Here is a 72,089-nt window from a genome sequence, read left to right as displayed (position 1 = left end):
ATTTAAATATCTATATTTATAGGAACTTGAGTAATTCATGCATTCTTAAACATTATGGATAATTTAGGGTTAATTTGGAGTTATGAAAAGCATAACCAAGTGTCCGAAGCTTCAAAGGACTCAAAATAACAAAAATATCCTCAAAGCTCTCGACATCATGACATAGCACAATGTCATATGATGAAGAAGAGAAGAATGGACACATCGTGGCATCCTCGCAGGATCGCAGTGCTATGTGTGGCACTGCGAAAACATTTTTAGCCCAATAAGATGCAAGACCACTTACGGCACCACAGCGCCGTCAACAGGACTATAAAAGTGTTCTTTTCATTCTAGGTTAAAGGGATGAGATTTGAGATCCGATTTTGGGAGTTTTAAGCTTGGTTTTGGCCTTTCTTGTCCAAATCCCATTGCTTGTTTTGTAATGAAAATTTTGAGGTCAGGATTCGAGTTTTATTGTCTGGTTGTGCCTCCAATTTGAGTTTTGTTGGACACTTGTTTATGGTTTAATGAGATTTTGATGGAATGTTGTGGGTTTTTCTTATTGTTCTTATTTTCTATTTCTTGTTTGAATTTATGTGCAATGTGTATGTTCAATTAAAGTGATAGATTAGTCGTCTCAAAGCATAGGTTGTACATGCATGCTATGTATGTTGGATTTCGTAATGAAACCATGCTTAATTTGTAGGTGGAGTTATAGTTATGGTTTGATCTCTAGCATTACCAAAGCCCCCAAAAATGAAAGATAACAAAATTTAAGGAATAGAAAAGGTTTAGGTTAGACTTGGTCAGATTAATTTAATGTTTTAATAATTCCAAGAGCTTAATGAGATTAACTAAGTAATAGGTAATGCATGACAACTATTTAGTTAATTTAGAATAACAAAACTGCTGAAAATATTTTTAATATGAATCTCATTCATATTATATGAATATTATTAAAATATTTGAATATCCCATTCACATTAATTTTAACATATAGTTTTAATATGAATCTCATTCATATTATATAAATCTTATTCAAATATTTCTCTCATATTATAAAATTTAATTTTGAATCTTATTCAAAGTTAACTTTATATTATAATACATTCTATTAATATATCTCATACAATTAATGCACATTTCCTTTATTTAATTTGAACAATTCAATTTTGTTCCAAAACTCTTTAATCTTCGTTTTTACTCGTTAGTTAGCTAGCAAGGGTACCTAATGGATCTACAAATTAGAAGCTCCAATGATTCGAGATTAATTTAGTTAAACTCTTTAATTACATTAATCTACATCTAGGTCGTCACTCCACTAAAGACTCATAATTGCACTCTTCGCATTGTAGAATATTTTGTGTTCATGGATATAACCATTACAAGTAAGTCAATCCTTCACGAGTTATTCATAATTACAGTCAGGTCAAATTATCATTTTACCCCTATAGTTACATCTTGCTCCTTAAATCTCAACAATCCTCTAATGAACAACCTATTTATGGTCCTACTATTAACAAAATCTCTCTCGAACTAATGAGAGGGAGGGGCCCCATGGTTCAAAACCTAGAGTCAACACTTAAGGGAACAACTCCTCTACTTTATCCTAATGCTGGGAAGGAGTAAATTTCATCTTATGTAGCTATGTTCTCAGCTCCCCACTCGATATTGTAACAAAATGGTAGGTTTATTGAGTCGAAAACACAGGCCACTCTCACCTATACAAATCCAAGGACAAGCCCTCACAGGCAGGATTCCATAACTCACTCAGGATTGAAATCGAGTTATGTACAGTCATCCTATGAAATGTTAATCTCTCATCAGCAGTTTACAACGAAAGGTTAACTATTTCTCGGTCCGGTCTTATACAACCTCTAATGAACAACCTATTTATGGTACTACTATTAACAAAATCCCTCTCAGCTAATGAGAAGGAGGGGCCCCATGGTTCAAAACCTAGAGTTAGCACTTAAGGGAACAACTCCTCTACTTTACTCTAATGCTGGGAAGGAGTAAATTTCATCTTATGTAGCTATGTTCTCAGCTCCCCACTCGATCTTGTAACAAAATGGTAGGTTTATTGAGTGGTAACACATGTCACTCTCACCCATACAAATCAAAGGACAAGCCCTCACAGGCAGGATTCCATAACTCACTCAGGATTGAAATCGAGTTATGTACAGTCATCCTATGAAATGTTAATCTCTCATCAGCAGTTTACAACGAAAGTTAACTATTTCTCGGTCCGGTCTTATACAAACTCTTTGTATAGGATACCCTCACTCACATGTCTCCACACTAACGATTTGGATCAAATCATTTGAAATGATTACAAAGTGAGTTGTATCCATAGTATTACCAGGATAAGGTATCCAACCTTATCCATTCACTATAGACCATTCAAATTATCACTTGAATATGATCCATTTATATATAAACCACATACTATTCAAGTTACATGAAATAATCTTGGATCTTCGTTTATTGGATCAAGTTATGCACGTCTAAATGTCAAATGAAATAATTCTTTATTATGTTAAATAAATAATTTATTTATACATTACAAACCACAAAATTTAAGGCATATACTACAACAATCTCCCACTTGACCTAAAACTAGTGGGTTGTACATTACAATAAAGTGCAACAATATAATAAACTAGGCATACACTATACCCAGTAATATCTCCCCCTTGCTTTAGACAATATGATCCATATATCGTAGATCTAGACTCTCTAGATGAACCGTGAGAGCCTTTGAAAATTGATCAACAATATTATACTCCAAAGTTATCCTTCATGATGATCATGTCTCCTCATTGAATAATCTCTTGTATTAAAAGGTATTTGCACTTTATGTGCTTGCCTCTCTTATGGCTTCGAGGTTCTTTGGAGTCTACCACAACTCCACTATTATCATAATAAAGAGTGATTGACAATGACATGTTTGGAACTACTTCCAATTTTGTCAAGAACTTCTTAAGCCATACAGCTTCTTTAGCAGCTTCACAAGTAGCTACGTGAAAGAATCGGTTAAGGTTTGTGAGCGAAAACAGGCATCAGACTCGAATCCCAAAAATTACAGAATTGTGAATTTTACAAAAACATACAACCATTATGCATTTAAAAATTAAATTACAACATGCTGATTAAATAAAGAATATAGAAGAAAAACACATATTTACCCTTGAAGCCAAATAACCTTCGCGAAATCCCTCAATCCAGATCACAAACCCTTCGTTCTAGATCTTGATCTCCAAAACAAGACACCACCACTTAAGAACCCTCTATATTATCTTGGGATTGAGAATTCAAGTAAGAGTTGTAGGCCTTGCTTGAATTTAAGAGAGAAGAAAGGATGAGAGGAGGTATAAGAAGAATAATTTCTTCTCTATGATTTCTAGGAAGAGAGAAGCCAAAGGGATCCAAATCTCTACATTCACAATGCAAAATGAACCAACCAACCGTAACTCTCAACACCATCATGTGAAGGAGAGGAAAAGTTGATAACTCTCTCATTTAATTTAATTCAAAAAATTAAATTAAATAATTTATAAATATATATAAATATGATAACCAACTTATTATATATATAACTATATGTTATATCAAATATAACACATAACCTATAGCTTTTATATTGTATCAAATACAATATAACCTATAGTTTGTATTTTCTCTCAACATTACATGACATTTAATATAAATCATATTTATACTAAATTCAATTATATGAATCTCATCCATATAACTAATAATTGAATTCAAATATTTAATTCCTCTCAAAATACTTTATATTATAATGTATCTAATACATTATATTAATTATATCACATATAATTAATTTCATTAGTTATATCATATATAGTTAATTCCCTCAATTAATTTGAATAATTGAAATTAATCCAAAACTTAATTCTCTATAAATCCCTATTGAGCTATAGAGGGACCTCATGGACCTATAGATTAAAGCTTCTATTGTACTTGGATAATTAATTAAACTCTTTAATTAAATTACCCAACATCCATTAACTGTCGGTCACTCCACTAAAGACCAACAGTTGCACTATTCACACTACAAATGTATTTTTGTGTCCATTGGATATAACCAATCAACAGCACGATGATCCTTTACAAATTGCTCGTAAGTACAACTAGGCCAAAATTACCGTTTTACCCCTATAGTTACATCTAACTCCTTAAGTACCACTAATCCCTCTAATGAACAATAAGTCATAGTTCAACAATGACCAAGTCCTTCTCGGGCCAGGAGAGGGTATAACCACATTGTTCAAGCCCAAAATTCAGCCTTTAGGGGAGCAATTTATCTACTTACCCCGACATTAGGGAAGGAGTGAATTCTGTATTGTTTAACTGTATTTCCAGCTCCCCAATCAGATGAATCTCCAAAATGGTAGTCTTATTGAGTCGACAATCTGGCCACTCTCACTCATACAAATCAAATGATTGCCTTCATAACACTCAGGATTCAGGTCATGTCACCTATAGTCATCCTGGTGAAATGTAAGTCTCTATTATTAATGGCATTATATAATGAGACTAATTATCTCGCAGTCCAGTCTTATACAAACTCTTTGTATAGAATATCTCGCTCACATGTCTCCAAATGAATTATCATAATCAAATCATTTTTAGCACTTTACAACACTTGTAACATCTACAAAGCGGGTCGTATTCGTAGTGTCACCAGAATAAGGTACACCGCCTTATCCATCTACTACAAACTGTTTAGGTTATCATTTAAACATGATCCACTCGTATGTCTCTACATACATGTTTAAATTACATAAAACAACCTAGGATCTTAGTTTGTTGGATTGAGTGTACACTCATAAAATAATAATTATCTTATCAATAACAATTTATTTGTACAATGTTTACAAACTACGAGAACAATAGAGATTTAGGACACCAATCCCAAGACTATGTACTCAACCTCCATAGTAGAGTCAACAATGCAACCTTTTCGGATGTTTCACCATACTATAGCTTATTTGTTAAGAGTGAACATTGATCCTGATGTAGATTTCATAGAATCCCTAATAGTCAAAAAACAGAGTCAATGTATCCTCAGTATCAAATCCTTAACACTATACATAAGCATATAGTCCCTCATTCTTTTAAGATACTTGAAGATTTTCTTAATTACAGTCCAGTTATCTAATCCTTGATTGAATTGATACCTACTGACAATCCCAACTGCACCATATTTCCGGCCTAGTATACAACATGGCATACATAAGACTCCCCATAGTTAATGTATAGGGAATCCGTTCATATCCTCAACCTCTTGAGGTGTCTTAGGATACTATTTGTTAGACAATATAATTTCATGCCTAAAAGGTAATAAATCCTTCTTGGAATTCTGCATTGGATATCTGACAAGTATTTTGCCAATATATGATGGCTGAGACAAGACCAACGTTTTATTCTTGCGATCCCTAATAATTCGAATAATAAGAACAAAATGTGTTTCACCCAAAATTTTCATTTGAAATTGTGTAGCCAACTATTTCTTTATGCCAGTGAGAAAACCTACATCATTCCCAATGAGTAAGATATCATCCACATACAATACAAAGAAAGCTACGAAATTATTGATAATCTTCTTGTAGATACAAGGATCATCAATATTTTGGTCAAAGCCATAAGATTTGATAGCAATACCAAACCTTATGTTTCAAGATTTAGATGTCTGTTTCAGTCTATAAATAGACCAATTGAGCTTTAAAACTTTTGCTCTTGACCTTGTTCTATGAATCCATAAGATTCGATCGCATTATCAAGATTATCAGTAATTGAAGCCATGTTCAATTTAAGCAACAAACAAGTTAAAGTATAATTATAATTCAATCTCTAGTATTACCATGTTGGGGATGATGCCCTAAACTCTCGTATCCTGTAGTTTGTAAACACAGTTTTGAACAAACGCTTGTGATGTATAATATATGATATTTTCTTCACTTATTGTCTATGAACATTGGATGTTTTATTTTCTTTACCACAAACCAATAAACTAAAATCCCTGGTTGTCGTTTGTAACTTAAGCATGTATGTGGAGACATACAAGTGGATCATGTTTTAAGTTATAACCAAAATGGTCTGTAGTATATGGATATAGGAGGGAAACCTTATCCTGGTAACGCTACGGATACGGCCTGCTTTGTAGAATAGTTACAAGTGTTGTGACTTGCTATAGATGATCTGATCATGATCATTCATGTGGGGACATGCAAGCGGAGGTGTCCTATACAAAGAGTTTGTATAAGACCTGACTACGAAATGTTAACGTCTCGTTATATAACACCGTTCATGACAGAGACTTCACTTCACTAGGATGACCATAGGTAACATGACCTCAATCCTGAGTGAGTTAGAAACTCCTACCTTTGAGGACAATTCTTTGATTTGCATGGGTGCGAGTGGCCAGATCTTCGACTCAAACCTACCACTTTGGGGACTCATCTGATTTGGGAGCTGGGAACTCAGCTACACAAGATGGAATTCACTTCTTCCCCAAAGCAGGAGTAAATAGATAGATTGCTCCCTTAAGGGCTGATCCCAGGGCTTGAACGATGTGGCATCACACTTCTTCTCATGGCCCAAGAGGTGTCCACACATAGTTGGACTATGTTGTATTGTTCATTAGAGGGATCAGTGGTACTTAATGAATTAGATGTAACTATAGGGGCAAAACGGTAAATTGGCCTAGCTATACTTACGAGCATCAATGAAGAATTATCATACTATTGATTGGTTATATCTGATAGACACAGAAATATATTTGTGGTAAGAAGAGTTCAGTTGTCGGACTTTAGTGGAATGCCTGGTAGTTAATGAATGGTGGATCTTGTGGCTAAAGAGTTTAGTCAGCTATTCACGTACCGTTGGAGCTTCGAGCCATAGGTCCATAAGGTCCCCTTGGTAGCTCAATGGATTCAAGTTGAGAATCAATTTTTGGGTCATTTTGAAGTGTTCAAATTGACAAAAGGGAGTTCGATTATATATGATATGATTGAACTGGTTAATTATATATGATATGATTGACTTTATGTATGAGATACATTAATTTGGAGGAAAATATAAATATGATTTATATGGAGGAGAAAACACTATGGTTTATATGTGATATTAAACCCATAGGTTAATGAAGGAGAAGACTAGGTTTTTGCCCATAATTCTTCAAAGAAAAGCTTGAAAGACCAGTGGTAATGGCGGGATGAGAAGAAATTTGAATAGAGATTCAGCCTATCTTTCAATGGGAAGAACACCCCATTAGCAATTTTTTAAAGGGCTATTTATAGGCGTCAAAAGGGCAGCTTCCTTGCTTCTTTCTAATGATTTGCTGACATCTTTGCATTTAATTCCATGCCTTGTTGCATCAACTACTCGCGTCACAGATTCATTAATTCTATCGCGATTGTCTCAAATCAATTACCAGCTTGCTACTTGATTTGACATCCACCACCCACGCATATTGTTGTTTTCTTTTATTTTCAATGCGTAATCTTCTACGTGCAAGATTAAGCATCGATCTTATCACTTTCTCTACATCCATGGCTACAGCTTTTTGTTTCTTTAGTCGATTTTTGCTTTATTTTATTCAGATCCTGCGTTCAAAGATGTCAAATTTTATAATTTTCAAGATTTATGAGTTTTGTAACGCATGAATGCAAAAAAGTGATTATCTACATGAATTTCATAACAAATTTAAGCCTTTTCCTTCGATTTTTCCTAATTATTCTAAATAAGAATATATAATAACTTGTATTTCTACAAGTTATCATCCTCTTGCAGAACATCTCCTGTTCTAGACAATGGCAAGAACAACCGCACACTATCTTATGCGCTATCCCAACAATGGACGACTTACGCTCAACTGTGTCCCGAGATTCACAACTCAGATACGGCAATGCTTCATCAGATTTTTGCCTCCGCATTAGGGTATTATCTCATCCTCTGAGAATTTAGCTCGACGGCCACAACACATATTCTCTGAGCAACACATTATGGTGCATCCCTCCAGGTGAGACTCATAAGCCAACCACGAATCGTCTTCACACATTAGCTTTAGCTTTTGGGTATCGGTGATTTAAGAAAGACAAAATTCAAGAGAAACATAGAGCTAATTTGAGAAGGAAATTATGCTTCTATTCTTCTATGTAGTAATTTACTTTGCATACGAATTTATACACCAACTAGGCCAAAATTGAAAATAATAACTTGAAGTCTTGAACACTAACATGAAAATACTAACTTGAAGTCTCATTTATGAAAGAAGGGACTTTTTTATGGACTAGAATTACCAAATTGAAAATATAGATATTAGGTGCACCTATTCTTTAAATTCATGGACTAAAAAATACTTTTCTTGAAGAAATTCCCCCAATTCAATGAGATCTGAATCATCAATCACCAACGTCTTTTCTTGTTTGTCTAACTTGATTTTAAGAAGGTTTCTTAAATTAAAATCAAGAACTTAAAATCAAGAATTTTTTTTCTCTCTTGAGGGATGATTTCCAGAATGATATACTAGAAACAGACCAAATTGAAAGAATTAACAGAAATATCATACAATGCAAAAAAAAAAAACAAAAAAACAAAAAAAAAATTGCAAAGATAATTTAGATCCAAGTCTCAAAATCTTTGAACGATAAATTGTATCACTAGTGAGAGACCATCAGTGATAGAATTCATCACTTAATTATTATTCCTAAAAGTACTGCGACGATTACCTGATTGGAAATTATGTACAATTTATAAGGAATTTTTCATATACTATGTATTCAAGTTTTTCAATCTATTGAATCTAGAAACGTACTTTACATACATCATTAATTTTTAAAAAACAAAGTAAAAGCAAGGATCAAAATAATTATCTTCTTATTCTTCATATATAAAATAGACATGATCAAATTGGAACAAATCCCAAAAATTAATTTTGGGACTTAATTAAATAGTTTTAAAGACTAAAATAGAATTTAAAACCCATAGGTACATAGAAAGAGGGAGATGACGAGTGTGGAAGATTACTTTGTTCCCACCAATATTGTGTGATGTGTTGTGTTTGTTGGCATTCTCAGAAGAATGGACTATAAATAATATTCTCAAATGGGGTTTGAAGTTTGCCCTCCCCCACTTCTCTCTTCCTTGTACTCCACGATTAGGGTTTCAAGAGAAAATTGAAAAAAAAATAATTGAAAACTCGCTTAAATCGATCGAAATCGAAGTCGATTCGACTTTTAACCAGTTCGATTTTGCATGTGCGACTTGTATAGTAATATGATAGTTGATAAAACTTGATAAAAAATCGAACAATCCGAAATTTAGATAGAAATATAAACATAATTTGATGAGAATATGTACAAAATAATGAACAAAAATTAAGTCGGAAATAAATATATTAATAAAAATTTCAAATAATAAAAAAAAATTAATAATATAAGGGTCATTTTTAAATATAGAAAAATAAAATAAAATATTTACAAAATATAGCAAAATTTTAAAATTATCAATGATAGACGTTGATAGACATTAATAGAAAATCCATTAAGTTAGAAATTGATAATCAATGCTTGCACATTTACACTGTATTTCTAATCATAATTGATTCATATTACAATATTCAATATTTCTTATGGAATACCACATTAACAACATTTCGAGTATTATAAAAAGAAATCTCACGTGAATAGTACACGTTTTGTCAAAAATTTTATTCATTCCAAAATTTTTCATAAATCCAAATGAAATTCAAAATCGTGCTATTTTATCCAATTTCCCTTTTTTGTTCGTACTTGTAGATGAACGTGAGAGCTTAACGGGCCCATCGGTAGGGCAATTGCCCAAGCATAATGCCTTGTAATTTTATTGGGCTCTAGGCCCAACAAAAGCGCATAACTGGAATTAAATGGAAATGACAAACCTCTTCATTATTTACCCAGCAAATAATTGCTGTATGAACAAATAAAAGTTCTATCCCAAATTTAATCTATGAACTTCCAAATAAAAGTTCTATCCCAAATTTAATCTATGAACTTCCAAATAAAAAGATTGATTAAGATAAAATACATTTTAATCTCATTCTTGATTTTAGTATGTATTCAGAAGTTTAGAGAGAATGATGATTCTTATTCACTTAATCAGACTGAAGATACATATATATAAGTAATTAAGAAACCCTAATCTAGGAGATATGAAATTACAATAAAGGACACCTAATTAAATTTACAATATAAATACATATCATAACACTCCCCCTCAAGTTGGAGCAAATATGGCACAGATGACTTATTCTTGTTCCATTTACTACTTTAGTAAGTAGATCTCCCAACTGATCACCAGCTTCACATATCCTGTAGATATCAACCCTTCTTATATTTTCTCGCGAATAAAATGACAATCCACTTCAATATGTTTAGTTCGTTAATGAAACACAGGATTGGATGCAATATGAAGAGCTGTTTGATTATCATAGCATAATTTAGCTGGCATAGTAACATTGAAGTCCATCTCAGACAAAAGGTGATGTATCCACACTATTTCACACACAAATTGTGCCATCGTTCTATATTTTGACTCAGCACTCGAAAGGAAAACTACATTATGTTTCTTACTTTTCCACGACACCAAGTTCCTTCCTACAAAAACACAATATCCAAAATTTGATCTCCTGTCTTCTCGAGATCCAGCCCAATCAGCATCTGAAAAATATTCAACTCTTGTATGACCATGATCTCTATATAAGATCCCACGTCCAGGTGCAGATTTCAGATAACATAGAATTTGTTCAATTGTAGCCCAATGATGCACAGTAGGGGAAGCCATAAACTGGCTAACAATACTCACAGAATAAGTAGTGTCAGGTCATGTCACTGTTAAATAGTTCAACTTCCCAACTAATCTCCTATATCTCTCAGGATCTTTAAATACTTCTCCTTCCTTTATAAGTTGCAAATTTGGTATCATCGGACTACTACATGGTTTGACTCCTAGTTTACCTGTTTCATATAATAAATCAAGTACGTATTTTTGTTGAGATAGGTAAATACCTTTCTTGCTTCTCATCACTTCAATACCCAAGAAATACTTTAATGATCCCAAATCTTTGGTATGAAATTGACCTTAGAGAAAAGTCTTGAGGGAGGATATATCAGATACATCATTTCAAGTGATAACGTTATCGTCAACATAGACAGTAAGCAAAGTAATGCCATTGTCAGATCGTCACAGAATACATAATGATCAGACATGCTCTTCTTCATACCAAAACATTCAAGTGCTTGACTAAACTTACCAAACCATGCACGAGGACTTTGTTTTTGTCCATACAAGGATTTTCAAAGCCGACATACCTTATTAGTCTCCCCCTGAGCAACAAACCCAAGTGGTTGCTCTATATAGACTTCCTCTTGAAGATATGTAGAAAAGCATTCTTAATGTCAAGTTGATGCAAAGGCCAATGTAAGTAGCAGCCATCGAGATAAATAGTCGAATGGAAGTTAATTTAGCAACAAGAGAAAATGTGTCAGGATAATCAAACCTATAAATCTAAGCATAACCTTTAGCAACTAAACGAGCTTCCAACCGAGCCACTGTCCCATCAGGATTAACCTTGATAGCAAACACCCATTTACACCCAATAGCCTTTTTTCCATCCGGACGTGAAACTAGATCCCAAGTACCATTATCATCTAAAGCAGTCATCTCCTCAATCATCGCACTACGTCACCCAGAATGAGATAAAGCTTCATTGACAGATTTAGGGATAGAGGTGGAATCAAGTGATGTAAGAAAAGAATAAGTGGGAGAAGACAACTAGTTATACAAAACAAACAAAGAAATAGGATAAGTATAAGTGTGTTTACCTTTTCAAAGGGCAATAGAAAGATCATCACTCGGTCCCGGATCAGATGTGGAAGAAGCCAGTGGTGGAGGACATGGATCTAAAGGTGGCTATGGAGGATGCCTGGAGTAGACTCGAATAACTAGGGGATTAGAAGGAAGAGATACAAAGGAAGGTGAAAGAGAGGATGATGGAGAATAAGAAGTAACCTCGTAGATAAAAAGATCATCATCCTCCCTCAGACACGGTCTCGACGGTGATGGACTAAAGGGTATATCTTCGAAGAATGTAACATCTGGAGATACAAGATACCTGTTCAGAGTAGGACAATAACAACGATAACCCTTTTGAATATGTGAATAGCCTAACAAAATGTATTTCAAAGATTTTGGATCTAATTTAGTACGATTTGGACAAATATCCCAAACAAAACAAACACAATCAAAGATCTTAGGAGAAATGGGAAACAAAGATTTTGTAGGAAAAAGAGTACGATAAGGAATCTCTCCATTTAGGACAGAGGAAGGCATTCGATTAATCAAGAAGCAAGCAATAGACACAGCATCAGCCCAAAAATTCATTAGAACATGCATTTGGAAGGATAAGGCACAGGCTGTTTCAAGGAGGTGTCTATTCTTTCTTTCAGCGACCACATTTTGAGATTGAGTGTCTGCATAAAAAGATTGATGAATAATGCCATGACCACACAGGTAAGATCCAAGTACGTGAGAGAAATATTCACCAGCATTGTCAGTTCGCAAGGTTTTAATAGAGACATTAAATTGATTTTGAATCTCCACATGAAAAGCACAAAAATGAAACAATAACTCAGAACGATTTTTCATTAAATATAACCAAGTTACACGAGAATAATCATCAACAAAGGTAACAAAGTAACGAAAACTTGTTTGAGACACGATAGGACAATGACCCCAAATATCAAAATGAACTAACTCAAAAGGAGCACTAGCTCATTTATGAACCCTAGGACTAGAACTAAGACGATGAAATTTTGAAAACTGACACGAATCACAATTCAAAGATGATAAGGAATGAAATTCTGGATAAAGTTTCTTCGGCACAAACAATGACGGATGACCCAAACGACAATGAACATCAAACAGTGATATTACTCTAGGACAAGCCACAGCTCTCGGTATCTGATTATCGAAGATGTAAAGACCTCCTGACTCATGTCCTCTACCAATAATCTTCTTCGTCATACGATCCTGAAACAAGCAATAATCAGGAAAAAAACGAGACAAAGAAATTAAGATCACGAGTAAGTTGACTAATAGAAATTAAATTAAAGGACAAATGAGGCAAATGTAAGACAAGGGACAAAGAGAGTGATGAAGTGAGAGAAATGGTGTTGGATCCAAAGATATGGGAGGTTCGTCCATCTGCCAAGGTTACAGACGGAGATGAGATGGGAGATAGAGGCATAGAAAATAGGTTAGAATTACCTGCCATATGGGCAGTGGCCTTAGATTCTATAACCCATTTGGTAGATGATGTAAGAAGACATTTCATATTACCTGTCTCGAAAATGGTGGCAACAGGATTAGATGAAAAATATGCATGCAATGATTCCTAGAAAACTTGAAATTTAGTAAAGTCATTAGCAGAGATGGTAACAAATTTTTCGGCCATATCACTAGTGGAAGCTATCTGAGCATGTCGAGATTGTTGATTCTTATACAACAATTTCTGACAATCATGTGTCATATGTCCTGGCTTACGACAATAGTGACACACGATTTCCGAAGAATCTAATTTCCGATTATCATAACTAGATTTATGAAAGTTGTTTGTCATCCCTAAAGTGCCACAAAAGGTATTATTATTCTTACTCATAAGGGCACTATTCGGTTGAGAAACATGTGAACTTGACTGAGAACTCTCAATATGAAGAACATGACTGATGGCTTCCTCTAATGATGGAATTTCAGAGTCAGAAAGAATCTGTGTTTTAGCCATTCCAAACCTAGGGGAAAGTTCATTAAAAAAATATCATAACAACCATCTTTTCTCACTAAGCTTGTTGAACTTTGACATCGGGACTAAACGGCAACAGTAAGGCAAGTTCAGCAGTTGTTTTCTTAAGCCTCATAAAATAACTTGTAACAGATTCTGCTTTCTATTCCGCTCGGAAGAATTGCATACAGACATCAAACATTCTGTGAACATGTTCTTTCCAGAGTACAGAAATTCTAAGAATTCTAAGAGTTCTTTCACAGAATCACAATTATCTACCAAACCAACAACCTCAATCTCAATAGAATTCTTAATCTGAAGATAAAGTCGAGCGTCATCACGAAGCCAAGCCTTTTTATTTTCATCTTTCGGTGGCTCCTCCATCATGATCATCCATATCTGTACTAAGCAAGAAAAAATAAATCGTTCGACACCAATCATTGTAATTCAATCCATTTAATTTGTGTTTAATTATCTTCGATGCCAAGGGAATTACATTAGGACCATATGCTTCACTTCATCCATTATGAGCTAATAAGTAATTTGTAGACCTCACAAGTAGAAAGAACAAACTAGAATCGAAATCAAAGGAAAACAACAAAGCAAAACTACTCCAAGCTGAACAAAAAAGCAACAAACCCTAGGCATAAACCGGTATTTTATCCAAATAACTCACAACAAAGCAGATTTCGATGAAACCAATCGCACAGAGTGATCAGAAACAAAGAGCCAAGAAGAACCCAACTACCCGAAAGTGGAGACAAAGCTCCACACTCTCCCATGTGCCAGCGTGTGGCGGAGGAAGACTACTGTTTCGACGGCGCGTGAGCTCCACGCAGTTGTTTCTGGTGACGAACGATTGCAAACTTGATCATGAAGGAACTCTTATTCAAGAGTACCTACGAGCAGAAGCGGATCTTTCCAATTCATTGTGACAGAATTACCGTAAATACATTCAAACATACTTTCATAATGCTAAAGAGATCAAGAAATCATACAAGATGGAGATTTCTTCTTCATAGCGAGTCTGAAGCCCAACCATCTATCTCAAACAATCACCACTCGGACAGAAGGAAACGGAGAAGACAACACCACTCAGAGCCCTTAGTATTCTTGGAGTGAGAATCCAAAGTGTGGGCTTTGTTCGGATTTGGTAGAGGAAAGGAGGAAGAGAGACCGTACACAACAATCAAACAAGTGGGAGATGAGGTCATCTATCGCATAGACAAGATGCTTGATCGTTTAGGTGAAATATACAATTGTGTAGGAAAAGTAAGCAATCATCTAAACAATCGTGTAGGAAAAGGTAAACGATCGTGTAGGAAAAGGGTAAGCTATCGTCTGAACGATCGCGTAGGAAAAACTAAGTGAACTTCTATACGATCATTTAGTAAATACTGGGAGCTAAACGATCGCTTAGGAAAAAGTTAAATGATCGCTTAGGAAAAAGGTAAACGATCGTTTAGATAATAATGCGCGACGGTGTAATCGGTATGCGATTGCTTAGCAATATCGTATATGTAAGCGATCGTGCAGTCATTATCGTATAGGCACTGATTTTCTAAATGATGGCACTATCCTTTCGCAATGTCCGCGCACTCCGAGAGCAACACGCTATCTGTTATTTATAATGCACTCATTCGTTATTTAGAATGAAGAGGTGCCTTCCCATTTCCTTTATAACCGTCTAATGAATGTGATCTTATCATATTCATAACATATAATTAATATCATATATTAATTATAATATTTTCCTCTATTAGATATAAATCATATTTATATCCAATTTCCTCCAAATTAATGTATCTCATACATAAAATTAACTATATCATATTTAATTAACTCGTTCAATTATATCATATATAATCGAACTCCCTCTTGTTAATTTAAACATTTCAAACTGACCCAAAAACTTATTCTCAACTTGTATCCAAGCTCCCAAGGGGACTTTATGGACCTATGGCTCGAAGCTCCAACGGTACGTGAATGCTGACTAAACTCTATAGTATATCCACCATCCATTAACTGCAAGACATTCCACTAAAGACCGAAAGTTGAACTCTTCTTGCCATAGATATATTTCTATGTTCATTGAATATAACTAATCATCAGTACGATGACCCTTCACAGATGCTCATAATTACAACAGGCCAACTTACCGTTTTGCCCCTGTAATTACATCTTCCTCTTTAAGTACCACTGATCCCTCTAATGAACAATACAACATAGTCCTATTATGTGTGAACACCTCTCGGGCCATGAGAAGGTGTGTGACGCCACATCGTTCAAGTCCTGGAATCAGCCCTTAAGGGAGCTATCTATTACTTACCCCTGTCTCGGGGAAGGAGTGAATTTCATCTTGTGAAGTTAAGTTCCCAGCTCCCAAATTAGACGAATCCCCAAAATGGTAAGTTTGAGTCGGCGTTCTGGCCATTCTCACCCATGCAAATCAAATGATCGCCCTCAATGGCTAGAGTTCCCAACTCACCCAAGATTGAGGTCATGTTACCTATGGTCATCCTAGTGAAGTGAAGTCTAAGTTATGAATGGTGTTATTATTGGGGTTAATGTCCTAAAGTCTCATGTCCTGTAGTTCGTAAACAGTATGTACGAACTCTTGTGTTGTTAATATATGATATTTACTTCACATCTTGTATATTTGCCCAGTTACTTGTTTTATTTGCTTTACCACAAACCAATAAACATAAAATCCCTCATTATCTATATATGACACAAGCATGTATGTGGTGACATACAAGTGGATCATGTCTTAAGTGATAACCAAAATGGTCTGTAGTATATGGATAAAGGAGGGAAATCTTATCCTGGTAACGCTACGGACACGACCCGCTTTGTGGAATGGTCACAAGTGTTGTGATTTGTCACAGATGGTCTGATCCTGATCATTCGTGTTGGGGACATGCAAGCAGAGGCGTCCTATACAAAGAGTTTGTATAAGACTTAACCACGAAGTGTTAATGTCTCGTTATATACCACCGTTCATGACAGAGACTTCACTTCACTAGGATGACCATAGGTAACATGACCTCAATCCTGAGTGAGTTGGGAACTCCTGCCATTGAGGGTTGTCCTTTTATTTATATCAGTGCGAGTGGCCAAGTCACCAATTCAAACCTAACATTTTGGGGATTCGTTGATTTTGGAGTTGGGAACTCAGCTACACAAGACGGAATTCACTCCTTCCCCGAGGCAGAGGCAAGTAGATAGATGACTCCCTTAAGGGCTGATTCTGGGGCTTGAACGATGTGGCGCCACACATCTTCTCTTGGCCCGAAAGGTGTTCACACATAGTTGGACTATGTTTTATTGTTCATTAGAGGAATTAGTGGTACTTGAGGAGTGAGATGTAACTACAGGGACAAAACGGTAATTTGGCCCAGCTGTACTTACGTGCATCTGTGAAAGATCATCGTACTCATGATTGGTTATATCCGATGGATACAGAAATATATCTGTGGAAAGAAGAGTTCAGTTGTTTGCCTTTAGTGGAATGCCTGACAGTTAATGGATGGTGGATCTCGTGGCTAAAGAGTTTAGTCAGTTGTTCACGTACCGTTGGAGCTTCGAGCCACGGGTCCATTAGGTCTCCTGGGTAGCTTGGACAAAGTCGAGAACCAGTATTTGGGTTAATTTGAAATGTTCAAATTGACAAGAGGAAGTTCGATTATATATGGGACTGGTTAATTATATATGATATAATTGGCTATAATAGATATAAATATATCAAGTAGAGGAGAAAATACTATAGTAGATATATGATATCAAACTATAGGATATAAATATAATATGATTATATTTATTAATTAATTAATTGATTAATTATATGATAATTAATCCTTTTTCCACGTTCGGATGTGGTTAGTGGGCAGTGTTGGTTTTGGTAACCGATGGGTTAAAAATGAAAAAAGTTTTCATTTTGAATAGGCAATCGAAATAAATATATATTGAATCTTTTATTAAATTATTTTTTTAAAAAAAAAAGAGAGGGACTCTTTTTCTCTCTACTACGTGTGTGAGTGAAAGTGTAGAGGAGTTGTTATCTTCTTCTTTCTTTAGTTTTATAGTGATTGATAGAAAAATCTCACTCTCTCATTCTCTCAATCTTAATTTCCCTTTTGTTAAGGTTGATGCCCTAAATCTTGTAGGGTCCTATAATTTATAATTGTATTGCATTCTTCCTCCCAAAAAGATTTCGTGAAACAATCGCCCGAGAGCCTATACGATAGTTGCTTCTCCGCCTAAATGATTGTCCACCTCGCGATTTAACTAAACGATCGTATACATTTTTCCTAAACAATCGTTCAGCATTTCCTACACGATCGTGTAGCTCCTCTATGCGATAAGCACTTCTGGTATACGATAGCACTGTTTTCTCTCCCATTTGCTTATCGCCTACACGACTCGTTTGTCCTCCATTCTCTACCAAATTCACCATAGCCCACCTTTTGGGTTTTCACTCCGAGAATACCCGAGGTTTATTAGTGGTGGTGTCGTCCCCGTTGCGGCGTTCATGTTCGCGTTGATCGTGTTGCTACAGTCGACGTTCCCGTCGGGCGTTGGTAAATCTGTTGGAGGGATCCGCTGCGTTGAGGTTCTGAAGTTCGAAGATAGTTTTCAACTGGTATGGAACCCTTTCCCTGTTAATTATCTTGTCCTGACCATGCCGATAATTAGATTTATTTGCATAATTGTATGTGTTGAATGTATATAATTTGTATTTCGGTCACGGTGAGATCGGAGCGATCTGAACACGTTCATGGAACTCTCGGTATGAGATCCTTCAAATGATATCAGAGCCAAGTTTTGATACTCCGATTTCATCTATTGCAACGAAATGACTTTTACATTCAAGGTGGGTGCATTTCTATGCTGATTTAATGGTTAAATTTATGCTGTGAATGTGCCAGATTAATGGATGTTTTCGGGATGATTAGCCTCGGTTTGATTTAAATATTTTTACATTTACGATTGTTTGTAAAGGCCCCTACATTTTTGGGCATTAATAATCGTTATCGAGCCTGTATTCAAAGTTTGTTTGAAGTTTTGAGTCTTTCTTTAAAGAAGTAGATCTATACAAGCGTTGCATAAGAGTGGTACGCGATCTGGGCAAGTGTTGCAGTTCTTCGAAGAAGAAGGCGATCTAGGGTTGATTGCATCATGCAGAAGATGTTCTACACGATCGCTGTTGATCGCATCGTAAAGATGAAGGAGTACGCGATCGCTGATGAACGCATCAGTTAAACGATGGGGTATGCGATCAAGAGTTGGTCACATTGGGTTGACGATCGGGTACACGATCGCTGAGTATCATTTAATGCACATGCACTAGACGATCGTTTAGGTCAGCAAGCTTCATTGCTTAGTAACTGACTAAACGATCGATTAGTATCGCAAGGTAAATCGTTTACCTGGATGCTCGCATCGTGTAGAAGATGAGACGCTCGCGTATCGTTTAAAGTGCGCCCGCTAGACGATCGTTTAGTTCAGCAAGCTTCATCGCTTAGTAACTGACTAAACGATCGCTTATTAATGCTCGGTAAATCGATTACCTGTCGTCGCACTACACGATCGCATAGATGATCAGGCTTTGTAGCCTCGTCGTCGTCTACGCGATTGTTTACTTATGCTTCTATCGTCTATTGCACGTTCAACAATCGTCAACCTACTGGAGTTTGCTACACGATGAAGACCTCCTGGCAGTTCAAGACCCGGTCTGCCTGTGAACCGGTTTTCTCGATGAAAAATGTAATAGATAGGGTTTTTTTCATTCCGATTTTTTGTAAAGGCTCATCCCGGTCCATTAATCCTTTGTTTATTACATGTGATGTATGTTTTTTATATGTCATATGGTATGTACATATAGTAAATCCCACCTTAGATTATGCAATGGCCATGCATCATCTCTTTATTGTAATTGTTATAATTTAGAGAAGCATGATTTAATTATGTTGAGCATGCTCATGCATCATATAATATAAGAGTTATATTTATGCATGCATAAAAGGCATTGACATGCATCATCTTTATATTATAATTGTTATAGTATAAGGGTGAATGATAGCATGTTTGCTTGGTTGTTATGCGTTATATAAAAGTTATATATAGTAATGACCGGACATTGCATGAAGTATGACACATAGGTTATTTTATAAATGTTATAAATGCCTCGTTGTACGCAATGGTTTTAGTTGTTTCTTTTTAAAAATTAAAGAGAAAATAGAACTAAAAGAAATAAGAAAGACATGCATGCTCACTTAGATTTAATTCATGGTTTTAAAATATTTAAAACTTGGAGCACATAGACCTAAGATTACGGTTCTAATACGATTAGCAACCCTAAGGCTTTAATCTTTTAATCAGTTTAATAGGGTTATAAAGTGTAGCAAATCTATCTATAAGGGACCTTTTGTCTAAGGCGGGCTCTATCTAGGCTGAGGTATTTAAGTTGACGAAAACGTAACCCCCCTACCTGAGAACTTACCTAGAAAGGTGAATTAGATAGATTTGATGCATGCATGCAAGTTAAGGACAGTCCATTAAAGGTTTAAATGTGACTCTTGAACTTGTTCATATTTCATAGACAAACATTGTTTATGAATAGAGTTTAAAAAGATGACTTAAACAAAAATCAGTAGTTGGATTGTCTAGGTTAATGAATCCCTAGGTAGAACATTCAGTGAGAAGTACTTGGGACATGAGATGTTTCACTTAAACCTTTCACTTTTCTCCTAAATAGTCCACACCGTGAGATCTATTCTCGGCCTCACGACACCTTTGGTATGTCCCCCCAACGGATGGTATTTGGGTAGGTCAATATCAAGGTGGATGGAGAGAATGTTCATAATAAGTGGGAGCGGGAAGTGCGATAGCATATCCCTCGATCTCCCTCGTTAGGTTGAATAAAGTTACTGTGCATCGCCTCGAGGCACCCTGGGAGTGTCCCCCTAAAGGATGGCAGTTTTGCGCGTTTCTTTATTTGATCTCCTGTAAGAGGATAAGGTAACTTAGTCTCTTGTCTTAATCTATCTTTTCCCTACGGTAAGCGCATTAGGGCGGGACTCTGGCACCGAAAGCGAGGGGTTACACTTACGCAGAATAGTTAAAGGTTAACAATTCTATACCGAAAAATGGTGGCTATTAGGTTCAGTTCTAAGAGTTAATTCTACCTAATAGTTGAGAATGTCTCATCCCAGTGAAAGGGTAACTGATCACCCCACCAGTGGCGTTTGTCCTGCCTCACTGGACATCATTGCAAAATAGAAGTCTATAACTTAGGGTACTTGAAAATGATTTGCAAAACTAATTGGTTTAAAAGTAGTTTAGCAAAATCTAATAAAGTTTTGCTCATATTTTCAGCAACATTTTCAAATGGCAATAGCCACGTTATCGTTGTTAAGCGTCGAAAAACTTACTGGCGATAATTTCGCAACATAGAAACACGTGAGCACGAAGATCCTAATCATCGAGGATCTCATGTTCGCTCTCACAGGGGCTTGTCCTCCTATTCCAGCTCCAAATGCCACTCGAAATGTTCGGGAGGCATACGAGTGATGAACAAGGGCAAATGAGAAGGCCCAAGCCTACATCTTAGCAAGTTTTTCTGAAGTCTTGGCCAAGAAACATGAGCCTATGGTCTCAGTGCATGAGATCATGGAGTCCTTGCGGGGGATGTTTGAACAACCGTCTGAACAACTTATGCATGAGGCTCTGAAATACATATTCAACTCCAAAATGCAAGAAGGCACCTCTATTCGTGAACATGTGCTAACCATGATGGTCCACTTTAATGTGGCAGAGTTGAATGGATCAATCATCGATGAGGGTAACCAGGTTAGCATAATTCGGCATTCTTTGCCAGAGAGCTTCCTGCACTTTGTTAGCAATGTGATTCTTAACAAAGTGAAATATAACCTTACAACTCTCAACGAGTTGCAGACATACAATCTTTACTGAAAAGTAAGGAAAGGCAGAAGGGTGAGGCAAATGTTGCTTCGTCCTCCAGGAGGTTCCATAGAGGTTCAACCTCAGGAACGAAGTCTGCACCTTCTACTTCTAACTCTGCAAAGGGGAAGAAGAAGAAGGGTGGTAAGGGAAAAGGGAAGGCACTTGCTAACCCACCGTCTGTCGCCCCAAGGAGGCGTCTACAAGTTGCTAAAGGAAAATGTTTCTATTACAACCAAGATGAACACTGAAAGAGGAACTATCCTCAGTATCTGAAAGAGAAGAAAGCAGCCAAGGCGGATAAAGGTAAATGGGATTTACTTGTGCTTGAAACTTGTTTAATGGAGAATGATGATTCTGCCTGGATAATTGATTCAGGTGCCACTAACCATATTTGTTCTTCTTTTCAGAGGATTAGATTTTGGCGACAGCTGGAGGCTGGTGAGATGACGATACGAGTAGGCACCGGGCACGTCGTCTCAGCTGTGGCAGTGGGAGGACTCCAGTTAGCTTTACAGAATAGGTTTCTTATTTTAAATGATGTATATATTGTTCCTGAATTAAAGAGGAATCTTATTTCTGTAAAGTGTTTATTGCAATGTAAATATACTGTCTCTTTTGATGTGAATAAAGCGTTTATCCATAAAGATGGTGTTTTTATTTGCACAGCAAATCTGGAATCGAACTTATATGTGCTAAGGCCGTTAGCAATTAATTTCCTCCATAATACTAAAATGTTCAGAACTGCCGTAACTCAATCAAAACGTTGACGAATTTCTCCAAAAGAAAATGTCCAACTTTGGCATCTACGTTTAGGGCATATCAATCTCAATAGGATTGAGAAATTGATGAAGAATGGACTTCTAAGTGAGCTAGAAGAAAATTCTTTACCAGTGTGTGAATCTTGCCTTGAAGGTAAGATGACTAAATGACCTTTTACTGGAAAAGGTTCTAGAGCCAAGGAGCCTCTTGGGTTAGTACATTATGACCTTTGTGAACCTATGAATGTGCGAGCCCGAGGTGGCTATGAGTATTTTATCAGTTTTACTGATGATTACTCAAGGTATGGGTATGTTTATCTTATGCAACAGAAGTCTGAATCCTTTGAAAAGTTCAAAGAGTTCAAGGCTGAAGTTGAAAATGCATTAGATAGACGAATTAAAACACTTCGATCGGATCGAGGTGGAGAGTTTTTGGACTCGGTATTTCAGAACTATTTAATAAAATACGGAATCGTTTCCCAACTCTCAGCATTGGGTACACCTCAGCAGAATGGTATAGCGAAGAGGAGAAATAGAACCTTGTTAGACATGGTTCGCTCGATGATGAGTTACGCTTCCTGACCGAACTCGTTTTAAGGTTTCGCAGTGGAGACTACGGTGTACATACTCAACTGTGTTCCCTCTAAGAGTGTTGCTAGAACACCTTTGGAGTTATGGAACGGGCATAAAGCTAGTTTATGTCACTTTCACATTTGGGGTTGCCCTGTACATGTGCTTGAGGCTAATCCCAAGAAGTTGGAACCACGGTCGAGGTTATGCCTCTTTGTAGGCTACCCCAAAGGTACACGAGGGGATTATTTTTATGATCCGACGGAAAATAGGGTGTTTGTGTCAACAAACGCTACTTTCCTAGAGGAGGATCATATAAGGGAACACAGTTCACGAAGCAAAGTCGTGTTGCGTGAGCTTTTCAATGAAACTACTGAAACTTCAGCAAGAGTTGTTGAAGAGCTTGCTACATCAATAAGAGTTGTTGATGAGAGTTCATCCAGTAGGTCGGTTCCACCTCAAGAGTTGAGGGAACCTCGACGTAGTAGGAGGGTTACGAACCCACCCGTTCCCTATCTGGGTTTCATGGAAATCCTTGCTATGGTAGCAGTTGGCAACGTTGAGGATCCGTTGTCTTATAAGAAGGCAATGGAAGATGTTGACCGGGATGAATGGGTCAAGGCCATGGATCTCGAGATGGAGTCGATGTACTTCAACTCAGTATGGGATCTTGTAGATCAGCCTGATGGGGTTCGCCCTATAGGTTGTAAATGGATCTACAAGCACAAACAGGGTGCTGATGGGAAGGTACAGTCCTTCAAGGCTCGACTTGTGGAAAAGGGTTATACCTAGGTAGAGGGAGTCGACTATAAGGAGACTTTCTCGCCTGTTGCCATGTTAAAGTCGATCTGCATCCTTCTGTACATTGCAGCTTATTATAATTATGAGATCCGGCAAATGGATGTCAAGACGGCCTTTCTGAATGGCAATCATGAGGAGACTATTTATATGGTGCAGCCCGAAGGATTCATAGCCCAAGGTCAAGAGCAAAAGGTTTGCAAACTGAATCGGTCCATTTATGGATTGAAATAGGCGTCTCGATCTTTGACCAAAACGTTGATGAACCTTGTATCTACAAGAAGATCATCAATGCTTCAGTAGTCTTCTTAGTGTTGTATGTAGACAATATCCTACTCATTGGGAATGATGTAGTTCTACTGACTGCAGTTAAAAACTGGCTAGCGACCCAATTCCAAATGAAAAATTTGGGAGAGGCTTAGTTTGTTCTAAGTATATAGATCTTTGGGGATTGTAAGAACAAAGTGCTAGCACTGTCTCTGGTATCGTACATTGATAAGATGTTGCTCAAGTACTTGATACAGGATCTAAGAGGGGCCCACTGCCGTTCAGGCATGGAGTCACTTTGTCTAAGGACATGTGTCCTAAGATGCCTCAAGAGGTTGAGGAAATAAGATGAGTCCCATATGCGTCTGCCATTGGCAGTTTGATGTACGCGATGTTCTGTACTCATCCAGATATCTGCTACGTTGTGGGCATAGTCAGTAGGTATCAGTATAACCTAGGCCAGGGTCACTGGACCGCAGTGAAGAACATCCTCAAGTATCTTCGGAGAACAAGGGACTACATGCACGTGTATGGTTCAAGGGATTTGCTTCTTACAGGATACACGGATTCTGACTTTCAGACTGATAAGGACTCTAACAAGTCCACATCAGGGTCAGTCTTTACTCTTAATGGAGAAGTTGTAGTATGGCGAAGTACTAAGCAGGGGTGCATCGCCGACTCCACTATGGAGACTGAGTACATAGCGGCTTGCGAAGCTGCTAAGGAGGCCGTCTGGCTCAAGAAGTTCTTGACAGACCTGAAAGTTGTTCTAGATATGTCTAGGCCCATTACCCTCTATGGTGATAATAGTGGGGCAGTGACGAACTCCAAGGAGCCAAGGAGTCACAGGCGCAGCAAACACATAGAGCGGAAGTATCATCTGATCCGCGAGATAGTGCATCGAGGGGACGTGATCGTCACGCAGATCGCTTCAGAGCACAATGTTGCTGACCCGTTTACGAAGACTCTCATGGCTACAGTGTTTGAGGGTCACCTAAGGAGCATGGGTCTACAGGATGGCCCACGGTTGGACTAGGGCAAGTGGGATATTTTCTTATACTGGGCTTTTATGCCCTAGTTTATTATTTTGTACAAAGTTTTTTTTGTACACCCCACTTCGCTTTAAAACAGGGAGATTGTTGGGTTGATGCCCTAAAGTCTCGTGTCCTGTAGTTTGTAAACAGTATGTACGAATGCTTGTGTTATTAATATATGATATTTACTTCACATCTTGTATTTTTTCTCAGTTACTTGTTTTATTTGCTTTACCACAAACTAATAAACATAAAATCTCTAGTTATCTGTATGTGACTCAAACATGTATGTGGTGACATACAAGTAGATCATGTCTTGAGTGATAATCAAAATGATCTGTAGTATATGGATAAAGGAGGGAAACCTTATCCTGGTAACGCTACGGACGCGGCCTGCTTTGTGGAATAGTCACAAGTGTTGTGATTTGTCACAGATGGTCTGATCCTGATCATTCGTGTTGGGGACATGTGAGTCGGGCCGTCCTATACAAAGAGTTTGTATAAGACTTGACCACGAAGTGTTAACATCTTGTTATATAACACCATTCATGACAGAGACTTCACTTCAATAGGATGACCATAGGTAACATAACCTCAATCCTGAGTGAGATAAGAACTCCTGCCATTGAGGGCAGTCCTTTGATTTGTATCGATGCGAGTGGCCAGGTCGCTGATTCAAACCTACCATTTTGGGGATTCGTCTGATTTGGGAGTTGGGAACTCAGCTACACAAGATGGAATTCACTCCTTCCTCGAGGCAGAGGCAAGTAGATAGACGGCTCCTTTAAGGGCTAATTTTGGGGCTTGAACGATGTGGCGCCACACACATTATCTTGGCCCGAGAGGTGTTCACACATAGTTGGACTATGTTATATTGTTCATTAGAGGAATCAGTGGTACTTAAGGAGTGAGGTGTAACTACAGGGGCAAAGTGTTAATTTAGCCCAACTATACTTACGAGCATCTGTGAAGGGTCATCGTACTCATGATTGATTATATCCGATGAACACAGAAATATATCTGTGGTAAAAAGAGTTCAGTTGTTGGCCTTTAGTGGAATGCTTGATAATTAACGGATGGTGGATCTCGTGGCTAAAGAGTTTAGTCAGTTTTTTACGTACCGTTGGAGCTTCGAGCCACAGGTCCATTAGGTCCCCTAGGTAGCTTGGATAAAGTCAAAAACCAGTATTTGGGTTAATTTGAAATGTTCAAATTGACAAGAGGAAGTTCGATTATATATAATATAATTAGACTGGTTAATTATATATGATATAATTGGCTAAATATATGAGATACATTATTTTGGAGAAAATTAGATATAAATATGATTTATATCAAGTAGAGGAGAAAATACTATAGTAGATATGTGATATCAAACTATAGGATATAAATATAATATGATTATATTTATTAATTAATTGATTGATTAATTATATGATAATTAATCCTTTTTCCACGTTCAGACGTGGTTAGTGGGCAGCGTTGGTTATGGTAACCGATGGGTTAAAAATGAAAAAAGTTTTCATTTTGAATAGTGCAATCGATATTCATTTTTCCGCCCAAAAAGATTTTGTGAAACGATCGCCCAAGAGCCTATACGATAGTTGCTTCTCCAACTAAACGATCATCCACCTCGCGATTTAAATAAAAGATCATATACGTTTTTCCTAAACGATCGTTCAGCATTTCCTACACGATCGTGTAGCTCCTCTATGCGATAAGCACTTCTGCTATACGATAGCACTGTTTTCTCTTCTATTTGCTAATCGCCTACACGACTCGTTTGTCCTCCATCCTTTACCAAATTCACCAAAGCCCACCCTTTGGGTTTTCACTCAGAGAATACCTGGGGCTCATTAGTGGTAGTGTCGTCCCCGTTGCGACGTTCGTGTTCGCGTTGACCGTGCTGCTGCAGTCGACGTTCTCGCTGGGCGTTGGTAGATCTGTTGGAGGGATCCACTGCATTGGGTTTCTGAAGTTCGAAGATAGTCTTCAACTGGTATGGAACCCTTTCCCTATTAATTATCTTATTCTGAGCATGTCGATAATTAGATTTATTCGCATAACTGTATGTATTGAATGTATGTAATTTGTATTTCGGTCATAGTGAGATCGGAGCGATCTGAACACGCTCTTGGAACTCTCGGTATGAGATCCTTCAGTTATATAATGAGATGTTAACACTTCGTGGTCGAGTCTTATACAAACTCTTTGTATAGGACGCCCCCGCTCGCATGTCCCCTACACAAATGATCAGGATCAGATCATCTATGACAAGTCACAACATTTGTGACCATTTCATAAAGGGGGTCGCATCCGTAGCGTTACCAAGATAAGGTTTCCCTGCTATATCCATATACTATAGACCATTTTGGTTATCACTCAAGACATGATCCACTTGTATGTCACCACATACATACTTAAGTTATATACAGATAACCAGGGATATTAAGTTTATTGGTTTGTGGTAAAATAAAAAACATCTAAATGTGTAAAGTCAAGTAGTGAAGTAAATATTATTTATATTATACATCACAATTATTCGTACAAAGTTGTTTACAAACTACTGGACACGAGACTTTAGGGCACAAACCCCAACAGATTAGACGGTGGCGGCACTTCTCCTGGGATGGGTGTGAGATAAACGGCCACTCAAAACTTAATGACTTAACTCAAACCCTAACCTTGTGAGAAGCATAAACCCTAGCGTAGCCGTTGAACAAATATTCTAAACCCTAGATGGCTCTGATACCATGTACTCAAAAGTTTAGAGAGAATGATAATTCTTATTCACTTAATCAGACTAAAGATACATATATATAGATAATTAAGAAATCCTAATCTAGGAGATATGAAATTACAGTAAAGGACACCTAATTAAATTTACAATATAAATATATAGTATAACATAGTATACATCATAAAAATTTTGTTTGTCTTTCAAAATGAAATGGAATAAAATATAAAGTTCATTTGAATTTTTTTTTTTTTTTTTAACAAACATGTGAGGTGGAGGATTGAATCTCTAACTTCAAAGTTGATAATATAAACACTAGCCAATTGAGTTATGTTCAATTTAACCATTCGTATCAATTACAAATATTATTTTCTGGGTATTAATATTAAATATGTAGGATATAAATGTTTAGATTGGGTATGTAGCTAAATAATTCCTAGGAATTAACTATATGTATTTGTTTTATCAATATATATATTGAAACCAAAATTAAATAATTGCTTAATTAAATGTGTGAGAGCAATTAACTTAATCATGAATTAAATTTTATATTATTTAATATATCATTGTACTAATTGATTATTTAATCAATAAAAATAATAATAATAATGATAAATATTTACATTGAATATTCATTATTAGAATGTCCATGCTAGATGAGTTTTAAAGTTTCATAGATAATAGGTTTAAATCGTGCATTGGTCTCGGAACTTTGAATTTGATTCTATTTTGATTTTTGACCTTTCAAAAATGTATGCTTTAGTCTTGAATTTTAAAAAAGAAAAGGCCTACTTTGATCCCTGGTATTAAGATTCTATTAATTTTTTAACAGAATTGTGAGTTGGATTATATTTGTAGATGACTAGACTATTAAATACGTTATCCTCCCTAACATATGTAGGGTTTCAATTTTTAATTAAATGGTAAATAAAAAGTTAGTTAGATTTTTGCCATTCACTATTTTGGCTAGTTGGATGTTGGCGTTCTACTTCAATTTCTCAACACGTGTCATACACAATTTGGTATATTATACAGGATTTGAGTATTTTGATTCTCTAAGTTTGGGATATCTTTGTGATTCATTAAGATATTTTTTTTAAATTTTCCTTCCAATCCTTTATTTATAATCCCAATTTTGTGATTCATTGAGGTAACTTTTTTTTTCTTTTTTAGAGCTTATTTTCTATATGGGTTGGACTTATTTGATTCCCCTCTATTTTTTTCTTATTTGCTTGGAGATTCCAATTTGGAAAAAAAAAGCAGTAGGTTTTTTTCTAAAAGAAAGATAGTATTTAAAAAGGGAAGAATACGTAGGAGAGTCAATTTTGAAAAAGAAAAAAAAAAAAAAAAAAAAAAAAGAAGAAGAAGAAGAAAATCGATATTTTTTTACTCCAATTTTGTTTAAGTTTCTTGATTTTCCAGAGATTTTGGTTAGCTTTTGACTACAATTCTGACAGAAATTCCAATTTACATTCTACTTGGGTCGATTAAATTTTTGTTCTATCTGAGTCGATTGCAATTTCATTGTTGTCTTCATCTCAGACTCTAATTTCTATCTAAGATGATTTTCATTTATTTCAGTTATTATCGTTATCATCGCTTTGTACACCTCAAAATTAGCCTCTGAAGTAGAGTTAGCTCCAAAAGAAGGAGAAGTTGGAGGAGCGAGAAAGAGCCTAGTTGACATGAAAATAAATTAGAACCTTAGAATTTTTAGTTTAAAGTTGATCAACTTATTTGACATCTTAGTCAAACCATTTAGTGTCTAATCATCTAAAAATACAGCCACCTTCACAATTTTATTAAGGACTTAATGGAATCTTTACGGCAAGGACCAAAGTAAGCAATTTTTCAAAGTTTAGGTACTAAAGCAGACGTTTTTAAAAACTTAAGAACCAAAATAGAACAAGAATTAATGTTCAGGGACCAGAATAGGATTTATACCTAGATAATAATACGGTGGGTTTTAAAAAGTGAAAAATGTGAGATAAATAAAGGGTTTAAATACTATTTTAGTCACTGTACTTTTAGTGGTTTTTCATTTTGGTCTATATACTTTAAAAATATTCGTTTTAGTCCTTATATTTTTAACTTGGTTCATTTTTGTCCTTGTACTCTCAAAAAGTGACTATTTTGTTCCTTTCATTTCTATTTTTACTTCATTTTTAAGAAATTGAAATGGTTTTTAAAGTTCAAGGACCAAAATAAATAAAAGTTGAAAGTACAAGAACCAAAGTGAACATTTGAAATTATAAGGATCAAAATGAATCAAAGTTGAAAGTATAGGGCCAAAATGAACATTTTAAAAGTACAGCAATCAAAATGAACAAAAGCCAAAAGTATAGAGACCAAAGTAATATTTAAACTTAAATAAAGAAATATAAAATGTTTGTCTAAAAAACAATGACAAAACTTGTGAAATAAACCGACCCTATAGGGAATTAAGTGGTTCCATAATTTTTATTCACATTCCTTGATATTATTCCATATTAGTAAACGTGGCAGGAAAGTTTAAAGACCTTTCATACACAAAACTTAATTTTAAACGATTGAATATTGATTTGTTATACTTTATTTCTATTAATATCAAATTATTGTAAAAGACTATTAAATATTATGAATTGATTGTCAAATGTGATTGTGGAGTCATCAGAGCTAGTTGCTAAAGGTGGTTATTGTCTAAATCGGATGGTTAAAGGTGGTGTTTATTGGAGTTGGGCATCAGATTGATCACCAACGTTGGCCACTCGAATCGATCACATAAGTGGTCATCGAAGGTGTGATCGTCAGAGTTGGCTGGTGGAGATAGCTGTCAGAAGTGTTTGTCGTCGAAATTTGGTGTCAGAGATGGTCTTCACTTGAGTTAGTTGCCAAAGTCATTATCGAAGGAGATTGTCGAAGTTGATCGTCGGTGATGGTATCGGAGTTAGTTGTTGGTCGGCGAACAAAATGGAGGTTAAAATAACATTTACTTCTTGCTATTTCAATCCACGCCCCAAATACTAAGTGAGCTATTATAATTTACATCCCACTCAATTCTCTCTAGGTTGGACCTCCAAATACTCCTTTAAAAATGGAAGAACGAAGCTTATATTTATAATATAATAATAAATTAAAAAATCATTTTTTTTACGAAATTGGGAAACGAACTTGTGAAGTCTAATATATTATGTTTATTTACTCTTTTTTTTTTTTAGTATATGCATATGAAATTATGTTTATGTACTATATTGCTTGCTTTAAGATTCTCTGTGGACCCACTTCATTATACACCACGCGCCACACATCCCTAACGGCCATTTTATAGATTTATTTATTTATTTATTAAAACATGAACACAATTTGTGGAGGACAAGGAATTCAACGTTCATAAACGTTATTCGTACTCCAAAGTTTAAAATATTAATGTCGATCAAAATATTAATGAGTTTAAGAGAAAATAACAAATTTTAGATCATCCTTTTGAACGAAACTCTGGAAATTGATAGATAGCAAGAAGTTACGCCGTCACACTATTTGAATTATATTGAAATATTTTGTAAAAATGTAGATAAAAATATTGATTAAATATCGATTTCGTTAAATATTTTTGAATAACTATAAAATCAAAAAGACATTTTTAAACTCATGAATGAACATTTTATGGTTTATAAAACGAGACAATAGATTTATAATCTATTAATGATATTTTACTTTTTCATTTTTGTATGTTTCATAGATTATTTTACAATATAAAAGAATGTCGATTCATCTTTTTTGTTGATATTAAAATTATAGAGATCCATAAATATCAATGAATCATATATGGTTATATCAATTCTGACCATCATTATTTTTTTTTAGAATAAGTGATATTATTATACAATAACAAAGGAGATCCCTCAACCCGGGATCAAGGCATCAAAGCAACAAAGCACAAGCAAAGACGGGGCAACAAAACCAACACATAAACGCAAACTCGCAAACTACCAGGTAAAAGATAGAGAAAAGAACCAAAAACCCTATAAACTAAGGGCTACAACAAACCAGAGAACATCGTGAAATTCAAAAAGAAAAAAAATCCGTATACATACTAGATAAGACCAAGAAGGTCAACCCGTCAAGAAGTAGCACGAGCACGAACTGTAGAGACCATAAGACACCGACCTCGGTCGACCTCCATGCAGCCGCCGATTACGCTCCTGCCAGATGTAATATATGGAAGCACACCATAAAACATGGAACAACTTACTATGCACTCCCTTACCCAACCTCACTCGGCACAACCACCTCAACTCTACATCCCAACCAGCCACCCGATGCGTCAAACCCAAATGACGCAACACACTAGACCACACCTCTCTCCCAAATCCACACTAAAAAAATAAATGATCCCGCGACTCCACACCTCCCCACACAGAAGACACCCCCTGACAACACACCCCAACTCCTCAACCAATCCCGCGTACCCAACCTGTCCCTCACTGCTAATCACGCACAGAAAGAGTGATGCGGAATACCACCCCCGCCCACTAAATACCAGCCCAAGACACCCTAGGACGACAAGGACGTATACTCTCCCAAGCACTAGCAATAGAAAATTGACCACTAGCATCTGGCACCCAAACTCAATAATCCTCTCCCTTCACCCTAGGCCCTATTACTTGAATAGAACCCCAGATCTCAAACAGCTCCCAAGACACTGACCATTATTATTATTATGTATATAAGCTCAATTATTTAAAACATAAATCTTAATGTCATTGAAAAAAATATAAGGATTAAGTTCATTAACTTTACATTGGAGAAGTGTAATTTAAAAATCTAAACTTCAATAAATGAATCAATTAATATGTTCAGTCAATCAATTTTTTTCCTAATACTAGTTTCAGATGGTGGATGTTTTAAATTAGTTTAATTTTGATAAGTTGTTATTTAGTTTGAGAATTTTTTTAGTATGTTTTAAAATGATTTTAAAATAGTTAAAATTATTTTGTTATATTAAAAAAAAGTCTCAAATATGTATTTAATCACTTAAAATTAAATTTTATTATACGAAATCTAGGTTTAAAAATGTAAAACCGAACATTAATATAATAAATGTGATTTTAGTTATTTTCATGGATCAATTTCAAAATATTTTCTAGGTTGAGTCTAACCGTAAAACATTTCTTTTTACATCAAATTTTAAATGTTTCGTTAGTCGAAAATTTTATACCCCTCAATTATTTGCAATGTTTCTTCCAATCTTGTTGTGTTTTATCTTGATTTATAAACTTTCAAAAGGTCTATTTTTCTTCTATAATTTCAAATTTTTAGAACACTTTTGCCAAAAAAAAAAATTGCATGCCCGACACTTGATTTGAACTTATGTAGTTTAAATATTCATCTATGTTAACATGTTAGAAGGTATTAATTTTGTTTGAAATTAAAATAAATGTAACAGTTATTTTTTAGTAAAATAGAAATTTTGGTGATAATATTGTTAAATATATAAAGAAAAAGGTTAAAGAAAAAGAAAAGAAAAGGCTTGGGTGTATAGTAGTAGTAATGGACAAGTAAGATGTGATGTCAAATAGAAAATCTTTCCAAAATTTGCCAATTATTTTAGGAATAGAAAACCTTATCTATGAAAAATGAGAATGTCTAGAAATAGTTTATTCTCAAGTAAAGTGTTGAAAATTATGAAGCACACATAGGTTTTGTATGCCTGTATCAATTTTCATGTCGAAAACCCTCCAATCAGACTCCTTAAGGGGGTATTTGAGAGGCTGGAATGTAATCCAGATTACTATAAATTTGACAGGTATTGGAATGTGTGAGGAATAGAGGACATATGAATCATGAAAATGGTGGGAAAGAGGGTTAGATTAAAAACTGTGGAACAAAATGAGTTTGATATTATAAATCGAGTCCAAAATGTTCAGTCTAAACATGGATTTTAGACTACATTACATTATAATCTCATTCCATTATAATATTCCAAACGATTCCTTAGAAAGTGAATCCAAACGAGTCCAAGTGTAGAGATAATAATGTTAAATGTTTAGAAACAAAATTTAAAACTAAATCTAAAGAAAAAGATTTTTAAAAAAAAAAAGAAAAAAAGAGGCTTTGGTGTAAAGTAGTAGCAAGGGGCAAGTAAGATGTGGTGTCAAATAGAAAATCCGTCCAAAACTTTTCAAATATTTTAGGAATAGAAAAATCCTTCCAAAACTTACCATATATTTTAGGAATCGAAAATTCTTATTGATAGAAAATGAAATATCTAAAAATAGTTCGTTCCTAAGTAAAATATTGAAAATTGTGAAGAAAACATGAGTTTTGTATACCTCTATCAATTTTCATGAAGAAAATTCTCTAATCAAACGACTCTTTAAAGAATGTTTGAGGTTGAAATATAATCATGATTACTAGAAATCTGACATATGTTGGAATTTATGTGGAATAAAGGATGGAGCAAAAATGGAATTGTGAATCATGAAAACGGTGGAAAAGGAAATTAGGTTACAAACTATGAAAAAGATAAATGTGGTATTATAAATTGGGTCCAAAATGCTTAATTCAAACATAGATTTTAGATTAAATTATAATCTCATTTCATTATAATACTCCAAACAGTTCCTTAGAAAATCAATTCAAACGGACATAAGTTTAGAGATAATATTAGTAAACGTTTAGAAACAAAATGTAAATCTAAATCTAAAGAAAAAGGAAGAAAAAGAAAAGAAAAAGAAAAAAAGAAAAAAAGCTTTGGTGTAAAGTAGTAGTAAGGGACAAGTAAGAAGTGGTGTCCTTACAAATGTTTATAGAGAATAGACACGTCGGAAACGGTGCATTCGGTGACCGTTACGCTGCCCGCCGAATCACATTCTGCCCTTGGCCCCACCTTACTCTTTCTCCTCTTTATTAACTCTTTTACATTTCTTTTAATCATATATATCCATTTTTTTTTTTGTCTACCTACTCCGAGTTTAACTAATTTAAGGAGCCGTTGGTTTTTGACAGATAGATAACTGAAATTTTAGATGCTTGAAATTATAGATTTTCGATATCTTTAGATTGTCATGTTTATTTTGTAGAAATATATTCCTGATTTTTAATCAAAAATATCTTAAATTTACATAATATTTCAAGAATACCCTTACGACTATTTATTAATTTATAACTAATTGATATAATTTGAATTTTGAACTTATTTTTTTCAATTTGAATTTCTTTTAAAATTAATACAATTTATATTATTTTTATATGTTATTTTTCTCAACAAAATAATATATCATAATTTAAAATTTTTTATAAAATAAATATTCATTTAAATTTAAATGAAAATATATTGCTAAAAATAATAAGAATTATGATATAACTAAAAAATATATGATGTATATGGTTGACAATATTTATTTTACAATACAAATGAAGATTAATATATAAAGATAAAAATGAAAAATGAGGATGTCTTCAACTCGAGAATCTAGAAAACCATTTTTCAGGAGGGCATCCAAAACTCTTCAGATGCCTTCTATCCGGACATTCTATGATGCTCGGGACTCTTTAGATATCGAGACATCTTACAATACCGCAAAATAAAAGCGGTAATCCAAATGTCTACTCTATAAAAATTTAGGATACCCACGAAACGAATAACCCCTACAAATTGATGTTAGTTTAAACTTTATAGTCGATTCTTTTTCAAAAGAGTTAAAATTAAAATTAAAATTAGAAAATACTTTATTCTTTATTTATTTACTTAGCTATGTTCATATTCATATGTTTACTTGTGGGGAGTTATCGTAGGCAAAAAGTCTCTTTGTTTTTCAGAATCTAGATAATTGAAATATTTATATGCTTAAAATTACTGATATCTGATATATTAAGATATTATATTTATTTTGTATGAATATTTTTTTAATATATATGATAATACTTGGATAACTATATTTGTTTTGTTCGATTTCTACTCGAATATATCTTAAATGTATGTAATGTTCCAAGAATGCTTTTACGACTATTCATTAATTTATAATTATTTAAGGATTATTTTTAAATATAGAAAAATAAACCAAAATATTTACAAAATATAGTAAAATTGTAGAACTATCAATGATAGACGTTGATAGACACTGATAGACTTCTATCAGTGTCTATCAATATTTATTATATCTTGTAAATATTTTCAACAGATTTACCATTTGAAATATTTGAAATAATTTCCCTTAATTTAATATAATCTAATTTTTTTTATTAATTTAAATTTCTTTTTAAATTAATATAGATTTATTATTTTATTAATTAGTTTTCTCACCAAAATAATATATATTAATGTATATGTATATTTGAGTATTTTAAAAAACAATAAAAATAATTATAGTTTAATTAAGGAGAAAAAAATACATAGTTGACGGTATTTATTTTAATTCTAATATATATATATATATATATATATATATAACGAGGATGTCCTTATTATGATAATCTTAAAAACTCATGTCTCTGAAAGGCACCTAAGACTCTTAAGATACTCTTATGAGGGCATTCAGGGATGTCCATAATCTTCAAATGCCTAGACATCTTACATTACTTAAAAAAAAATGTGGTAATCCAAATATTCACTCCATAAAAATTTTGGATTCTCACGAAACAAATGTAAGATTGTATGTCCAAAAACGAGAAGACAGGATCTTATTCTCTAGGTTAGTCCAAACCTAACTCGCTTTGTTTTACGAAAGAGAAAATGGGGAGTCAAGTACATTGGACACTAACCCTGCAATGCAACCCTAGCAACTTTACTTACACTGACATTATAAGCATTGTACACGTTCCAATTGAGGTTTTATAAGTAATCTCATTGTATCACCTCACAAGGTAAGCAACATTAAAGCACTAAATTCTTTGTGCACCAACTTAATTAGGTATTGGAGTGGACTCACCATGGCACCACATCAATGCAAGTTGTTTTGAGAGTTAGCTCCAAATCAATAGAAAAAAATAATTTTGTTGATTTTCTAAATAAAGTGAAATGTGATCGTATATCTGTTCTGCAATACTTAATTTGGTTAACGAATATTCATATGGTAAGTTAATCTTGAAAAAAGTTTTTTAATCCTAGTTTGATAACTAATTTTTTTTTATTTTATAATTTTCAAATTTATGCTTATTTCATTTTCGTTTTTAGTTATGATTTTCACGCTTTTTTAAGAAACACTTCAACTCTTGCTATATTCTTAAAAATAAAAAAAATAAATAAAAGAATGAAAATTACTTTTTTTTAGTTTCCAAAATTCTGTTTGATTTTTAAAAACATTAATAGAAAGCGAAAGCAACACAATATAGAAACTTATGAATATATATAGTTAAGCCATTCGAGTCTTATTGCCCCAAGTTGATTTTAAACTTTGAAAAATGTTAACTTCTTGCCTTTGCTTGATTCATGTGAAATTTCACAGTTTATCTTCAAGCAAGGGTGGAGCCACATAGGGACTAGGGAGGGCACGTGTCTCCCCTCAAATTATCAATTTTTGTATTTTTAATTTAAATTTTAAAGTAATAGTTAATAATATTATTAATAAGTGCACATTTATTATCAAATTCTCTTTGTAGTTTAGTGGTAAAGGGGTTGAATGATGTTGTACGGGATTTAAACAAATAGGTAATATTTACTTTTCGTTTCCTACGTAATTTTCGTTATATATATTAGTTTTAGAGTTGTACAAGATATTTTCTATGTAAATTTGAAATTCTTCTTAGACTTTTTAGTTCTTGTATTTTTAAATCTACATAATAGTTTTTAATATTTTTATTGTGAATACTTTTGTAGATTTAGCTCTAATTCAATATGGAGAGATATTTTTCTTGTGCCATTATTTTTTTTACATAATTTTTATATTTACATTACTCTCTTTATATTTTCTTTTGTTTCCATGATTACATTCACATAACTTGTATCAGTTTTTAAAATTAATTTTAGAGTTTAAGTTAAAAGATTATTTGTTGTCACTCGTTTGGATATAAACTTGGCAAGTAAGTTTTAAAATCTTCCTAGACTTTAAGTTTTTATGTTTTTAAATCTATATAATAGAATGTAGTATTCTTATTATTAATACTTTTGTAGAGTTAATTTAAATTAATATGGAGAGATATTATAAAAGAAAAGAGACAATAAAGACATCATCTTAAAAAAAATGTTTTTGATTCTGATCAATCTTCTACCGAATTTAATCTAGAAGAACTACCTGCAGATCCTGGTCTATGAACCAAAATTTTTATGATTATAATTATAATTATAATATTTGAAATCAAGTTTGCAGAGCATATTTGTTAAAAGGTCCTTGTCAGCCTCGAAATCATACTTTTCCACTTAAGAAATTTAGTACAAAGTCAAGACAATTTAACCTAGCTTGGTTTAGTGAATCTTCTAATTGGCTAGAATATAGCATTTTAAAGGATGTCGCATTTTGTTAGTGAAGAATTTTCTAATCGGAAGAAAAAAGAGAAATTGCATATTCATGTTGGTGGTCCTAATAGTGCACACAATACGACTTTGGGTAAACATGAGGCTCTTTTGAAAGAAAAATAACATATTGAGACTTTTTTAAATCGGATGTCTGACCAAGCACGAATTGAGTATCAAACTTGATTAGGTACATCGATTGATTGTATTTGATTTTTATTACGACAAGGACTTGCATTCCATGGACATGATGAGATAGATGATTCGAAGAATCAAGGTAATTTTCTTGAACTCTTACAATGGTTATGCAACCATAATAAGGATATTGATGTTGTGACTTTGAAAAATGCCCTAGATAATTTGAAATTGACTTCACCCCATATTCAAAAAGATATAGTGCATTCCATTGTAGTAGAAGTTGTTAATATGCTTATAAAAGATATGAGCGACAAATAGTTTTCTATCTTGATAAACGAATCAAAAGATGTATCTTCAAAGGAGCATATGTCAATTGTATTGTGATATGTGGATAAAGGACGTGATTGAATGATTTGTTGGAATCATACATGTCAATGATACAAGTTATCTATTACTTACAAAAGTCATAGATGATTTTTTTTCTCAACATGGGTTAAGCATCGCTAGTTTACGAGGACAAGGATATGATGGAGCAAGTAATATGCAAGGTCAGTTCAATAGATTGAAAACACTTATTTTAAAATAAATGAATGTGCTTTTTACATTCATTGTTTTTCTCATCACCTTCAATTAGCTCTTAAAGCTACTGCTAAAAATCGTGTGAAAATTGCCGATCTACTTTTTGTTGATACAAATGTGGTTAATGTGATTGGGGCGTTAGCAAAATATCAAGATGTTCTACAAGAGAAACATAGAATGGAAATTTTTGAAGCTTTAAATAATGGTGAAATATTAAGTGGTTGAGTATTAAATCAAGAGACAATGATTAAACGACCATGAGATACTCGATGGGGATCACATTACTACAATTTAATGAGTTTTGTTACAATGTTCTCTTCAATAGTTGATGTACTTGAGACAATTGTGCAAAGTAGATGAAATTGAGAACAAAAATATGAAGCAAAGACTCTAATAAGTTTAATTCTATCTTTTATTATTTTTTTTTCATATGCATTTTATGAAAACTATATTGGGAGGAAAAATTATAATCCACTGATCATTGTCTTCAAGGCTAGTTAAGCAAATTCACAACCTTATGATCAGTCATTTTAATGGAATTGGAATAGATTTTAAAACAGTAATCATTTTAAATGTCAAAACTATTTCTAAATATACAAAAATGTCACTGTCTTTCTATCAGTGTCTAATTTTAACAATTTAATTAACTAACTTTGTTAGTACTAGTGTTAGAGATTGAGATCAAACTTCCAATCTTTAAAATAATAATAATAATAATTAATTAATCAATTATCTTTGATGACAGTACAAAATATTCAACCTCTTGAATTAATCTATATACTCAAAGAATTTGTTTGAAATTGTTTTCCAACAAAAAAAAAAAAAATTGTTTGAAAATTCATATCCATTAACACAAGGATTGACAAAAGAAAGATTCATTATGTTTAAGTACCCAAAAGTCCTGGCAATCATTATTGGCATTTATTTTGAAGAATTTGTAATCATTAATGATTAGTGGATTAAAATTTGGTGATATAATATATATAAAATAATAAGGAGCCGCCATATTGTCTACTTTACCCCTCTTTCAAGACTTTCTAGTTTGATTCTCAAGCTTTGTGAGTGTTCTTAAAAGTTAGATAAAGTAAACCATTTTTGAAAGAATGATGAATTATATTTTTTATTTTTAGGGTGACTTTGTCTTTTTTGACTAATTATAGTTAGTTTTTGTTGATCTTTTTCTCAACAAAATTAGTCTTTATGAGTATCCTTTATATATTGAGAAATTATATGAGCATTTTGCATTAAATTTATTATTCTTATTACTAAATCAATTTTGAGACTAAATTTAAGATTTATCGAAAAGTATATGAATTGAAATTGGACAATTGAAAGTAGAATGAGATAAATGATTCGAAAGTTAAATACGTGTATTGTGAGTAGAAGGTAAACCTTTGACCTTGATGTTGATAGTACATACTTAATGACAGTTGAGCTAGGCTCATTTTGACTGTCTCGAACTCTATTTAGATTGACAAATTTCATATTATCTAATAATATTAAACTTAAAATATTCAATTAAATTAGAATGATTTAAGGTTTGAGTATCATATCTTCACTTAGAATCCTTGTAAAAAGGATACTCTTATAATGACTAGTTTTTTGAAATATGCAATTTAGTTCATATAAACTTGATAATGGTGTAGTGTCTTTGCTTAATTAGTTTTCTCTATCTTAAACTTGGATTAATAACTCTGATGTTCTTGTAAATTTTGACTTTATAATTATACAATAAAACTCTGATATGGTATAAAATAATAAATACCAAGACCTTTAAATTAGATGATTTTTACAATAACATTAGTTAAAATAATATATGTTTATCCATGATAATGGTCTTCTAAAGGATCTATTTGATAATATTCTTGTTTTTTGTTTCTCGTTTCTTATTTTCCGTTTTCTGTATTTTAAGAAGTAGAAGAAAAATATGTTTGATAACTATTTTTTTTTAAAAAAAAGGAAAGAGTAACTTATTTAATAATATAATATAAAAAGGAATATATGTTGTACAATATACATGGAAAAAATAATTACCAAAATGTATATCATTAAATATAATAAATTTTTTTAAAAAAATTGAAAATATTGAAATCTTCCCATTGAAAACTTGAAAACTGAAAATAAAAATAATATATATATTTAAATATTAGAAAATTTATAATTCTATATTAAACTAATATATAAATAAAGGAAAAGTTAGAAAATATAATAAATAAAAACAAAAGAAATGTAACGTAAAAAACAAATTCTTCAAAAAAAAAAAAAAAAAAATCGAAAAGGTCCAAAAAAAGAAAAATTGATTCAGGTGGGATTCAAACCATGACCGGCAGAAGAAAATTAGTTGAGGAAACGGTAAAATACGAGTAGAAATAAAATCAGAGAAATTGCTTTATCTAGTTTCTCAAATTTGACCCTTTTTTAAAAACGTTTATTAAAATTTAGAAATAAAAAATAAGAATGATTATCAAACAAGATAATTTTTTAAAAAAAGAGAAATAAAAACAAGAAACAAGAACTTATCAAACCGGTCTAAGAAATTGTGTTTCTCTTTCTTGACCTTCCTTTAAAACTTAATTAGATTTCTTGATGAGAAGAAATGAATTACTTAACGAGATAGAGAGAAATCAATCCCTATGATTTTATCTTTATATAGAAACCTATCATCAAATATTTAATTAATAAATTATCTTTTAATTTTTTCTTGATTAAGAATTATCTTTTACTTAATGATTTAATAAAATAATAGGCTTAAAAATAAAATAATAAATAATTCACCTCAACCACATTAATCATAATATTAAACACAAATAAAATCTAACTATTCTTATTTATAAGTCTTATCTATTAAATGATGATGAGACATGATGTCATGACTACTTGAAACATATTGACTTGTTTTAGCTTGAAGTGGCAAACAAATAGTGAAAGAGAAGTGAATGAAAATAATAATAATAATAATAATAAGGATGAAAAGTTTATTTGAAAAAGGATTATTTTATAATTTATACAATAGGCACTTCATTTTATCCAACTATTTTCTTCTCATTTATGTCATAACCAATATTTATCTAATAAACATGACATATGTTTAATAAAAGTAATGATCAAAAGAAGAATGCACTTTACACCAATTTTTTTTTTTTTTTTTTAAATTTTTTCATCAAAGTGAGCGATATACGAGTAGGGGTGTTCAAAAAACTCGATGATCCGAAAACACCGATCAATCCAACCAACATATGAACCAACCCAACCCGAATTTATTGTTAACTTTAAAATATTTTTTTTATTACTTATAACACAATTATTTATACATATATTGATTTTAGTTTTATTTAATTTCAATATTTTTTTAATAATTTATTCTCCAACAACTCTTAAAAATAGTTTCTTTGCATTTTTTTCATTATATAAATTGAAATTGAGTTGTTAATCTTAATTCAATATATGAAAATAATTAAATTTGATTTTTATATATTTATGTTTTGCTTCTTTTTATAACAAAATTTTAAGTAAATGACCCGATTAACTCAAACCAACCCAACCCAAATATTTCATGGTTGGATTGGGTTGGGTTCATTTTTTAATAAGGTTATTTGGGTTGAAAAAATTTACAACCCGAACAATTGGGTTGGGTCGGAGTTGGGTCTAAAAAGTCTTTCAACTCAACCCAACCCATGAACACCCATATATGAGTATCTCGGTAATCACAAAGTCTTCCAACTCTAATTATACTACCAAAAACTTCTTTAATTTTCTCAAACTTATTTGGTAGTCATTTTACTCTCTTTTGTTACATTTTACTAAATTATTATTTGTTAGTTCAATAGAAAGAATCTTCAAGAAAGGTAATAAATTAGTAGAATTAAAATGAAAACGTTAGGGTATAATTGATTATTTTTATTTTTATTTTTATATTCTATCTATTAAAATTATTTTGAGAGAAAAGTCCCTTAAAAAATTCCAAGGGAAATGAATGAGAAATAAAAATCAAAACACATATAGAAGTTATTGTAATGATTTTTGTTTTATATTTGAACACGTGTCCTGGCCTTCTGTCTCACACCTCAAAAAGTCACCTATTACACACATTCACACCTCCCAAAACTATAACTCCAAATTTAAAACCAAAATTAAATTAATTTTTTTTTCATTTGACTACACAAATTAGTCTCACTACTAATCATGTAATTTTAAGAATTATTTGAGTTAGTGGGATTGTTGCTCACCCAATTGAGTGTTTTTTCTTTCCTTTTAGTTCTATTATAATGCATTTTTAAAACATAATATAAAAATATAATGTAATGAAAAATAATAAACAATAATATGACTTTGTAAAAGAGAATTTTTTGTTAAATGATAATTTATTTAAAGGGTTCCCCTTTCAATTTTTATAGATATATTAACGGATATTCCATAAAATATGGATATTGACAAATATTTTTATAAGTAAACAAATTTATAAAAACTACTTAGATGAAATAATTAAGTAATTACATAAACTATATGCTTATATCAAATCTTGAACCTAACCATGAAATTTTCAAAGCCTAAATATAAAATCAAGCAAGTTAAATAGAATAAAAAAATATCATTCATAGCATAACTTGAGTGATTTAATAATTAGTTAAAATGAGCGTAACTCAATTGATATATAATTTGTGTTATTGGTCAAAAGAACTATTACTTAATTCTCCAGCTTCATTTTACTTAAAAAAGTTATTTAATAACTCTACACTGTTTAAATCACTTGCAAGAAGTTTATATTCTTGATTAAGAAATCTATAGTTTAAATTCGTTTCATATTGTTATCTAAAAAATAAAGTTCAAGTCCTGATAAAATGATTGAACTAGCCTATAGTTTTTTCTTTTTTTAAAAAAATTAAATGCAACATAGTACTATGATCATAAAAATGAAAGTTTTATTAGTGTCTTAGATTGTTGAACTATAGCAATTAGAATAACAATGTGACTATAGTAGTTTACATCAGGGATATATAACAAAAAATTTATCAGATATATTTGAAATTATTATTATTAAGGCTCCGTTGGATAGTTATTTTATTTTTTATTTTTAGTTTTTGTAAATTTAGTCTATTTCTTTATTATTTTTACAATGATTTGCATATTTATCAAGTACAATGGTTGAATTTTTAGCCAAATTTCAAAAAAAAAAATAATAAATAAAAATTTAAAGGTTATTTTTTTGAGTTTTCAAATTTTGGCTTGTTTTTTAAATCATTGATAAAAAGTAGATAATTAAGAAAGAAAATGGAGATGGAAGTAATGACTATAGACTTAATTTCAAAAGAAAAAAAATTAAAATAGTTATCAAATGAGATTTTAATTATTATCTTTTGTTTTTGAATTCGATTAAGTAAAAATATATTGTCCTTTACTAGTTGAGAGTTATGATAGAAATATATTCGGAGGGTGCACCAATTTCTGTATAACTCATTCAAATCATCAATTATACGTTATCATATGACAAATTTTTTAATAAAAATTTTTTTTCGAAGGAAGTGTGTAATCTGAATTGTACCAAAGTATTACTCTTTATAATAATAATATTTATTATTTAGAAATTTACCTAAGGCAACCAACACGAATATAGCAGCTCACTGTTACAACTTCCTCAAAAAACATGTAAATTCAAATCCCCACGTAATATTCTAAAAGAAAATAATAAATAACAATTAAAAAAATAGTACACGAATTAAAAAAAGCTAAACCAAAAAGAAAAAGAAAATTACCTTTTTCCATTTTTTTTTTCAAAAAATTGAAGCATCTTTTGAAGGAAGCCAAAATTTGTGTTCCTTCCAACGGTGCTCTACTCATCCATAAAGCGCTTCTTTCTCCTTCTTTCCACCATTTTCCTCTCTCTTTCAACAATCGCCGAATGGGTTTCTCTTCTTTAACCTTCCTCTGTTTCTCTTTTTTCTCATTTCTTCTTTTCCTTCTTCCTTTTGCTTCTTCTTCCCCTTCAAATCTCCCAATCCTTTCCTTTCAAGAAGCCTATAATCACTTGTTCGGCGATGCCAATCTCCTCCTTCTCAACGATGGAAAATCCGTTCATCTTCATTTAGATGAACGAACAGGTCCTCTCTTACTCTGTTTCTTTCTCTGGTTGCAGATTCATTAACCCTTTTGGGTTTTTCTTTTCTCTCTTTCTTCTGTTTTTTTATTTGGGTTTTTGTTTTCAGGCGCTGGATTTCTGTCTCAGGACCTCTATCTTCATGGCTTCTTTAGTGCTTCCATTAAATTGCCTGCTGATTACACTGCTGGTGTTGTGGTTGCTTTTTATGTGAGTATGGCTTGTGGAATTCATTGGTTTTTTGGAAATGCTTTGAACTGTTGTCTGTTTGATTTTTGAGTAAGTTTCAACTTTCTTTTTCCAGTCCATGAGTTTCGATAATCAGATGATGATTTGAAATTTTGGGTTATTCTGTTTTAATTTGATTTTGTTCTGTATTCTTTTAGTCTGTTTGTTCTGTGTGTACTAGAAGGGGTGTTAAGGGAGGGTTAGGAATGTGTTAAAAGGGTAACTTAGTTTTAGCAGTGCTTTTTAAATAATGCTTGTTTACTTGGAAGTGCTTTTAAAACTTAGTTTAAGCAGGGTTTTTTTTTTCTTTTTTCTTTTTGAATTTTTTTATGGGACATAAAAGTTTGAATGAGATCTGTCCCTGTTTCTCAAAGAATTTTTTAACCTTTAGTCAGCATCAGCAAACTTTTTTTTTTTTTTTTTTTTTCTCCATAGTTTCATTCATTTATTATTTAGCTCTTGCTCACACTCCTATCGCAATGGGGACTTGATTGGAAGTTTCCGTCGGAGAGTGAGCGCGAGGGATATAATAGGGAGTGAGAGCGGGTGTGGACTCGACCTGTAATTTGAGTTGGTTTAGTTCAGTTTCTTGGGTAATTTATTCAGAGTTTTGTTAAAAATACCGAAAATATTATTCCCTTGAACTCTTAGATTAGTAACTCGATATAGTAACTGTGATGGTAGATGTCGAATGGCAATATGTTTGAGAACAACCACGACGAGATCGATTTCGAGTTTTTAGGGAACATCAGAGGCAAAGAATGGAGGGTTCAGACTAACATTTACGGTAATGGAAGCACGAACGTTGGCAGAGAAGAAAGATATGGTCTCTGGTTTGATCCAGCTGAAGATTTCCATCAGTACAGCATTCTTTGGACTGATTCTCGCATAATGTAAGCTCTTTGTTTTTCTTCCATTTGTTCTTAGAAAGTTTGGAATCTCCCATGTTTTGTTGGAATCACCCATGAATAGTTCATTTGGAAAGCTCATTCAGAAAGTCTTAGAAAGTTTGGAATCTCCCATGTTTGAAAGCTTTCAGATGTTTTGTTTTGGTCTTGAAGGCCCCGTTTAGTAATCATTTCGCTTTTTGCTTTTGGTTTTTGAATATTGAGTCTATTTCCTCCAAATTTCTTACAATAATTTGCATCTTTCAGTACAATGGTAGAATTCTTCGCCAAATTCTAAAAACAATAACAAATTTTTAAAATCTATTTTTTTTAGTTTTCAAATTTTGGTTTGATTTTTTAAACTATGAGTAAAAGATAGATAAAAAAGGAAGAAATTTGGAGGAGGAAGTAGTGTCTATAAGCTTAATTTTAAAAAACAAAAACTAAAAAATGAAATGGTTACCAAACGTATCCCAAGCTTTCAAATTTTCTGTTTGAGTGTCCCTAATTCTTCTAACATTCTGTTTTAGTCCTAACTACTTTATAAAAAGAATACAATTAGTCTCTACTATTGACTTTCTATTAGCCTAAATTTGAACTTTGTTTTGAAATTTGATAGTTGAATTACTTAGGTCTGTTTGATGACCATTTGGTTTTTGAAGATTGAATTTGTTACTAGGGTGAATTCTCTAGTCAAAATCCAAAAACAAAACAAGTTCTTAAAAACTACTTTTTCTTTTTAGTTTTTAAAACTTGATTTGGTTTTTGAAAATATTGGTAGAAAGTGGATAACAAAGCTAAAGAACTTTGTGGTGGGTGGGAGGGGTGTTTGTAGGCTTAATTATCGAAAACCAAAAACAAAAAATCAAATGATTACGAAACGGAGCCTTAGCATGTGACTTCAAACATTTGTTTATGTAATCATACACTCATCTAGTAAGTGAACCACACATATTGGCTATATTAATTTTTTTTTTGCAAAGGACTAAGCTTTTTTATAGTTATGGTAGAATGCTTTAGAATAAGCATGAAAGTTGAAGGATAAATATAGGACTTAAACCTTCTACATTTTGTGACTCATTATCAAGACTTAGAAACAAAACATGCATTTGCTATTGTCTTTATTGATATGTTTGTAGATCCATGAGGTTTGAATTGCTAATGAACTTTGATATAATTGAGTGCTTCCATTTTCTTTTATGTTTAGATTTTATGTGGATAAAGTTCCTATAAGAGAGGTTAAAAGAACATCTTCAATGGGTGGTGAGTTTCCATCCAAGCCAATGACTTTGTATGCAACAATTTGGGATGGATCAAGCTGGGCTACCAATGGAGGCAAATACAAGGTAAACTACAAATATGCACCCTATATTGCCGAGTTCTCTGAATTCATATTGCACGGTTGCACGGTTGATCCAATTGAACAAGTCTTCCCCAAGTGTGACCTTACACAGAGCTCCGAAGCCGCCGTCCCCAGTGACATCACTACTGCTAAGAGGACAAAAATGGAGAGTTTTAGGAGGAAGCACATGACATACTCATACTGCTATGATCATCTTAGATACAAGATCCCTCCTGCAGAATGTGTCATTGATCCTCGAGAAGCCAAGCGACTTGAAAAGTTTGACCCTATAACATTTGGAAAAGGGCGGCGACACTGTGTGAAACACCCTCGCTCGAGGGAGTTTACCACCGTTTGAGAAGGATAGCATTGTTTCAGATTTTTTGTTTTTTGGGTAATAATTTCAGGCAGTTTGATTTTGGATGGGTCTGTTCTTTTTTGTGTATAAGATATATAGACAGGTGAATGAGTATAGATTTTATTTAGGATTTAGATGTCTTTCATGTTGTTTGGTTTATGTATAGTTAACACCATTAGGATTATTATTTGTTGTTATTTGGTTGTTGGCTTTACAATTTTGTCAATTTAGTGATGATTTAGATTTATGTTCTTTTAATATTATATATGTTATGATGCGGTTATTATGGCTTAAATGTGTTTTTGCAAGAGTACAAAAGGCTAGATGGGACTAAATACCCTGAATGTTGGGATCTTCTCATTGTTGTCCTTAAACTTTACCATAGCAAAATATAAAATCTCGAGAGTTTGGTCCAAGAAATAGGAGTTTGAGGAGTGGGGTGGTTAACTTCTGTTGGAGATTTGGTGTTGGCAATTTTTTTTAAAAGAATGTTGGGGTAGTTGTCCTTTATGATATTTGACATCTTGTACTTTGGATTGTTTTTCAGAATGTCTATGCAATTGTCGTTTTAGATAGTCTGATGTCTCACGGATGGTCGATTTTATAGAATATATTTTTCTTATCTGAAAAATTCCTAGGGTTTATTTAGCAGATTTCTTTCCTTTTCAGCATGCTAGTTTAGGTTTCTTTTCTCTTTCTTTCCATTGCGTGAATATGGTTCTCTTTTTAGGGATTACACCTTTGAAGTATTTGTGTCGTTGTGCGAAGTTGTTGGGTGCTATTGTGATAGGTTGTTGGAAGAGATGTCTTCGTTGTATGTTAATCTTATGTTTGTGAAGTTTGTTTTATTGTCGATCTAGAGAGATTTGCTAGTTCATATTGAATCGTTCTATTACATCTTGGGAAGGGATTCACATATTTTTGAAGTGGTCTTCATTTGATGTGGAAAGATGGAAATTCGAGTTGAGAGAGTCATGCACTTAGGAGGAATCTAAGTGATCACTCACTAATATTCTTATACTTAAGAGGAGCTAAATATGTGGAAGGTGAAGGGATCTTACATTTTAGGAGAGTCTAAGTTTCATTGAGAGGGATTCTCACATTTAGAGAAAGTATAAGTGATCGTTCTCTAAGTTGGATGATTTGAGTGTCATTGTAATTGTCGTTTGTTTACAACTAAATACATCATTGTAATGTCTTGATTTTATATAGTGAAATTATCTTTTCAAGAGCACACTACCCCTAGGCATAGGTGGTATTGCACCGGATTGGGTTACCAAACTTCGTGTTCTGTTTTGACTTTAATTTTTTTGCATTTATCTTTGATGATTTTGGAATTACTGTAACATCATGTGTACAAGTTTTGTCGAGTGTTAGATCACGTTTATTTCAATTAGTATAAGAGCAGGTCACCATTAATAGGATTAGGAGTAACCTAGTTGAATCCTATATAAAGGGTCTTGGGGAACCCTTGTGGGACGTACACCAACATAATCTCTGAATGATTTCAGATATTTTCTCTAGAAAAACTTATCCCAATATTAGAGAAATGTTCTCTAAAATTTTCTTTCTCCATTCCCTTAACATCTTTCAAGAGAGGTTTTCCATCAACCAGATCATTGTCAAAGTCATAGCAAGGAAGATGTCGTAGAAGAAGAAGATCTCGAAGAGGACACTAATTCAAGGAGAAGATAATGTTGTAGTTGCGCATCGATAAAGGTATGATGCTTAATCCCCTTTATGTCTTTGTATTTTTAATTCTTTCAAGAAATCAAAGAACGTGATTCAATTATTTTTGCTGCAAGATCAAAATGTTTGATCCCTATTGAGAAGTTATCAAAAGTGAAGTTGGTTAGAAAAGTTCTCAATCTTTGCCAAGGTTTGATATGAAAATGGCGACTATTGAAAAAGCTCAAAACATTGCAACAATGAAGGTTGATGAACTATTTTGGTTCTTGCTTACGTTTGAGATGACTTTACCGAGGACATTTATTTGTGCAAAAGCCAAGAAAAAGATTGTAGAAGCAGTAGTGAAAAAGAAGATATGTCTAAATTGAATATAAAGTCTTACCATATGTTGAAGGAAATAAATTCCTCGCAAAAGTGTATAAACTCCGTGCAATTAACATTCAGTTTTGAAACAATGAAAATATAGAGAACAAACATATAAAGTTGCAAGATAAACATTTAATCGAAACCTATAAGCATGCAATTTCTATAGAAGGGAAGAGAAAAGAATGTAGAAATACTAACCCGAATTCATTCTTCAAGAATTTTTCCTATCCTGAAACTCATGATCTCTTCTCTGCACGAATACAGGATCTCTTTCGCGGCACGAACACCAAAAACCAAACACACAATAGAGAACACCACCACACGGTGACCTTACTATTCTCTAGCAAGGAAGAGGATATATCGGCTCCTTTAGAGTTTTGGTAGAAGGAAGGTAAGAATGCAGAGAGTTTGAGAGAAGGATTTTGAGAGAGATTTGCTTGTGAGTTAATCTTTGTTTCATATATACTCCTCATTCCATATTCTCAATACAGATTAAAGTGAAAAGGATCAGGGAGGGAGTTACCCGCCCACATAAAACCAAATAACTCCCTTGTAATGGGAAGTTAATAATATTATATAATATTAATATATGATTAATTAACTACCACTTAAATAGTCAATCATATAAATGCATTTCAATAACATTAAAATGCACATCTCTCATTAACCTATAGTTTTAATATAAATCCTATTCACATTAAATTTTAACTTATAATACTTGTATGAATCTCATTCATATAAATAATATTTAAATCATATTCAAATATTTAAATTATAAATTACATTTATAATTAACTATATACTATAATGTATAAATTTACATTATACTTTATATTAATCACATTAATATAAATAATACTTTTAATTCCACTAACTAATTTGAATAATTCAAATTATTCAAAAAAAAAAAACAATTATTCCTTGTTTTATCCTTAGTGAGCTAGCAGGAGGATCTTATGGACCTATAGATTAGAAATTCCAATGATACGAGATTAATTAATTAAACTCTTTAATTAAATTAATCAATATTCATTAATTGTCGATCACTCCATTAAAGACCGACAGTTGAACTCTTCACACTGTAGATATATTTATGTATAAGAATATAACCAATCAACAATAAGTTTGAAGGGGTTGAATCCTAGTGCGGAAGCGAATAACTATTCTGTCTTTGAATTGGGATTGGAAAAAATCAATATTGATTTTACAAAGACCTAAATTAGGCTAAGCATAGAGATTTTTCAATTAGAAAAATTAGAGATGAAGGAAATAATACCTTTGTAGAATCAAGAAGCTCCAAGTTTTTCCTCCAAGGTCACGCACAAATTCACTGTGAAAATCTAAAGAGATCTTCCAATATGAACACTACCAATTGGAATCCTTGTTATTCTCAGGACACAAGGATTGAAGTGTGGGCTTCTGTGAATTTTGGCAGAGAGAAGTTTGTGAGAGAGTGTGAGAGAGTGTGAGAGAGAACCAAATTGCAAAGAGATCTATCTCTTTTTTTTTTGCGTGCAACTTAGTGAATTTACGCAGAGAAAGGAATAAAAGGGGGAGGAGGTGGGAGTTACGATAACTCCCCTTCTCCCCCACACTTACTGAAATAACTCCCTTAATGCGGAGTTATTTGATTTTTAATTTAATATTAATTTAATATTAACTTAATGTTTATGATATGGTTAACTAACAACTAGTAATCATATAATATGCATTTATAATCACACAATAATACAACCTCCTCTTTTAACCTATAGTTTTAATATGAATTAAATTCATATTAAATATTAATCTATAGTATAAAATCCATTTAAAATATTTGAATCACATTCAAATATTTCTCTCACATGTTATATAATTTTAATTATAAATCATATTTATAATTAACTATATATTATAATGCATCGACATACATCATATATTATATTAATCATATTAATATAATTAATTACTCAAATTTCCATAAATAATTTGAGCAACTTTATTAGTTAATCTTTGTTTCTATCCTTAGTGAACTAATAAGGGGACCTATTGGACCTACAAATTAGAAGCTCCAATGATTTGAGATTAATTAACTAAATGATGGAACGAACACATGCATAGCGTGAGCGAAAAAGGATCTAAAGTACTCTAATCATGTTAATTTAAATTAACACAAAGGGATAAAGAGTACAACCTTTGTAGTCTTAATTCTTCTCTTGATCCGCTTCAATCTCTTCACAAATGGTTCGTAGACCACCACAAGAGTCTTCACGACTATTCTCCGACCTTAAAACGGGATGGTGGGATTTGGTGAGTGACCAATTTGGAGAGAAAATGGTTAAGGGTTTGAGAGAGAATTAGGTTTAGATTTTTCACAAAAATCTCATGAAAATCCACTTTGCCAAAGAGAAAAAAATTTAAAAACATAGAACATTTCTATTTATAAGCAAAAATATGCAAAATCATGCAATTTTGAGTTAATGAAAATTTGACACTAAAAATCCATTAACTAAATAGTGGGAATTAGTGGGATTAGTGTCTTCAAGTGGAATCAATACCTAGCAATGACAAATGTTGAACTTTCCCACTAAATGAAACTTGGATCTTTCCACTAACCTGGTCAAGAGGTCAAAGTTTAACATTCAACTTGACTTTTATTGCATTTTTTACCTAGTCAACAATTTGACCAATTCCATTTATTTTCAAAATTAATTATAATAATTAATTTAAAATTAAATTAATATTAAATAATTTAATTTAATATTAAATCCAACACTAGTCTCAATCAATATGAATCTCTATTCATTGTCTTGATATTTAAATCTTATTTAAACATCTTTCTCTCTCTCTTCATGTTTAATTCACAAGTAAACATTAGGTTAAATATATCGGATATATTTAACACGTTACTCCAAAAAATTGAATTCGAACACTTCAAATTTGTTTGTCACACTGTTTTAAGGTTTAGTCCAATATGAGCTAGTAGAGGGACCTCATGGACCTACAAATCATGGGTTCCAATGATCTGAGATTAACCGGTTAAACTCTTTAACCCAATTGATCAACATTCGTTAACTATCAGGTCACTCTACTAAACCTCAGTAATTGCACTCCCCTCACTGTAGATATATTTCTATCCACTCGATATAACCATAATCAGTAAGTCAACCTTTCACTTTCATTAACCTCTTGGGCCAATGAGAGGGTGGGGCCCCTTTGTTTAAGACCCGGAGTCAGCACTTAAAGGAACAACCTCTCTACTATCCCTAAAAGCGGGTATGAGTGAATTTCGTCTTGCACCCTATGTCCTTAACTATCTATCCGATCTTATCCCTGAAATGGGAGGCTTATTGAGCGGCACTGTTGAGCCAACCCTCACCCATGAAAATGTAAGGATAATCCCGAATAAATAGGATTTCATAGTTAGCTCATGATTAAAGTCAAGTTACATAGGTCATTGCTATGAAATAGTCAGCCTTAAACAGTAAACAATGTTATAAAGTAAGAGTGACTCATTATTTGGCCCTGTCTTATACAAACTCTTTGTACAGAATGCTCCCACTCGTATGTCTCCACATGAACGATTTATGATTACATCGTTTGTACTAAATACAAAGTGGGTCGCATCCAATAGTGTCCTTAGGATAAGGTACCCAAGCTTATCCGTATACTATAGACCATTTTGGTTATCTATTCGAACTTGATCCACTTTTATGTCGCTACATAAAGTCCAAGTATTCATATAATAGCTATGGATCTTAGTTTATTGGATTTAGATTCTTTCTAAAACAAAATGAGCAATTCATATATCCAATAACAACTTTATTGAATAAACCTCAATAACATCTTTATTGAAAATAGAATAAGTTTATTATTTACAAACCACGAGTTTTAGGATATAAAACCCAAAAAACTCCCACTTGGACTAAAACTCCAGCGGTAACATCTATATACATATAATGTTGAGTTGTTGAGTTTTTAGAGAGAAATACAATAAACTAGGGCATCATATACCCATGGTTTGTCTTCACTAGGCATCATATACCTGTGGATTTTTCTCCTACTTGCCCTATATTATACAACCCGTAGTCTTAGGCTCACTAGGTTACCCTCAAACACTTTAGCCATGAGAACCTTTGTAAACTGATCAATATACAATAGACTTCTAACTTTCAATATATAGAGAATGCATCTTATATCCTTAACTTCTTGAGGTGATTCTCGATGGCATCATCAAATATTGATGACGTAAGTTTTTGCTAAACCCATGTTATGATCAGGCTATCACACAACTCTCTCACTACGTCGAGATATTCTCAATTCTTGAGAAAGATGCATTTGACTAGTTCTAACAATTCTTAGGACCAACTCAATCAACAACACTTGTTGATTTTCTGTAACTTCTATAGAAACTTTGACGCAATACTAGCTTATCACAAGATTGATAACAATACTTTATTTTCTTTTGCGTTGAAGAAGTATTCAACTTTTGGGTAGCCTATGAATAGTCTAACAGGGTTCTGTTTCTTCTTTCGATACACCGTTTTGCTGAGGCACCAGGTGTAGAGAGTTATGACTGGATTCCATGTTCTATCAAATAGTCTTGGAATCTCAGTTCTATGTACTCTCCACCTCGATTTGATCAAAGTTCCTTAATCGTTTTATCTAACAAGTTCTCAGCTTCAGCCTTATACACCTTGAACTTTTCAAGTGCTTCAGACTTATGATGAATTTAGGTAAACATAATTGTACCTTGAATAATTATCTAATAAGATATTCATACCCTCCTCGTGTTTTAACAATCATTGGTCCACTGAGATCCAAATGTACGAATTTTAAGGATTCTTTGGCTCTAGGACATTTTTCCAAAAAAGATTTTTTTAGTCATTTTACCTTCAAGACAAGACTCACATGGAGGTAAAGAGTTTTCTTCTAACTAGTTTAAATGACCACTTTTAACCAATCTCTCAATCCTATTGAGATTAATGTGACCAAGTCTTAAGTGCCAAAGATATGTACTTAAGAAACTTTTTTTGTCTTTTGTTTTCGATTTGAGCCATTTTAAACATCTCGATATTTGAAATGGCCTTCGCTTTGGTTGGTTTTAACATATAAGTTATCTTTTAGTAGAACAGATAAGAATACTTTTTTTGCTAATGAACACTTCATTTCTATCAAAAGATACTTTGTACAATTGTTCTAACAAGAGATAGATTTTTTTTTTCATTTCAGAAACAAAAAGTACGTTATCTAATATAACGAATTTATCTCTAGATAACAACTTCTGAAACTCCCACTGATTATGCTGAGACAACATCTTTTTTCAAAACCTTGAGAGTTATCTCGCCTTCCACAAGCATGCTTCAGAAACTAATTTCCTTGTTTTGCTTTTTCAACTTTCTTCTTCGCAAGGTACTTCGGGTAGTTTCTTTTCCAGTGCCCGTCCTATTACAGTAGAAGCATTTTTCTTTGTCTGCAACTTTAGCTCTGCCTTTGCAATCAGTAGGAGTCTTCCTTTTTCCCTTACTCTTTTTCATCGGAACACTATTGTTCTTAGAAGAAGAAGGACCAAACTTTTTCCTAGAGGACAATCCTCTATTGACTTTATTCGTGGTGGTAACATTTACCTCCGCTTCTTGTCCCTTAGATTTCAAGAGACACTGTTAAGTCTGAAGCTCATTGAGAAGAGTAGTCAAGCTATATTCTATCTTGTTCATCATCGCATTTGGTATAGTAAGAAGCTCTTCAGAAGAGACTCTAGAATAAAACTGAATTGACTTTTTTCATCTATGACAACTCTGTTTACTTCTGCTACATGGAAATGGACCATCATGTCCAGGACATATTCTTTAACTGAGGTCCTTTCTTTCATACGACAGTTATAAACGTACTTGATGGCATCATGTCTGAGGGAGAAGGACGACTGTCCAAACAACCCTCGCAAAGATTCCATAATCTCTTTAGCGATACCCATACCATCATATTTCTAGCCAAGACATCAAATATGCTTGCAAGAATGTTGACTCTGGCTTTTTCATTCGCCCTTGTCCACTTGTCATGTGCATCCCGAACCATTCAGTTTGCGCTTAAGCTAGGATTTGGAGGATACTTCTCAGTTAAAACAAACCTAAGATCATCGATTACCAATATTATATTCAAGTTTAAATTCCATGTAGCATAATTGTTCCCATTAAGTTTCACCGAAGCAAGTAGTTTTACTAAAGAGCTAGTCATATTGAAAATATAAACAAATTTTATTGATGAATTGCTATAAACTTTTTTTTATATAAAAAATATCCAACCAAGTTTAGTAAAAAAAATAATGTATCCATCATTATTCTTATTGAAACAATACTTCAGAGGTTCAGAGCAAGACAGTCTGCTACTCATCCTTTGAATTGAGACAATCTCAACTAATCACTATTACCAGTAAAAAAAAAAAAAAAAAAAAAATTCTATAAAATTGCTTGATGATGATGTAAGAAAAATGTCAAAATTCTTGAACTCTAAAAAATTGGGCAAAAATCATTCTGAAGGATCTTTAAATCAATTATCGTCAATATAGAGTCTACAAATCGTACGGTAAATAATCTTTATTTTACTTTAAAAGTTAAAATGGTACAATTTTAAACTTTATGAAGAGTAATACAATTCATTCTGCAATGTTCCCCAAGTTCCCAATAATATATGCCAATGGCTACAAGTACTGCACTTTTCTACGTGAAATCTCTAAAACCACTCATGTTGTGAAACACAACAAAGTAAAGCCAAACATATCACTTCAAAAGTGTAGTAAAAACTCTCGTCAGTTCTGTGTTTGGATCCCCAGAAATACCTGACTTCACCCTCCAAGCAATATGCTCGTCAGGCCGGACTAGGATTGCTCCTTTGTCGGTCATCTGACAAACGTCCCACCATGACGGTGAAGTTGACCATTGCCGAATTTCTTGAACATCAATGTAGTTCTTCCAAGGTGTTAGTTCTTCCTTGCTGCTTGACTGAATCTTGGTGGTATCAGCAGACCATAAAATGCATACCCTAACAGAAATTTTGAATTCCTCTGCTACCTTGAGAGTAGCGTGAGCAAGACAGTAAGACTCCGGTCGCGGACCTATTATGAGAAGGAATTGGACTACATCCCCAGATACAAGATCGAGCGTGGAAAAAATCTCCTGCACACACATATTTCCCGTCTTTAGTTGACTTAAATGAAAATTGGGAAAATACATTTTTGGTCCCTACATTTTGAATCTAGTTTCTATTTGGTCCCTAAGTTTCAAAATGTTACACATTGAAAGATCTTAGTTTGGTTTCTTAAGCTTTGAGTTCGATTTCAATTGTCTTTAGATTTCAAAATGTTACAGTCTTACCCTCAAGATTTGAGTTTTAGTTCAATTTGATCCTTAAATTGAATGATTTATACTTTTAACCTCAATTTTTCATTAAATACTCACTTTCTGTCAATGTGTATTAATTAATTTTAAAGAAGTAAAAGAATTATAATTAGTTAAGCTTCTTTTTTCATCACTATTAAAATAAAATTTTAAATTTTACTTCATAATTATTTTAAATTAATTAATAGACATTAACGCTAGTGACTAAAAGTGACTATTTAATAAAAAAAAAAATCGAGATTAAAAGTGTAAATCTTGAAACCTAGGGACCAAATTGAATAAAACACAAATGTAATTGGTAAATTGTAGTATTATGGAACTTAGGAACTGAAATGAAATCAAACTCAAAACTTAAAAAGGACTAAATGTGTAACATTTTGAAATCTAGGGACCAAATGGAAACTAGACCCAAAATTTAGGGACAAAAAAGGTATTTAAAATATCACTCAACTATCTAGCTGCAGCTTAAGTGTCTTGCAATGCAATAAAAGCACACCTAAAGAAATCGTTTAGTGCACTAAATGATGTTTGAAACCAATTGTTATTTTTTATATTCATGTGGCCATTTAATATGCAGAGTGAACAGTCGATCAATTCTAATACCTCACTGGCCAAAACCCTCACATTCATATGAGGCAGCCTTGATCCTGGATCTGCAGAAGGGACGTACTGTCTCCGACGACCTGTAGGTTCTTCTCGACCACCAAGGAGAGAATCATCAGGAATTATTGCCCCTTCGGAGTACCTAAATCCCATTGATAAGATTGAGATAAATATGTTTAAGCTATCATTAAACCAGATCCCCCAATGAAAGAGCTTTACTTTTGTTTATAGTCTGATACACCAGTTGCCAGTGTTTTTTAAAGCTCAAGGCATGATAAAGTGCAATAGTCTTCTAGGACTTATGCGCAGAATATTTTTTGTGAGGCGCGTTATATATAAAAGTACTACATAAAGAAAAAAGAAGAGAAAGCATAGTTGAAGTGAGAAAAAAAAACCCTAAACACAAATTTTTTCGCATTTAGGCTTAGTAAATTTGATTTTTTAAGATTTTAAAGAAGGAAAAACCCTAATTGTAAAGATTTTTTTTTAAATAATGAAAAAGTCCCAAGACTCAGGGCTTTGAGCTATGAGACTTCACAAAAGGCGCAAGCTTCAAGCATGCCTTATTTTGTGAGCCTCACCTTTTCAAGGTGAGTAGCCAAACCTGTGCCTTGAGCCTAGGCACGTGTCCGGTAAGGCTTTTTAAAACATTGCCAGTTGTTAAGTCGAGAAACACCAGTGGATGGGATGAAAGTTAAAACATCTAAAGAAGAGTAAAATTAGCTCATGCATTGAGTTTGAATAGAAGTTAAACCTGAAACCAAGATCCTCCGCAGGGAACTGAAGTTGAAGGCTCTTCCCTTCATCAAATATCTGTCTCAGTTTTGCGAGTCTTGAAGATCCAACGGGATTTCCATCATTCAGAAATGAATCTGAGAGCTGCAAACGACCTATCTTAAAAATTCCATCCAAAACTGCGCTCTGTTGTGAGGATGATAAAATAGAACCAAGGCCATGGTTAACTACTCGGTGCACTGCACGTTAAGGAAAAAGGAATTCATTCTCTGTATTGCAAAGACTTAGATATTACAATTACAACCAATATGGTGAACTTTAGGTGAGATTGTTTTAAAGAGTGACATTCAAACTAGATGAAGCTGCTATTTACCAGAGTTTGCAATCTTTGGATCCAGACCAAGAGCTGCAGGCACTTCCATGGCTGCTTTGAAGTTCTTAACACTAAGGGCCGTATTGAATAGTGCTATCTGACAAGGGAGTGACAGAAGAGGTCGAGAATCAATTAGAAAATTTGTTGCTGAATGAAGAGGTCGAGACCTGCTTCACCTTGGTACTGCCTACAGAATACAAGAAATACTACACGACTTAAATGTATGTGCACATTTCCCTCCAGACTCCAGACCACTCACTCAACTCTATTCTCAAAACAAAATGGCTAAATTGTTGGGGGTGAAAAGGACCACATTTATGCTCAAGTTTCATCCCCACAGTCGTTTAACCAAAAGTGACTCAACTACCTCAAATTAGTTGAGAAAATCAATCATTTGTCATGACAAGAAAAGATATTTTACGGTCATTGAAAGAGAAACGATAAGATATTTTATGGTCTTTTTTGTCTTTCCTTTAGCATTCTTATTTGTAATAGCCAAGCAGTGTCAACGTGCATCACATTCTCAGGCAACTCACACAACAAAATTCAATTATTGAAAGAGTAAGAACATCAACAAATTATAAGATTACCGGCCTCCTTTCCATTTCATAAGTATTTAATATTGAAGGTGATGCAATATCTTGTAGCACTGCAGCTAATTTCCAGGCAAGATTATGGACGTCTTGAATTCCAGTATTCATTCCTGCATGAATACATCAACAAATGATGGCACAATTGTACATTTATGGAAGTTTTTACCTGTCATAATGTGTACGAAAAACTTCCAAGTTCTTGTTTTCATTACATTTTTAAAACCAAATGAAAATACATATATACATACATCTATATATATATGTGCATTGACTTTCTCTTCTCTTTGATTTGACCAATTTTGCTTCAATCTTGGTAACTTGGACACTATTCTGAGCATAATGTCAGTACTAAGCATTGAACAAGAATAACTTAGACGCATTTCAAGAACATTTGGATGTTACATAATTCATAACACATCCGGGACATCTGTGACAGTGAGAGACATTGAAAAACACTTGGAACGCCTCTTAAACATATTTTGTAGGGAAGACAATCTTTTTTAGATGATATAGAAAATTAACATCAAGAACTAAGAAGTAAATAAATAAATAAACAAATAAATTGAAGAGAATAAGTAGATTTTACCTTACAAAATCCAACAATATTCAGAAAGAAGATACATTTACGAGAACATAATTTCACACAATGTTTGAGATATAAGCTCTTTTCTTCAAAAGACGAGAGTTTATTTCACTTTGTGTTCTTAGGGAGGTCTTTAGTTTACTTTGTAATAATCAATTTTTTTTCTTTTTTTAAAAAAGGATGAAGTTACATTTACAAGAACATAATTCCAAATCCTTTATGTAACAAAATTTTCAAACACAATTTTTGGACATGTCCAAAATTGTCGGTCTATTTTTTAAGAAAATGATGTGTGCTTGTATTGTACAACACTCATATTCCATGCATCAGTGTGCCTATTTTATGGGATTTAATTCACCAATATTATAAGCATGGCATGGATTCTTCAATTCCATCTTGGAACTTTTCATAAACAATTGATTTAAATTTGGTTTCTGAAATCTAAGAAGAACAAGCTTCCTGTCCCCAGCTAATATGTGGAGATTGAAACTAATTCCATGTAACAGACAGACAATAAAGTTTTCCATATGTATATTTGTTTTAAGATTAATGACTGTTTACTTGAACAGTCCATTTTTCTAAATTGGCCAAGATACATTAACAATAGAAATGCTATGCCAAAACAATGTGTAGTATTATAATTTATAAATCCTAACAAATGATTTTAAAGTATAAAAAATTAATACTAACCAAATCCACCAGCTGGAGGAAATCGATGAGCAGCATCACCAGCAAGCAATACACGACTTTGACAGCATATGAACTTCTCGGCAACTTCAGCATGCATAATCCAAGGTTTTACATCTTGCACATCTATGTCACAAAGGTTTTGACCAACCAATTTGAAGATTAACTCCTCACACATCTACAAGAAATTGAATCCATTTACTACAGAAAGAATGTATGATTGGCATTGATACATATTATTTTTGCAGGTCAATCATTTGATAATTCAATCATAAGTAATGGGATATGCACTATAACTTGAATTGTATATCCCACTCTAAAGCTAGCACTCAACTGTAAACTGTTTTTTCTTCAACTTCAACATACTCAACACAAGATGGTGGACAAAATTACCTTAGGGCAGAAATCTCCAATATTTTGTTGAGGAGGATAGAATGGTACCTGTAAGATAACACGTAATATCTTAAGTGTAAGATGCAGAATGCAGATGAAGAAGATTGTATCAAGATGATGGCAGTACCTGCAATATAAATTCGCCTTGCTTGAGATCATGAGCAACAAGAACCCCAATAGCTTCAGTGTTAAAGACGAAATATAGCATACCAGGCCTCTCTTTTAGCAAATACTCACCAAGCTCTCTACTAAAGAAATGGACGCTTACAAGCTTTTGTAAGTCATTTTCACCCTTCATTTCTATGCCTACTAGTCTCCGGACAGAACTTCCAGCACCGTCTGCACCAACAAGGACATTACAGCTGATATTCCTCCTCTTAATATGTGTCCCTTCCTTGAGATAAGATGCAGTCATGGTTATTGTCTCATCAGTAGCATCAATAGAAACACACTCATGCCCCAGAAGTATTTTCTTTTCTCTTACTACACAGGGGCCTTCCAAGCTTTCCGGTGTACAGACTTGAAACCCAAGATTTTGAAGTTGCTTAAGTAGTAACCTGTTTAATTTGTACTGGGAGAAATGTGCAACAGAAACTGGGCTGGTGATGTGCTCAAAATCTGTTTTTTTTTTTTAAGAAAAAACAAAAATTGTATTCAATATTATCACAAACTTCAAACCCCCTCCCCAATTAAAAAAAAAAAAAAAAAAAAAAAAAAAAAAAAAGAAAGAAAGAAAGAAAGACAATAAAAAAGAGAAACCAGAAGGTAGCACTTGGCAGCACACTATTAAAAACCAAATATTTTTATATGCACAAAAATCCACAATTTTTAATATCACTCAAACCAGATGTTCCTGAAATCTAAATCTTCTAATATTCATCCATTTTTATTTAAAATAAATAAACAAATTTCATTGAACAAATGAAATTACAAAACAGAGGGAAGGCAAACACTAACCAAGCCTCTTAAAAAAAAAAGGGAAAAACACACACACACACACACACTAACCAAGCCAGATAACTTACGGAAGGACTCTTTCCATTAGCACAAAGAGAGTTAGACAACAGTTATTCAAAGGAATATGAAGCTTTTATCAAAAGAAGGTGACAGAAGTAAAATTTTCCCGAAACAGACAAAAGATTAGAAAATACTTGCCTTACTTTTTAGCCAATGGACCTCCAGAAAGACTCTAATAAACCAAATCCGAAGTATTTCTCCTTTCTGAAAGAATTTCTGCTATTCGTAGTAAATAAGAGGCTTCTAATAGTATGTGCCACAATCAAAAGTATCTTCTTTCCTATTTTGAACCACATGACTGTTCCTTCCACAAAAACCCCTCGTTAATTTCCAAAGCGTGAGCCACAGTCAAAGGCATGGGAAGAACTCATGTAAAATGAGAGGGCAAATTAGGCAAATTTTGCTGGTTTAGGATAAATCTACTGTAAAAGAATGGGTCATTCTCCTTTTGGACTATAGAATCTTCAAAGTTTTTCCACCAATCATGGTTTAGCAAAGATTGGAACTTAAACCAAACGCCTAATTGAAAATGTTAACCATCCGAAACAGGGAGTCCCAGTGTCATCAACAACTTGCAGATAGTTTATTATATTGAGAGATCACTCCTTCCCGCTTCTTTTTTTTCTTATGAGAAACGATTTTTTTTAATTAGAAATGATCAAACTGGTTTCATTGATAAAATGAAATTACAAACGGCAGTATGAAAGCCTATATGAGCACCTTTAGGGAGAAGCCTACCAAGGCAATAGGAAAGGTATCACATATAAGGAGGAGAAAAGGGGATCCTTGCCTGATACTTCTAGCAGCATAGAACCTACCACCGATGACTTTCATTGAGATAAAAATGAAAGAAAACAAGGCATATAAAAACCAATCCCACCAAAAGGAGAGAGAAATCCCTCTAAAAGAACAAAGAACCATACATCTAAACTTGATATTTATGATGAGAAGTTAGCACTAAAGAGACAAACCTAAATCCAATGAGTCGAACAACAGCTGAAGCCTTTAGCGCACAGGCCAACTTGATTACAAAACCTTTTTCTCCTCTGCCAATCCTTAAAGAATTCATTTGCAATGAGGCAGGAACAATCATTTACTTTTACTATATCCACAATGATCATTATAAAGCCGAACTAGCAAGCAAACTAACTATAAATTTCTGAATAGAATGCCTTACTAGTATCTTCTGTACAAAGTATCAGACTATAAATAGCAATGAAATTAGTGATTGAGCAATAAAGTTGACTCAAATAAGTATCCCAGTATCAACTAAAAAAATCGTGAACCCATCTTGAAGTACATAAAACTAGAAAACCAGAGCATGGATAAAATTGTACCTTGTGGTTGCATATGGTCTACAGATCCGAGAATTGTACCATTCAGTGAAGTACAATATATGAACTTTCTCCATGACTCGACAGGTGGTTGATGTAATTGTATCTCCTCTGCTAGTCCATCCAATTTGCGAAATACCTATCAATCAATTCTGTATAAACACATTACTTTGAATGTTTAACTCAGTCATTGGAATGGCATCTTCATTAAGAGAAATTCAATCAACCTCCATGGATCTGTTATTTATGAAGTGAGCTTGCGGATGTTTAGAAAAACTTCTGTTCTTCTCCACAACTGCACATTTAACCCCTACAGGAGGGGAAAAATGCATATTCCCCAAAATGAAAGGAATTAGCATAAACACTAAGATTATAATTATCTATATAATAACATTTCTAATACCAACTTGAAAGTTTCATGTTCTGTTTCAAGTTATAAAAATCCCAATTTTCCATGGTCGAGAAAATTAAGAGCAAAATGACAATATATACCTAATTTAGTGAGAAGAATAGCAAGGACGAGACCAACAGGTCCTGCGCCAACAATTAAAACCGGAACCATTGTTTCTTTGCCGCCATGGAAAAGCTTGGAATTTGATAAGCATCTACTCTGAACGTACCCAACTGGTATTGCTCTAAGGGTTGCATCAAATTTCTGAAGGCCATTAAACCTCCTGAAAAAACCCAAAAACCCCATGGCTCTGATCGAGAAGAAGCTCAGAAGATCACTTAATTTGTTTTAATGTGATTTTTCTTAATTTGTTCCACATTTTGGCTTCGACCACCTAATTAGTCCAATATTCGAGGATTACTTAAACAGTAATAGTGGAGAGAAATCGTTGAAGAATGAAATAAAAGAAGAGAGGCGCTCGGAGGCGACGAACAGAGGCGCTCGGAGGCGACGAACAGAGGCTCCTCGGAGGTGGCGGCAGAATGACGGCGGCGCGAGGGTGGACGGCTTGCGGCAGTGCGATGGAGAGAGATGTGGCGTGGGTTCCCTTATTGTTTATTTATTTATTTAATTATTAGAAAATTGTTGGTTCATTGTTCGTGGAATTTGAAACTATTTACAAAAATAAGGTTGTGAAATAGGTAACGGGATCCACGATTTTGTCCACAATTTTTAAGTCAGCACATAAATTGTGTACCCATTTAAGGCTAAGGCCAGCCACACGAATTAATGCTATTTTTTTTTTTCAATGAATTAAGGTTAAATCTATTTTTTTTCACATTTTTCATAACTTTTATCTTCTTCTTTTATTTTTTTTAATGTTTTTTTTTGTATTTTTGGAGAATTTTTTACTGTGAAATTTAAGTTTTTAAAGGTATATAGTAAAATAAAAATTGAATTAAATTTCTAGCCACAAATTAATTCTAATATTTTTTTTTCACATTTTTCTCCCAACTCCTATTTCTTCTTTTATTTTTTAGTTTTATTATTATTATTATTATTATTATTTTGTATTTTCGAAGAATTTTACTGTGAAATTCAAATTATGAAAGACCTACGGTAAAATAAAAATTGAATCAAATTTTTAATTAAATCTATTTTTTCACATTTTCCCCAACTTCTTTTTTTGCATTTTTGGAGAATCTTTTACAAATTCATAAAAATTGAATCAAATTTCTAGCCACGAATTAAGTTTAAATCTATTTTTTTTTTCATATTTTCCCCAACTTATGTTTTCTTTTTTACTGTAAAATTAAAATTTTTAAAGGCATATGGTAAAATAAAAATTGAATCAAATTTCTAGCCACGAATGAAGGCTAAATCTATTTTTTTTCACATAGATTTGTTTTACCGTGAAATTCAAATAGATCTGTTCTCTTTGTATCCACTTAAATAAAAAAGCAATAAAAAAATAATAAAAATATGGAGCTCGTGGACCAAATAAAAATCGTATACCGGGTACACGATTTTGCTACCCTATTTTTGTCAATACTTTTTCCCTCCACCTTACTTTTGTAATTTCTTTCCTATATACCCTATTTTTGTTATTACTTTCAAAAAATACACTATTCTTGAACTTACGTGTGTGGGTATGAAAAAAAAAAGATGTTAATACTTATTAAGAAATATTCTGAAATACACGGTAATTAAAATCACCTAACATACTAATTGTTGGAATAAGTGTCCATCAATTTTCAAATTTAAAACCTAGTTATGCTTCATCTTCCCCAAAATTAGAAAGGTCTTTTGATCGATCAAATGTATATGAATGATAAAATGAGAATAAATATGATCTAAATACAAGCATACATTGTTAATGAAATAATAAATCTTGAAGTATTCTAATAGACGAATCTCACGAGATTATTTATGCAATTCAATCTTTATAAGAAAGAGTTTTTCGATGCAAACCAAAAGGTAACCAGTAAATTAGTGATTTTGAGGTTTAATGGTGGTAAAAGTAGTAAAGTAGAATGTTGAACAGTGATACAGTTATGTTCCATCCTTTCGGGCTCTATGATGTAAATGATGCGGTTGCATCATACCAAGATAGTGAAATATGTATGAATCAAAAACTACTCCTATTCGGTCTAATGTCCAGTTCCTTTAGGAGGTCTAAGTAGTTACTACTAAACATTCCCATAGGTATCTGAATCTTAGATTAATTCAAGCTTAGATTCTTTATCCTACGGTGTCTCTTATTCCTAAAGCAACTGACCCTCTTATTCCTAGGCTCTAGTTTCGTATTCCTTTGTGACATCAGTTTATATCCTAACCTTCTCAGCATTAGAACTATACTAGATTGCTAAATTAAGTGATCAGTTCCAACTTAACAATATTTATCCCTAAACTTAACAAAGAAAATGCAAAAGTCAAAGAGGTATGAAACATAAGCATTGCTCAAGCAATAGAACTCTAAAGTATTCACATAACTGAACCCCTTTGAGAATTTAGCTCATGATAAATGATAAAATAATGAACTTTATTAAAACAAGAATCATAGCTCTAATATGACGTTCAACGGGTAAAGAAAGAAAAAAGAGAATTACAAGAAAATAAATTAAATAAATACAACTCAAAGATGCCTTGGGACTATTCCTCAAATTCTTACTCTTTCCATAGGTTGATTCCTCTCACTGTTGGGATTAGTGTCCTAATTCTCCCAGAGTCTCGTTGTTTTTTAAAGATATACATTATTCAATGAATAAAATAAGTGTTATTTAATTCTGGCATTTAATCATATCCAATAAACAATGCTCCTTGGTTATCTTATGTGAACTTAAACATGTATATGTGATATACAAGTGGATCATGCCTTAAGTGATAACCTAAATCGGTCTGTAGTATAAAGATTAAGGTGGAATACCTGATCCTGGTGACACTACGGATACGACCCGCTTTGTAGAGGTTTGCAAGTATTATAAACTACTACAGATGGTTGATCTTGACCATTCGTATGGAGACGTGGAGCAGGGGCGTCCTATACAAAGAGTTTGTATAAGACCTGGACCACGAGATTACTAGACTCTGTATATAACGCCGTTGATACTAGAGACTTGCATCTCACCTAAATGACCATAGGTGACACGACCTTAATCCTGAGTGTTTTGTGAACTCCTGCCTTTGAGGGCGATCCGTTGATTAGTATGGGTGAGAGTGGCCAGATTGCCAACCTAACATGCCTACCTTTTTGGGGACTTTTCTAATCTAGGAGCTGGGAACTCAATCCACAATATGAAATTCACTCCTTTCCGAAGCAGGGATAAGTAAAGAGATTGCTCCCTTAAGGGCTGATTCTGGGGCTTGAACATAGTGGCCACAGCTTCTCTTTGGAAGAGAAGACTCAGTTATAGTAGGACTATGACTTATGTTCATTAGAGGGATCAGTGGTACTTAAGGAGACAGATGTAACTACAGGGGCATAACGGTTATTGGCCCAGCTGTACTTACGAGCGATCTGTGAAGGGTTGTCGCACTGCTGATTGGTTAAGATGGACACATAATATATTTGTAGTGAGGAGAGTTCAGCTGTCGATCTTTAGTAGAGTGTCTGGAAGTTAACGGATAGTGGATCTTGTGACTAAAGAGTTTAGCAGTTATTCATGTACCGTTGGAGCTTCAGATCTATAGGTCCATGAGGTCCCCTTGGTAGCTTGGATTCATGTTGAAGGATCAGTTCTTGGTGTTGATTTGAAATGTTCAAATTGACAAGAGGTATTTTGATTATATATGATATAATCGATATGATGTATGAGATACATCTAGTGGAGGATTGATGTAAATGAGATTTACATTAAGTACCGTGGAATAGAAAAAGAATTATGGTTTATACATTTTATGAGATGAAATATTAAAACTATAGGTTATAAATATAGTATGATAAGTTGGTTATCATTTGTATTTATAATAATATTAATTATTAGATAATTAATATTTTTTTTCTTTTAAATAACCAAAAGTAATGGGTGGTTATTGATCATGGTAACGGTGAGTTTAAAAGGAAATTGGTTTCTTTTTTTTTTTTTTTTGAAAAAAGAAGTTTTTCACAAAAGTTTTAAAAGAATTTTGAGTTTTCTCTCCGGTGAAAAGAAACTCACGGAAGTCGTCAAGTAAATACAGATTTACTAAACGATGGCTGGGCGAGCTAAACAATCGTACAGGTGCTAGCTAAACGATCATGCAGTGTTTACCAAACAATCGCATAGCTTTGCAAGACAATCGCTGACCCAAGGTAAACGATCGTGTAGATTCTGCAGATCTAAACGATCGCATAGCTTTTGCTAGACGATCGCATAGTTTTATCTAAACGATTGGGCATCGACCTATACGATAGGTCTCCGACTTCTCCCACTTGCCCAGTCTGTACACAACCTATCTTTCCTCCGTTCGTCTGCCTCACACCAAGTTCGAACAGAGCCCACCCTCTGGATTCTCACACCGAGAATACCAAGGTCGCTTTGTTGGTGGTGTCAGACTCAACTCGACATCGTCGAGGTTTTCTGGAGGCTGTTCGTGGTGCTTTGGAGGAGTCCGTTCGTGGTGTTGTGGAGGAGTTCGTGTTGCGAAGGAGATCGTGATCGAGGAGATCATTGAGGACGAGCGCGAAGTGTTCGTGCTGTGTTGCGGGCGTGTAGATCGAGTTGAGCCTTGATCGCAAGCGATGACTTGGTTTCTTGCAAAACAGAGTATAAATATCCTCTTCTACCATCTCGACGATGTTAGTGTGTGTAATTGCGTTAATTCATAATTATTGTATTTCTGAGCTAATTTTCATATAATCAACGCATATTCCTCTCTTTTGGCCACAATATCTAGATAAGACAGCATAAATAACTTGTATTTCTACAAGTTATCAGGAGTGTCCTCAAGTCCCAACTACTAATGCAGCCCAAAATGTTCAGAAGGCATATGAGCAATGGTAAGGCAAATGAAAAGGCTCGAGCGTATATCTTGGCTAGTTATATGAAGTTTTGGCCAAGAAGTATGATCTGATGCTCACAACACATGAGATTTGTTAGTCCTTGAGGGGAATGTTTGGACAACCGTCCACACAACTCCGCCATGACGCTTTGAAATATATCTTCAATGTCCGGACGAAAGAAGGGACATCTGTTTCTGAATATGTTTTGAACATGATGGTCCACTTTAAAGTGGCAAAGATGAACTGGTCTATCATCGACGAAGCCATTCAGGTTAGTTTCATTTTGGAAACTTTACTTAAAAGATTCCTCTAGTTCCATAGCAACCCTGCTCAATGAGCTGCAGACTTATTAGTCCTTGACATCAAGGGAAAAAATGGTGAGATAAATGTTTCCTCGTCCTCCAAGAAGTTTTATAGATATTAGATCTCTTGAACTACGTCTGCACCTTTTTCTTGCTACACCAAAAAGTGGGAGAAGAAGAAGAGAGGTCAGGGGAAAGCTAACCATGCTGTTGCCCAAAAGGGCAAGAAAGCCAATGCCGTAAAGGGAATATGTTTCCATTGCAACCATGAGGGACACTAGAAAAGGAATTGTTCCAAGTATTTGAAATAAAAGAAGAAGGCCAAACAAAGGTAAATATGATTTCCTCGTGCTGGAAACTTGTTTAGTGAAGAATGATGATTCTTCTTGGATAATTGATTCAGGTGTCACTAACCATGTTTATTTTTCATTTCAGGGAATTAGTTCTTGGTGAAAGCTGGAGACTGGTGAGATGACAATGCGGGTTGGAACTTGGCACCTTGTCTTAGCTGTGGCAATGGGAGGACTTCATCTTTGTTTACAAAAATCTTTTCTTTTATTAGAGAATGTTTATGTAATTCCTAATTTAATTTAAAAAGGAAATTGATTTCTGTAAAGTGCTTATTGGAATAGAACTACAATCTTAATTTCATTGTGAATAAAGCGTTTATTTACAAAAATGGTGTTGAATTTGTTATGCAAAGTTAGAGAGTCATTCCATAATTATGCCTATTTGTAGGCTACCCCAAAAGAATAAGAGATGGTTACTTCTACGATCCTAAAGATAATAAAGTGTTTGTGTTGACAAATGCCACATTTTTAGAAGAGAACCACATCAAGGAGCACAAACCATGCAGTAAGATAGAATTGAATAAGTTTTCTAACAAAACTATTGAACCTTCAACCAGAGCTGTTGAAGAGCCAAGTTTATCAACAAGAGTTGTTGATGTTGGTTCATCTGGTAGGTCACATCTAACCCAATAGTTGAGGAAGCCTTGACATAATGGGAGGGTTGCAAACCCACCTATTTGTTATATAGGTTTAACAGAAACCCTAATCGTCATGGCTGGTGGCGACGTTGAGGATCCATTGTTCTATAAACAAGCAATAAAAGATGTGGACAAAGGTGAATGGATCAAAGTCATGGATCTCAAAATAAAGTCCATGTACTTCAATTCAGTCCAGGATCTTATAGATCAACCTGATGGGGTAAAATTTATAGGTTGCAAATAGATCTACAACAGGAAAATGGGTGCAAATGGTAAGGTGCAAACCTTTAAGGCTAGACTAGTGGCAAAGGGTTATACCCAGGTGGAGGGAGTTGACTATGAGGAGACTTTCTCACCTGTTTCCATGTTAAAGTCTATTCGGGTGCTCTTGTCCATTTTCATATTTTATGACTATGATATCTAACAAATGGACATTAAGACTGCCTTTCTGAATGGTAATCTTGAGAAGACCATCTTTATGCAGCAACAAGAGGAATTCATAACTCAAAGTCAAGAGCAAAAGGTTTGTAAACTTAATTGGTCCATTTATGAACTGAAACAAACTTTTCAATCTTGGAATATAATATTTGATACTGCGATCAAATTTTATGGCCTCGATTAAGCACGAACACTCCAAACGGCAGCAAACAGCAATGCAACTCACGAACCAAAAGAGGACACTACCACTTAGTTACCTTGATATTCTCGGTGTGAGAACCTAAGAGCGGTGGGCGCTGGCTATTTTGGTTAGGAGGGTGTTTAGGAGTTGGAGGAGGAAGATGATTAAGGAAGACAACAGTCTATCGCATAGAGTTTCATTCAATCGTGTAGGCGATCAAGTCTATCGCATAGACTTTCTAAGTTGATCGTATAACCTCTCAAGGAAATCGTGTAGAAGACTTCAATCGTGTAACACTCATCTAAGGAATAATAAAATCAAATTTTATTTTATTTCATTTTGCTATAAAAACTGCTTAACTTCCCACTAAGGTGGTTAGAGAGAAAAAGGGAATTACTTATCAAATAATTAATAATATAAATAAATATGATAACCAACTTATCATATTATATTTATAACTTATAGTTTCAATATTGCATCATATACAATATATAAACCATAGTTCTTTTTCTGTATTTTATAGCATTTAATATAAATCATATTTATATTAAATTTAACAACTATAAATCTTATTCATAGAAAATATATTTGAATCATATTCAAATATTTTTTCCTCCAATTAAACTATAATGTATCATATACATTATGTCAATTTTATCATATATAATTGAATTAATTGAATTATATCATATATAATTAAATTCCCTCATTTTAAATTAACCGAAAAACTGATTCTCAACTAAATCCTTTGAGCTACCAAGAGGATCTTATGGATTTGTAGCTTGAAGCTCCAATGATACATGAATAAATAATTAAACTCTTTAATTACTTTATCCACCATCCGTTAACTGTCGGACACTCCACTAAAGACTGACAGCTGCACTCTTCTCACTACAGATATATTTTTGTGTCCACTGGATATAACCAATCAAAAGTACGATGACCCTTCATAAATTTCTCGTAAGTACATCTAGGCTAATTTACTATTTTTCCCCTGTAGTTACATCTAACTTCTTAAGTACCACTGATCCCTCTAATGAACAATAGATCATA

The 72,089-nt window shown here is 33.4% G+C and overlaps 2 protein-coding genes across 4 annotated transcripts; one reads left to right on the top strand and one right to left on the bottom strand.

The window, feature by feature from the left end:
- The first annotated feature begins 44,887 nt into the window (after positions 1-44,887).
- On the top strand, positions 44,888-48,304 carry LOC120080884 (putative xyloglucan endotransglucosylase/hydrolase protein 28). The gene is made up of 4 exons (XM_039035552.2): positions 44,888-45,198; positions 45,304-45,404; positions 46,107-46,315; positions 47,517-48,304. The coding sequence occupies exons 1-4, from the start codon at positions 45,000-45,002 to the stop codon at positions 48,007-48,009; spliced, it is 1,002 nt and encodes a 333-aa protein (XP_038891480.1). The 5' UTR covers positions 44,888-44,999; the 3' UTR covers positions 48,010-48,304.
- Positions 48,305-56,621: 8,317 nt separating this feature from the next.
- Positions 56,622-64,814, bottom strand: EMB2421 (FAD/NAD(P)-binding oxidoreductase family protein). 3 transcript variants are annotated; one of them, XM_039036468.2, is made up of 11 exons: positions 64,248-64,814; positions 63,983-64,065; positions 63,759-63,894; positions 61,532-62,022; positions 61,405-61,452; positions 61,015-61,189; positions 59,739-59,851; positions 59,149-59,245; positions 58,795-59,014; positions 58,041-58,182; positions 56,622-57,215 (listed from the first exon to the last, which is right to left on the bottom strand). In XM_039036468.2, exons 1-11 carry the CDS (start codon positions 64,450-64,452, stop codon positions 56,820-56,822), a joined length of 2,106 nt encoding a protein of 701 aa, XP_038892396.1. In that variant the 5' UTR covers positions 64,453-64,814; the 3' UTR covers positions 56,622-56,819. The 3 variants fall into 3 exon arrangements, with proteins under 3 accessions (XP_038892396.1, XP_038892399.1, XP_038892400.1); XM_039036471.2 differs by having other exon boundaries at positions 63,759-63,907; positions 64,248-64,782; XM_039036472.2 differs by lacking the exon at positions 63,983-64,065 and having other exon boundaries at positions 63,759-63,907; positions 64,248-64,746.
- Between the last annotated feature and the right edge of the window lie 7,275 nt (positions 64,815-72,089).

This window comes from Benincasa hispida, chromosome 7 (genome assembly GCF_027475165.1).
Source record: "Benincasa hispida cultivar pf3 chromosome 7, pf3_genome.v1.1, whole genome shotgun sequence".
Lineage (NCBI taxonomy): Eukaryota > Viridiplantae > Streptophyta > Magnoliopsida > Cucurbitales > Cucurbitaceae > Benincasa > Benincasa hispida.
The sequence above is the reverse complement of the archived record's forward strand: the minus strand, read 5'-3'. Positions and strand labels throughout refer to the sequence as shown.

Bases quoted from the DNA above. Each gene is read 5' to 3' on its own strand.
- LOC120080884 (XM_039035552.2), top strand. From the start codon at position 45,000: ATGGGTTTCTCTTCTTTAACCTTCCTCTGTTTCTCTTTTTTCTCATTT. The intron at 45,199-45,303 runs GTCCTCTCTTAC...TTTTGTTTTCAG, and splicing joins TCATTTAGATGAACGAACAG to GCGCTGGATTTCTGTCTCAG. The intron at 46,316-47,516 runs GTAAGCTCTTTG...TTTTATGTTTAG, and splicing joins TGGACTGATTCTCGCATAAT to ATTTTATGTGGATAAAGTTC.
- EMB2421 (XM_039036468.2), bottom strand. From the start codon at position 64,452: ATGGGGTTTTTGGGTTTTTTCAGGAGGTTTAATGGCCTTCAGAAATTT. The intron at 64,066-64,247 runs GTATATATTGTC...CCCCTCCTGTAG, and splicing joins TATTCTTCTCACTAAATTAG to GGGTTAAATGTGCAGTTGTG. The intron at 59,852-61,014 runs GTTAGTATTAAT...GTATTCATGCAG, and splicing joins TCCTCCAGCTGGTGGATTTG to GAATGAATACTGGAATTCAA.